At 40.7% G+C, this 72,089-nt stretch overlaps 1 protein-coding gene and 1 long non-coding RNA gene across 4 annotated transcripts; both read right to left on the bottom strand.

Moving 5' to 3' along the window:
• Positions 1 to 22,640: 22,640 nt before the first annotated feature.
• LOC141407978 (uncharacterized) lies at positions 22,641 to 29,566 on the bottom strand. Its single transcript, XR_012419751.1, has 2 exons — positions 25,850 to 29,566; positions 22,641 to 25,735 (listed from the first exon to the last, which is right to left on the bottom strand). It is a non-coding gene; the product is annotated as an uncharacterized lncRNA (long non-coding RNA).
• A 9,537-nt stretch (positions 29,567 to 39,103) lies between these two features.
• On the bottom strand, positions 39,104 to 55,849 carry DYRK2 (dual specificity tyrosine phosphorylation regulated kinase 2). Of its 3 annotated transcripts, XM_045365573.3 has the most exons (3): positions 55,410 to 55,849; positions 54,644 to 54,792; positions 39,104 to 47,388 (listed from the first exon to the last, which is right to left on the bottom strand). In XM_045365573.3, the coding sequence occupies exons 1-3, from the start codon at positions 55,456 to 55,458 to the stop codon at positions 45,781 to 45,783; spliced, it is 1,806 nt and encodes a 601-aa protein (XP_045221508.1). In that variant the 5' UTR covers positions 55,459 to 55,849; the 3' UTR covers positions 39,104 to 45,780. The 3 variants fall into 3 exon arrangements, with proteins under 3 accessions (XP_045221508.1, XP_073862019.1, XP_015286660.1); XM_074005918.1 differs by lacking the exon at positions 54,644 to 54,792; XM_015431174.4 differs by lacking the exons at positions 54,644 to 54,792; positions 55,410 to 55,849 and adding an exon at positions 53,783 to 54,614.
• Between the last annotated feature and the right edge of the window lie 16,240 nt (positions 55,850 to 72,089).

Below are 72,089 nucleotides of genomic sequence, written 5' to 3'. Positions count from 1 at the left end.
ACCTTTAGCTATCCTGACTGTACTGTTTATTACTCTAGGCAACATAGTATACAACAATTTCTCAGTGTTGCACTAGCTGTCTCCACAAGAACTGTCTCAGGCAAAGATTTCTTAAGACACAAGAAGCAATAACTGTGAAGGGGAAAAATATTGATCAATTTGACTACATTAAAATTAAGAGCTTCAGTTCTTCAAAACCATTAAGAGAGTAAAAAGCCATACACTAAGAGAGAGATTTTCAATACATATATTTGACAAAGGACTATTATCTGGAATATTTAAAGCACTCCTTCAAATCAATGAGATACAGGAAAATAACTCAATAGAAAAATGGGCAAAAGTCAGAATAGATACTCTATGAGAGAAGATGTTCAAACAGAAAATGAACATATGAAAAGGCACTCAACTTCATTAGTCATTAGGAAAGCACAGATTAAAATTAAAATGCAAAAATCCAGTGACTCAGGAGAGGTTGAGCTGGGAGGACTGCAGCCCCAGTAACCCAGGAGGCTGAGGTGGCAGTATTGCTTGAACCCAGGAGCTCGAGGCTGCTGTGAGCTATGATCACACCACTGCACTCCAGCCTGGAAAACAGAGCAAGTCTCTGAAACAAAAAAAGAAAATGTTTTTAATCATAATGCAAAAACTACAACATACCCTCCAAAATGACTAACATGAAAAAGACAGACAATATAAAGCAACCAGAACTCTCTTATTCCGCTGACCAGAGTGTAAATTGTTACAACTACTTTGGAAAGCTGTTTGACAGTGTCTACTAAAACCGAACATACCCATACCTTATACTCAGCAATCGCACTCCTAAAAATATGCCCATCAAAAATACATATGTATATCTAACAAAGAGCATGAACAAGAATGTTAACAGCATTAATATTAACATAAGCAGTATTTGTAATATTCCCAAATTGGGCACAACCCAAATGTCCATCAACAATAGAATGGATACAAAAATCATGGTAAATTCATACAATACAGGAGAACAATATGCAAGAATGAGAATAAATGAACTATAGCTACATGCAAAAAAAGGATGACTCACAAACATAACGTTGAGTGAAAAAGAAGCCCATTGCAAAAGAGTGTGTCACGATTCCTTTTTTACAAAGTTTTACAACAGGCAAAAGTAATCTGTGGTTGTGTTATTTTGGTGCAAAAGTAATTACGGTTTTTGCCATTACTTTAGAGTTTGAATCCTGGCAGTGAATACTATACTGACTTTTATTAGGTTGATGCAAAAATAATTGTGGTTTTTGTCATTAAAGTAATGTATGAAAGAAAACTGCACATTACTTTAATGGTAAATGCTGCAATTATTTTTGGACAAACCTAATAGAAATCAGTATAGTATTCACCCTTGGAAGTAACTGTGAGTGGAAGGAGGCACAAGAAGGCATCTGGGGTGCTGGTAAGATTCCGATCATTGGACTGGGTGCTAATTATATGTGTGCATTTGTTGTGTGAAAATGAGTTGAGCTGTGCACTTATTTGTGCGCTTTCTGTATGCACTTCATACTGCAACAAAATGTTTATATGATGCAGAACAAAGTATTATCCAATATCTTTCCTACCCATGAGTGCAGAACCACACCTGGTTTGTTCACTACAATGTCAGCATCCTGTAAACAGTGTCTAACACACATTGTTGCTTGTCGAATGGCAGATTAATGACTTTTTAAAATAATTTCCTTAATACAGCTGATTTTTATTTTGTTGTCGTCAGTGGAGCTACATTGACCCGTTTTATCAAATATCTTTTGATATTGCAAGGCAGTTGTTGCAGGTAGACCAGCTTGCAGAGGGGAGAGCTGAGAGCAAAATGCAGTGAGGGAGCTGGAAGTTAAGCTCTCTGAGGTCGAGAACTTTTATACTGCTTGCTCACTGTGCAAGGTGGTGCTGTCTGGATAACTTTATATGAGTAAGTCATTCATCCTCATAACAACCAATGAAACGCCTCACAGATGAGCGAACTGATGAGAAAACTGAGGCTTAGAGAAGTTTTATAACTCAAGTAGGGAATAACACTGCCAGGATTTAAACTCTAAATCTGAGTTTAACTATGGTACTATCTTCTTACCTCTGCACATAGGATGCACTTGAAAAATATTTGTGTAAGGAGTACAAAATGGACCTCTCCATCATCCCTTATGTTTCTCCTCCCCACTTCCCCACAGAGGCATAATTGCGTACTTACGGTCTGGTCTCAGTGGTCGCAGTAGGGGGTGGGGAACTGGGAGAAGGAGGGCAAGGGAGCCTTTTAGCCCAGTCTGCTAGTTTAGACAGGGTCAAAGACACGGACATTTGACATCATCCCCAAGTGAGATTATATGTGCAGTAACGTTCACTCGTCTAACTGGAGGGAGTTGTCCCTCACACAACCTTAAACGTGGGTCCCACTCCCTATAGTATACCCTGTAGACATGCTTATTTATGTTGTAAATCTTTTGAAAAGCAAAATAATTACATTGCACTCACTTAAATGAATGTGTTAAGATCACTCATTTCTTAAACATAAACATTAAAAAGTATACCACAATGTTTGTAAGCCTGTCTTGGCATTTCTTCACTTTCTAACACATCATGAATATCAAAAATTAAAAAGCGGAAGTGGCTCAGGCACTTTTACTTCAGAGAGACTCTGACTAATGCCTAAGAAGTTGGTTTCTGTGTGCACAGCAGGATTTTATCTCATGCCAACCAGAGCTGTAACTACTGCTACATGGGAAGAGACAGAAAGGTAGCCCTTGTGACTCAGTGAAACCCACAGAAAACTGAAAGCCTCATTCAATTTCAACTCTTTACCCTGCAAGGCTTGTTCCTAGGGTAGCTTTAAATAGTCACCGAAATGCTTGATTTTACTTTCACTTCCTTCCTTCCCCATCTCAAACCTCTGTAGAGGTTCTTAGGAGGTTTTCATGACTAAAGCAGATGATAACAGCAATATCTTTCACTTAGACGGACTTTACAGAACCTTTCAGTTTGGTCTCCTTTGGTCCTCTCAAAAGCCCAGGCAACAGCAATGACTACTGTTGTTTGATAGTCCTGGTGACTAACAACCCATTCTCCATCCCCCAAAAAGTTGGGAGTGACTTTTCCTTTCATTACAGAACACTAAACAGCCAAGAATTGATCTCATCCCCCATGATGGGGAGAAGAAACACAATACAGTTCAAAGGCTGAGAACCTTAGTATTGCCTTAAAAGTGCTTTGCTCATTGATGCCTTCGTCTTCAATTATATGGAAATTTTTTTTTTTTTTTTTTTTTTTTTTTGAGACGGAGTCTTGCTCTGTCGCCCAGGCTGGAGTGCAGTGGCCGGATCTCAGCTCACTGCAATCTCCGCCTCGCGGCTTCCCGCCATTCTCCTGCCTCAGCCTCCCGAGTAGCTGGGACTACAGGCGCCCGCCACCTCGCCCAGCTAGTTTTTTGTATTTTTTAGTAGAGACGGGGTTTCACCGTGTTAGCCAGGATGGTCTCAATCTCCTGACCTCGTGATCCACCCGTCTCGGCCTCCCAAAGTGCTGGGATTACAGGCTTGAGCCACCGCGCCCGGCCTATATGGAAAATATTTTAATGCAGTTTAACAATTTTACTATTTTCACCTACTGAAAAAAAATCAATCCAATACTTCTTTCAACATGCACTATAAGCTTGTGAAACTGTCTATGTGAACGAGGTGAAGGAATTAATTTTTATTTATTGAAGAAACCAAAAGTGGGGTAGGGGTCAGAAGGAATACATTTGGCAGAGGATGCAGCCGTGTTATTTCAAAAGGGGAGAAAAGAATATAACATAAAAGGGAAAATATTTCAAATTTGTAAGGAAAAATAGTTTTCACCAGAAAAATTTCCTCCTGCTCTCATTTTTGTTTGGCTTTGTCTACCCATAGCATTCCAAGCAATCTGTCTCTCAGCACCACAGCTGTGAAATATATGCACTTAAGGAGCCTTCCTGCACTGTATTAGCCTCTTCACATTTCACTGGGTTTCATTGTGTGCAATGTCTTGCCACTGACTCTCACACTGTGCTGCGTATACTGTTTCATAATCCTACTTTACAGAATAGCATTTTCATCTAATAGACATTAACATAATGAGGGAAATGGTGACAGAATAATATATGGTCACCCAACCATATTGTCATTTTGGAACAGTTTATTATGTGCACTATGATCCATGTTATTCTAAAATAATGGGTGCATTTATGGGTAAACATAAGTACAGACTTTATACAGAAATTTGCCTTTACTAGATTAGGAGTTGGCAAACTTCTTTGTCGAAGGCTAGATAGTAAATATCTTAAGCTTTGTGGGCTATGCTCTCTCTATCTCAACTACTCAACTCTGCCATTAGCAGGGAAGGCACCCAGAGACAGTACACAATGTATGTAGACAGTGGACAGTGGACAATATGCAATGAATGACTGTGGTTGTCCTAAACTTTATTTATAAAAACACATGGCAGTCGGGTTTGTGACACAGAAATGTAATTTTCCTGACCCTTGATCTAGATGATGGGTATGTTTGAAACCACAACACAAAGGCCACTCTGAGACTCTAAGCCCTAAACATCTGTTTGGCAATTTACCTGAAAAGTTGTGGTATTTTTTTTAAGTTAAAATTAAAATGACTTTTCTCCTGAGAAAATATTTAAAAGAGTAGGTATTTGACAAGTAAGTTGAAGGACACACTGGTTATTTTTCTACATCACAATAAAATTAATATAAAACAGGTCATTGGAAATAAAAGAATATTTTTTGAAAATGTTGATACATTGAATACACTGCCAATGCCTGGCTGAGCCTTGAGCATCACAGATCTTTGGTTTAAAATGTTATTCATGTCCACAGTCTCCCTCACAGGAATTTGATTGTAGAAAGTCAAGTTCATGTGTTTCCAGACTCACCTCCTCCTTTAATCTTGGTGCCATTGTTGGGCCGTGTATTGACTATTATTAAGGCAAAGCCAAGACTTGTAGAGATTCAGTATGATTTTTCAAGACATTGATAAATGATTTAACTTCTAATTTGAGGTTGATGGTGATAGTCCTTTCCTTTATTTGGGAGTCTTTCTGAGATTTTAACAGGCATTTCCCAGTCAAAAATTTGTTTGTTTATTTTACTATATCTTTCTTAAGACAGGGTCTTGCTCTGTTGCCCAGGCTGGAGTGCAATGACACAGTCATGGCTCACTGCAGCCTCTTATCTCTTGGGCTCAAGTGATCCTCCCATCTCAGCTTCCCAAGTAGCTGAGATCACAGGCATGCACCATCACATCTGGCTAATTTTATTTTATTTATTTATTTTTATTTTTGTAGAGACAAGGTCTCCCTATATTGTCCAGGCAAGTGTCGAACTGCTGGGCTCAAATGATCTTCCCACCTCGGCCTCCCAAAGTGCTGAGATTACAGGCATGAGCCAATGCTGAGCCAGGAGTTGGTTTAAATTACAAACAAATGAACTGAAAGGCATTCCATGTCAGGTGGCACATTGTTGAGCATGAAAGGAAAGCAGGGTTACTCCCTTGGCTACCTAAATTTCTTCCTGCACTGAGCTGCCACCTTAGACATAAAACACTGGCAGGCAGTAGAAATGATTCTATTACAATATTAGCCCTTGCATATTAACAGAATTTACTTTAAAATATGCAAGTCAGTTGCACATAAATTGAAAGATTGTCTTGTTAAAGAACAAGGCTGCCCTGCTGAGACCCAAGATAACAGGAATAGACCTGCCTTCTTATTGCTCAGAAAACAGGAGGCAGCATCTTGGGCTGGGACAGAGGGGAAGGATTCTGTCGCTAGAATTCCTTTCTTATCTTTCCCTGGCTGACCCTGGCTTACGGATCTTTCCTTGTCATAAACTGGGCTTTTCCAATGGCATAGCAATTTTACACTATTTTTTATTACTCAACACCTGATTGCAATATTTATTTTCATATTTGGCATTGGACTTTTATCAGCCTTCCTCCTTGAAGTGTTCAAACAAAGTGGGCAGGAGGACAGGTAGCTCCTGTGTGGTCAATGTCTCTTGAATAAATGAATGAATGAAAATCTGCATTTATTCATTCATCCATTCCATGAATATTTATTGAGTACCTACTGTGTACTAGTAAAGAAAACAGGCAAAATTCCTGTCCTAATGGAGCAAACATTCTTTAAATTCAGAAAATTTTAAATAATGACATTAATTTAACAAGCGGAAAGTTCTATGGAGAAAAGTAAAACAGGAAAGGGGAAAGGGAATCCTATAGGAACTGGGTAGCCTAGTTGTGGTAGCCAAGGAAGCCTTAAATATGGTAGCCAAGGAAGGCCTCAGTAAGAAGACATCTGAGCAAAGACTAGAGAGAGGTGAGAGAGAGAGAGAGAGAGAGAGAGAGAGTGCCTTGTTGATTTCCGAGGGAGAGAGCTCCAGTTGGAGACAATAGGGGTAGAGCAGAATCATGGGGTAAAAGCTTACCTATGTGAGAAACACCCTGGGTCACGGAGGCTGAGAATATAAAAAGGACAAAAAGGAAGAGGATCAGATCATGGAAAGAACCTGGGCATTTATTCTAAATGAAGCAGATCAATCACTTGCTTTTTCAGGTTTTCAAGAGTCTATTAGGGCATGACATGTTCAATGGTTTTAACCCCTCATTCCAAAAAAACAAAGAATACATGTCTGTTATTCTTTCATTGTCTATGTTTAATTTTCTGATGCATGAAATAGGAATAACACCTAGCTTTCCTTACAGAGGTGGTTGAAGGGATCTAATGACCATCAATATGGAAACATGAATTTAGACTGTTCGATAAATTGGCAACAACTATTTCAACAACTTTCTATTAAGCGCCTATTATGGGGAAGGCAAATTAAACCTTTGTGCAAGAGAGGAAGGAAGATAAAAGAATTGGATTCCTAGGTATTTTATTCTCTTTGAAGCACCACGCCTGGCTAATTCTTGTATTTTTAGGAGAGATGGGGGTTTCACCACGTTGGCCAGGCTGGTCTTGAACTCCTGACCTCAGCCTCCCAAAGTGCTGGGATTACAGGTGTGAGCCACTGTGCCCGGCCTGTTAGTTTGTTTTTAAAATGCCTCCAAACTACCCAGGATTGAGAACCCTCAGCTTTATCATTGTGGGAACGAGGTGGGAGTGGGGTGTGGGTAGTATTTAACTGAGAGTATAACTTAAACTCTCAGTATAAAAGGGGAGTCCTTTCCTTTAGAAATCAGACCTGAAAGCAAACTGAATAATTCACAAGATTGAGATGTCCCTCTTAATGTTTGTAGTTTCTTTCTTTCTTTTCTTCTTTTTTTTTTTTTCTTTTTTTGTCGTTTGGTTGGTTTGAGACGGAGTCTCACTGCAATGCCCAGGCTCCCTGCAACCTCTGCTTCCCGGGTTCAAGCGATTCTCCTGCCTCAGCCTCCCAAGTATGTGGAACTACAGGCGAGCATCACCATGTCCAGCTAATTTTTGTATTTTTAGTAGAGATGGGTTTCACCATATTGGCCAGGCTGGTCTTGAACTCCTGACTTCAAGTGATCTGCCCACTTGGCCTCCCAAAGTGCTGGGATTATGGGTGTGAGCGACCATGCCTGGCAATGTTTGTAGTTTCTTTCACGAATCTACCTCCTTTTCTTCTTTAATCCCTGTTTATCTCTAAATGAGTAAGTAACTGAAAGTAGTAACACGGAATTTTCTCAAGAATATTTTATAAGTTGATTTTTTTTTCTTTCCTAAAGGAAACAACTCAACTTACCATCTTAATTTGGAGTCTACTTTTTCCGAATGAGTCAATTTTCTCTGATACTTAATCAAGATGCAGCCTTGGGGGAAAATGCCATGTTCCGGTCTCCCCCATCTTCCTTTCCCTTCACCCCACTTTGTCCCTGGGGTCTAGCATGAATGTCTGTTTGGATCGGGGAAGGGAAGGCAGGAAAGCCGCTTCCCCAAATCCACATCCACACAGGGTCTTATGTTAGAGTTGATGTTATATCTAGGTGAGTTTACGCAATGTAGTTACAGAGAGATTGTGATCAGATTCAAAGAAAATGATTTTCATCATTGAGGTTTACGTATGTGCCCATTTCCCATTTATTACATTCACTTGCCTAGAGGATATTAGGCTTTCATTTTTAAAAAATGATCTCATTGTCTAACGAATAATTACATTTCATATATTGTATTAATTTATTAAATGTATGCATTTAAAATGGCATATAATGTTAAAACTCAATTTGGTAACTATTTAAAAGTATATTTACTGGTAATCTTAAAAAGTGGAAAAAAAAAAAAAAAAGAATTGGAGCGGGTTGGAAAGGAAAGCAAAACCAGTAAGATGGGGGAGGAGGAATAAGAAAAGGGAAAGAGGCTGGGCGCGGTAGCTCAAGCCTGTAATCCCAGCACTTTGGGAGGCTGAGACGGGCGGATCACGAGGTCAGGAGATCGAGACCATCCTGGCTAACACGGTGAAACCCCGTCTCTACTAAAAAATACAAAAAACTAGCCGGGCGAGGTGGTGGACGCCTGTAGTCCCAGCTACTCGAGAGGCTGAGGCAGGAGAATGGCGGGAAGCCGGGAGGCGGAGATTGCAGTGAGCTGAGATCCAGCCACTGCACTCCAGCCTGGGCGACAGAGCAAGACTCCGATTCAAAAAAAAAAAAAAAAAAAAAAAGAAGAAAGAAAGAAAAGGGTAAGGCGATAGTTTCATGTGTTTAACCACAGGGATAAAGAGCATGGCATTTGGGATTGGATTGACCTAGTTTCAAATCTCAGATAGTCCACCTACTGGCTGTGTGACCTGGAGTAAGTCCGCACTTTGAGCCTATTTCCCTCTATGTAAACTTGGGGTTTGACATCTGCCTCATGGCACATTGTCAGGATTAAAAGAGATATTGCACTAAATACCTAGCACAATGCCAGCACTAATTTACTTAGTAAATATTAACTACTTTCTTATTATAATTGTCATCATCAGCAGCAGCAGCAGCAGTATCCCAGGAGGACAGGAAACTAGAAGCAGCTCTGCATTTTCTGACAGGGGAAGATAAAAGTAGGAATAGGAAATGCCTCTTGAATGGAAACTCAATTGAGTTTAGAATTCATTTTAAAAGCAGCTGACTGTGAGATTATGCACTGGGACTCAATTTATTACATGAATTGGGATGAGCCTAAAGGGACATCTTTTCAGTAATTCAAATCCCCAGGAAGTTGGCTTAGCTGGGAAACAGGCGTTATCCTGGAGAATATATATCTATCGGAAAGAAGATAGAATTCTGGAAAAACTTGATGATGATTCCAAATTAAAAACAACTATAGAAGACCTTGTGTGACTTGGATAAAGACTGTAATGTATTAGCAGTTCCAGGAAAAGTAAAAGACAGATTTGGAACTGAGCAATATAAAAATGAAATAGTGCTATGCCAAGGAAGAAGGGATTCGGTTAATCAGCTGCCAAGTGCCTTTCCATTTGGGACAGACAAGGATTATAGCTGGCAGCAGGAACAGCCAAAGACTTGATATACATGAATCTCATAAAATTGTCTGAATATATTTTGTTCTGTAATGGGCATCTGCCACTTTTTTGTTTGTCTGGTGTTCCTTACTGCAGAAAACTGCCTCTCCCCAACTCCAAGTGATTCTCTTGAGTCTATGGATCAAAGGGCCCTGCCTCTCCCACTACCCTGTGATCCAGGGTGTCCAATCAGAATACCCCATTTCCTGAGTCACAGTGATTGGTCCAGAGGAATACACATGACCCAAGCATGGACAATCAGTGCTCTCTGGAGTAATTGTCATAGATGCTGATGGTTGAGTAGATGTCATAGATGTCTGTTGAATAAAAGATATTCAAACAGATAATTGTCATAGATGCTGACCTTTTGAGATTGCTAGCTGTCAGTACCATACAACCCTGGAGCTACCTGAAGCCTTCTTGCTACCAAGTGGAACAAGACTAAACATTAGGCCCAGACCTAGGCAAAAAGAATCAAAAGTGAGGGGACAGGGGAAATGAGAGAGAGGAGAGGGCAGAGGGGAGATTTTGCTACTTTAACTTGAATTAGATTCTTTTCATTTGATTAAGAAAAGCATGAAAGATAAAGCTGATTAGGGAAGGACCCTGCTCTGGTCTCTGGATTTGACCTTTTCTAAATGACTGTGATCCCGAGGATTTGCATGAATGGAATACTTTGGGTCTAATATGATTTATTGACTTGTGTTTTATTTGTAGTTTCATCAGTAAATATTTCTGAATATATCTCTAAAAGATAAAGACTCTTAAAAATACCCATGATACCATGTTCACACCTAAAAGAATGGTGAACACTAATGCTTTAATGTCATAAAACTCCCAGCTAATGTTCAAATTTTGGATTTGTACATAAGATTTAAAGTCAAGCTGAAAAAGTGTGAAAGAAATGAAGAATCTAACCAAATGATAAAGGCAATTTGTGGCAACCTAAATAGGGTACAAAATTCTCTACCCAGAAAAGATAATTAACGTTTTAAGGTGTTATAAAAGATTTGGGAAAAAGTATAATGTGGGGTTAAAATGGCCAGGAGACATTGCCAAATCAATCTCAACAAAAAGACAGGATCTTGGCCCCTCATGGACACAGCATATAGAAAAAGACTCAGTGTGTCTGTCTGTGGCTTGGGCAGAATCATTCTAGAAGTTTGTAGCCTATGATCCATGTTTATCTTAAACATCTGCTAAATAAGTAATTATATCACAGCCCCAGGTCTTTCAACCGCTTAACCTCAGCCCAGCTGAGATGGTAAAACTGCCATCATAGGAAAATGATTTTACAATTATAGGAATGCTTAAAATTGAATATAAAGATCATGAAGTAAATCGGACCCACCCAAAGCATTAATACTGTTTAATAGGTTTAGAAACAGAAGTTATAATTTTTGTGTTTAAAGTGTTAGTAATGTTTAATAAAACCTAACATTAGGGAATCTGACAAATTGATCTTCTTAATTTCTATGTGAAATTTATAATCAATTTTATTCTCATTATCTTAAGTCACAGAGTTGATAATTTGATAATGTTTATAGGTAGTATTTGAATATTTTGACTCATTATGGTTTTAAGGGTGAATTGTTAGATTTACAATTTCTTTGCTTTTGCTTTTTGAGGCTTAAGTTGGCCTTGTGAGGCAACTCAGTTGCTTGATATAATAAGAAGTGTTTTTAAAACTTCAGGGGAACTTAATTGATGGCTTAGTACTATGACTATAGAGGATTTTAATCTGCTAAAATTGAATTAATCAAATAAGTGGAAGGATGATTTCAAATTATGTAAAATTTACTTAGTTTATAAGTAAAATCAAAATCACAAAGTGAACTTAACGTCCTAAGAATATTATAGTTTCAAGTTTGCAACTTAAGTTAATTAAATGTTATTTTAATATTCAAATACCTACACATGGTTCCTTTCTATGCACAAAAGCCTCCAATTCCCAAACACTTTAAAAACACATCAACACACATGGCAAGGAAAATCATTATGCATATAGAAGCCCAGGATGCAACAGCACTTCCTGTATAGTAAGAAATGTGTGGGCTTTGTGGGGCATGAGGTAATGCAAACTACATAAAAATATGCACAACACACAATGATGACCCAGGCAGACCAGCTTCCAGGAACTAAAATAAAAGCAAAGAATCAACAACTGAGGCAATAATTACCAAACAACCATTCATTCATTTATTGCTTTCTTTTATTCAACAGATATATTTACTGAATGTGTACTATATGTCAGGCTTTATTCTAACAGTTTAAGATATAGCTGAAGAAAGGAAAATATAGATTACAGGTTGGATGTGAAAAAGGCAAAAAAGAGTAGATGAAGTAATCGAGAATGAAGGACAGCTGCCAGAAGAAGGCAGCTTTGATAGAGAAAAGACCAGCTTGTCTTGTCGCAGATTCTTAGTTTTGCCCGATGTCAGCAAGCATGGAACATAAGAAGCGAGAACAACTCAAGACATCCACTGAAGGAAGAAGAGGAGAAAACAAAATAAGAAGACAAAAACAACAATAACATATTCAGTAATAACAGATGGCAGACACAAAAGAAGGAACACTGGAGAGGAAAAGTAGCAGGGCCTGAAACAAGTGGCAGAGGCGGACAGCATAGTCATCACCCAAAACAAAAGCAAGTGGGAGTTGGGGAGTTCAAACACAGTCTTATGGAACTGACTAAAATGACACAAATATGGGTAAAACACAGCATAAAGTAGGAACAGGCAGTATAAAAAATAAGAAGAAAAAAGTAAAAAACCCCAAAGGGCTAAATCTACGGAATTCTGAGAAGAAAATATGGATATGAGTTGAGACACAAGAAAGAACATTGAATACAACCAAATCATATTCCAAGGGACTGTAGTCGGGCTCTTCCTTTTGATCTGGAGTGGAAGGGAGACCCATGGTACAGCTGCAGCTCGAGAGGAGAGGCACACAGTCTAGCCACAGAGGAAGGAGATGTGCTTGGTCCTGGGGCCCGACTGCCCACTAAAGTTCAAGCTTTGGGAAGTCCCGATGACCACACCCCTGGCCGGGCCTTCCAGTGGCCCATAGGCTGCCAGCTAGAGAAATGGAATGAGTAATGCGAATGATGATAATTGAGGAGCGAAGTTGTGTTCTGATTATTTAAAAATGATTCCGAATATACAAGCAAAATATTCATTCTAGAAAAATTCTTTGAAAGAAAGATAATCAAATCAATGTGAGAAAAAGAAAATTCACAATCCTGAACAGCGATATTTCTGAGGGAGAAAATGCCACTGACATTTCTAATTAGTCATTTGAGGTTTTTGCAGGAACTGCCCTCCCAGTCCCATCCCCCTCTAAAGTTGGCAGTGATGTTCCATCCACAGGACAGGTAGTAAACGGGACTGCCAAGTCCAAATCAAGAATAAAGCTTTCAGTTAGTGAATGCAAGATATCCTCTACAGAAAATATGATGGCAAGTTCGGTAAAGGGATCCTCTCAAGTATTCATTAGACTACTGATTATCACATGCATATGAGGAAACGATCAGGAAAAGAACCATCCCAAATGATTAAGGGGAATGGTATCAAGTTCTTACACATGACTGGAAAAGGGCTTACTTTCATCAGTCAGACTAGAAAATCTCCTAATTCATGAATCACTTGGCAGAGTACTCAAAGAGATCTTGCCTCAGTAGTAGGGTATAATCAGCCCTAATCTAAACACTTCTCTGGTCCTGCTTAACCAATCATAAAGGTTTGATCCCCAAAAACAAACTATTTCCAAACAACTCAACTGCTCAAGAATATTTATAGAAATAAAAAAATTCAACACCCAATAGGAAAAAAATATACCGTGTCTGGCATACTATAAAAAATGACCAGGAAGGCAAAGAAGCAGGAAAACATGACCATAATGAAGGGAAAACAATCAACTGAAACCAAACCAAACCTGAGGCAGATGTTAAAATTAACAAACAAGGATAATAAAACAGCTATTACAGCTATATATGTTCAAACAGTTAAGTAGAGACACTAAAAGATATTAAAAAATACACATTAAACTTCTAGAAATGAAAAAAATATGTTTGAGATTAAATGTATTTTGATGTATCCCCTTATCTCAAAATACAGTCAAATTGGGGGTTAAGCTTTTGCCATATGAATTTTGGAGAGACACAATTCAGTCCATAGCAGCAAGGTATATCTTTTCCAACCTTTTACATTTAACACTTTTTTTTTAGCATGGGAAGTATTTTTCTTTTATAGGAAGAATAGAGTTGAATTTTGCTTTTTTATGCAACCCTGACTATCTCAACTGGGAGGGTCAAAATAATGTGTGTGTGTGTGTGTGTGTGTGTGTGTGTGTGTATCCATCAAAGTTGTAGTTAATAAACCAACAGAGAAGATAAAATGAATTAATAAAAATAATCCAAAAGAAAGCAGAAAAAGTACAAAAAGAGAACAAATAATACATGGAATAAATACAAAGCAGATAGCAAGGTGATACATTTAAACCTTAGCATATCAATAATCACATTAAATGTTGTTATTATTTTGACAGTTGAATGAGGCTAGAACGGTGGGACTCTAATCCAACAGAACCGGTATCTTTATAAGAAAAAGAGGAGACACCAGAGCTTGCTCTTTCTCTCTCTCCCCACCCTGCTCTCTGCTTGCACACAGAGAGAAGGCTGTGTGAGGACACTGCAAGAAGGTAGCCACTTGCAAGTCAAGAAGAGAGACCTCACCAGACACCAATTCTGCTGGCACCTTGATCTTGGACCTCAGTCTTCAGAACTGTGGGAAGATAAATTTCTGTTGTTTAAGTTACCTAGTCTGTGCCGTTTTGTTACGGTAGCCTGAACAGACATGTTCACATGCTAAGACTAATCAAAAGGAAGTTGGCTATATTAATGTCAGAGCAAGAAGATAGCAGAGCAAATAATATTAATGTCACTGGGGACAAAGAAGGTCGTTTCATAATGAATAAGGGGTGAATTCATTGAGAGTACATAACAATCCTAAATGCTTATGTACCTAATAACAGCAATTTAAAATATAGGAATCTAAAATTCATTTAACTGCAAAGAGAAATAGATGACTCTACAACTATAGAAAAGATATCAATAACCCTCAATAATAATAGAACAATAGCAGTAAAGATATAGAAGACTTGAACCAAACTACCCACCAACATGACAAATTGGCATAGAACACCTCACCAAACAACAGCTGTATAACACATTTTTTTTTCAAATGTACATGGAACATTAAAAAGATAGTCCATATTGTGGACCATAAAACATGTCTCAATATATGTATGAATGAATTCAAGCCCAACTGAATATTTCTTCTAACTATAATGGAATTAAATTGGGAATCAACAACAAAAAGTTTTGTGGCAAATTCCCAAATATTTGCCAACGAAATAATATACTTCTAAACACCCCCATTGATAAAAGAAGAAATCAAAAGGGATATTAGAAAGTATATTGAACTAATTGAAAATTTAAAAAAGAACATATTGAAATTTGTGGATGCCACTAAAGAAGTACTTTAGGGGAAAACTTATAGTACTAAAATTTATAGTACTAGTATTATATTTATAGGACTAAAATTTATAGTACTAGTATTAGATCTATAATGTTAAATACCTCCAGTAATGGAGAAGAAATTTCTCAAATCCGTGATCTCAGCTTCCCCTTAAGCCAGAAAAAGAATAAAAAAATAAAATGCAAAGTAAGCAGAAGAAAGGAAATAATAAAGAACAGAGTGGAATTCAGTGAAATAGAAGTCTACAAAAACAACAAAGCTTAATGAAGCCAAAAGCTGAATATTAGAGAAGGTCAATAAAAATAATAGGTGTCTAATCAGACTGATAAGGAAAAAAATGGAAAACAGAAATTACTAATGTCAGGAATAAAAAAGGTGGCATCACTACAGATGCTATAGATATTAATAGGATAAGTATATTGTGAACAACTTTATGCCAAAATCATTATTTTTTAATTTTCACATTATTAGAAGTTCAAATGCCAAAGTTATTGACAACTTTGATGAAATAATTTTTTTAAATTTGGGGTGTATAGTAAGTGTATATATTTATGGAGTATATGAGATGTTTTCATGCAGGCATGCAATGTGTGATAATCATATATGGAGAATGGGGAATCGATCCCTTAAAGCATTTATCCTTTGATTTACAACCAATCGAATTATACTCTTTTAGTTATTTTAAAATGTACAATTAAGTTGTTATTGACTACAGTCACACTGTTCTGCTTTCAAACAGTAGGTCTTACTCATTCTTTCTATTTTTCTGTACCCATTAACCATCCCCACCTCCTCCACAGCCCCCCGCTACCCTTCGTAGCCTCTGGGAACCATCCTTCTACTCTATGTTTATGAGTTCAATCGTTTTAATATTTAGATCTCACAGATAAGTGTGATGTTTGTCTTTCTGTGCCTGATTATTTTGCTTAACATAATGATCTCCAGTTTCATCCATTGTTGCAAATGACAGTATCTCATTGTTTTTTATGACTGAATAGTATTCCACTGTGTATATGTACCACATTTTCTATATCCATTCATCTGATGATGGTCATTGCTTCAAAATCTTGGCTACTGTGAACAGGGCTGCAACACACATGGGAGTGCAGATATCTCTTTGATATACTGATTTCCTTTCTTTGGGGTATATACTCAGCAGTGGGATTGCTGGATCATATAGTAGCTCTGTTTTTAGCTTTTTGGGGAACCTCCAAACTGTTTTTCATAGTGGATGTACTAATTTACATCCCCACCAAGAGTGTAGAAGGGCTCCCTTTTCTCTACATCTTCAACGGCATTTGTTATTGCCTGTCTTTTGGATATAAGCAAATTTAATTGAAATGAGATGATATCTCATTGTAGTTTTGATTTGCATTTCTCTGCTGATCAATGATGTTGAGAACCTTTAATTTTTCAAAGGACACAAACCACCAAATCTCATTTAACAAGAAAAAGATAATGTGAACAACCCAATATCTGTGAAAGAAATTGGATTTGTAGATAGAAACCTTCCTACAAAGGAAACTACAGACTCAGCTTCAGTGGAGAATTATATCAAACATTTAGGGAAGGAAATAATACCAATTCTGTATAAACACTTCCAAAAATTTGAAGACAAGGAAATAACTAGCCACTCATTCTATGTGGTGAGCTAAATACCCTAAATACCAAACAAAGACATGAAAAGAAGTAAAACCACAGAGCAATATATCTCATGAACATAGAAGTGAACATTCAAAACAATATTTCAAGGAACCAAATCCAACAACACATAAAAAGGATAATACATAATGACTAAGAGGGACTCATCCTAAGAATGCAAGATTGGTATAATAAAAAAATCAATGTAACTCATTATATTAACATATCAAAGAAGAAAAACCGTATGATTATATCGGTGGATTAAAAAAATGACAAAATCCAACAGACATTCCTGATGAAAATTTATAGAAAACTAAAATAAATGGGAACTTCCTCAACCTGATAAAGGGCATGTACAAAAAAGTATAACTAATACCCTACCTAATGGCAAAAGACTGAATGCTTTCCTTCTAAGATCAGGAAAAAGACAAGGACGCTCACTCTCAAACTTCTGTTCAACACTGTATCGAAGACTGTGGCCAGTGCAGTCATAGAAGAAATAAAAAAGCATCCAGATTGGATAAGAAGTAAGATTATCTTTCTTTGCCAACAACGTGATTGCCTATATAGAAAAACTGAAGAAATCTATAAAAAAAAAACTTGCAGGACTAATAAGTGAGCTTAGCAATTTTATAGAATGTGCAATAAATTTTATTTCTTATATTCTGTCAACAAATAATTGGAAAATGAAAATTTAAAAATAATATAATAGGATGAAAATATGAAATATTTAGGAATAAATCTAACAAATATAGGCAAGATCTTTTCATTACAAATTACAAAACTGCTGAGAAAAATTAAAGAAGGCCTAAATAAATGGGAGAGATGTACATTGGTCATGGGTGAGAAGACCTCATATTGTTAAGATGTCAATTCCTCCTGAATTGATCTACAGACCTAATGCAATCCCAATAAAAATCTCAAAAGGTTTGTTTGTAGAAATCAACAAGCTGATTCTAAAATTCATATGGAAATGCAAAGGACCTGTAAGAGCCAAAACAGGCCGGGCACAGTGGCTCACGCCTGTAATCCCAGCACTTTGGGAGGCTGAGCCAGGCAGATCACCTGAGGTCGGGAGTTCGTGACTAGCCTGGCCAACATGGTGAAACTCCATCTCTACTAAAAATACACACACACACACACACACACACACATTAGCAGGGCACGGTGGCTCACGCCTGTAATCCCTGCTACTAGGGAGGCTGAGGCAGGAGAATTGCTGGAACCCTGGAGGCGGAAGCTGCAGTGAGCTGAGATTGCACCACTGCATTCCAGCCTGGGCAACAGAGCAAGACTGCATCTCAAACAAAAAAAGAGTCAAAACAATTTTGACAATAAACAAAGTTGGAGAACTATGTACTTTTAAGGCTTATTATATGACTAATCAATACAGTCTGGTATTAGAATCAAGATAAATACATCAATGGAACAAAACAGAGTCCACAAATAGACCAGCACATATTTCAGCAACTGATGTTTGGCAAAAGTACAAAGGCAATTTGGTGAAGAAAGAAGAGACTCAACAAATGGCGTTGGAACAATTGAATACATGCATGCAAAAAAATTGAATTTTGTTTCATACCATATACAAGGATTAGCTTAAAACTGATCACAGACTTCAATATAAAACCTAACACTAAACCCAATAGAAAATCTTTGTGATCATAGGTTATGCAAATATTTTGTAAACATAACATCCAAGCACAATCCATAAAAGGAAAAAAAGTAAAGACTGAGCCTCACTAAAATAAAAAATTTATATTAGTCAGAAGGCACTGTTGAAAGAATAAAAAGTCAAGCTACAGATTGGAAGAAAATATTTGTAAATCATATCTTTAATGAAAGCTTTGTATCCAAAATATATAAAGAAAACTGAAATCTCAATATAAAGAAAAAAACAATTTTTTTTAAATGACCAAAATATCTGAACAGATACTTTTCCATAAAGATATACAGATGACAAACAAAAACATGAGAAGAGAGTCAATATAAATAGTCACCAAGGAAATGTAAAATAAGACTGCAATAAGATACCACAACATAGCTGTCAGAATGGCTGATAGAGTTGACTGCCAAGATAAGGATGTGGAGAAACTGGAATTCTCATATACCGTAAAACACTTTGGAAAACAGTTTGACAGTTTCTTAAAAATTTAAACATATGCCTATCATATAATCCATCCATTCCACTTCTAAGTATTTATCCAAAAGAAATGAAATCCTATGCCCACATCAAGACTTGTACATGAACAATCACAGCAGTTCTATTTGTAATAGTCAAAAACTGGGGGAAAAAAAACAAAAACAAAAACCAGATTTCCATCAACAAGTAAACTTGTTAATTGTGGTCTATCCACAGAATGAATGTATTGTTACACAGTATAGTGTGAATAATCTCAAAATAGTTATGCTGAATGAAAGAAGCCAGATGTAAGAGTGCATACTATATGATTTCATTGATATAAAATTCTAGAAAATGCAAGCCAATTTATTGTCACAGAAGCAGAATGGTGGTTGCCTGAGATTGGGGGAGTGGGAAGAGGTAGAAAGAAGAAATTATCAAGGGGCATGAAGAAACTTTAGAGCATGATGGTTGATGGTTATGTTCATCATCTTGATTACTGTGATAGTTTCAGGGGTGTGTACCTAAGTCCAAAATGTATCAAATTTTTCACTTTAAATATGTGCAATTTATCATACATCAATTACACCTCAGTAAAATTGGTAAAAACTAAATAAAAGTAGTGCTTGTATATGAATTTTTAAAAACCCTTAAAATAGGACAAAATAGAAATTTCTCTGAAGATTGCTTCCATAACTCTTAATATGGTTATGCCTCTTTATTAATTTGTCAAGTTTAAATATTCATTAATCCCTCATTTTTAAAAAAATTGAAAAAATAAATTTTCTTAAGCTACTACTTCCCTTTTCCGATCTCTGCCCATTAAATTTTTATTTTTTAATTTTTAAATGTTTTGTGTTGTATTTTTGTTTAATTTTGTACCTGACAAAGAATTGTATATATTTATCATGACAATATGTTGTTTTAAAATATGTATACATTGTGAAATAGCTAAACTGAGCAAGTTAACATATGCATTAGCTCACATGCTTAACGTTTTTATGGTGACAACACTTAAAACCTATTCTCTTAGAGCAACTTTCAAGAATACAATACATTGTTATTAACTATAGCCACCACGTTGTACAATAATCTCCTGAATGTATTCCTCCTGTCTAACTGAAACCTTGTATCCTTTGACCAACATCTCCCTAATCCCCCTCCCCACATTTTCTTTATCCATTCATCCAGTGATGGACACTTACATTGATTTCATTTCTTGGGTACTGTAAATAATGCTGCAGTGAACATGGGAGTGCAGATGTCTCTTTGGCATACTTATCTCAACTTCTTTGCGTATATACCCAGAAGTGGGATTTCTGGGTAATATGTAGATTTCTTTTTAATTTTCTGAGGAATCTCTAGACTATTTTCCATAATCGATGTACTAATTTACTTTCCCACCAGCAGCGTACAACAGTTCCCTTTTCTCCAGATGTTTAGTTGTTTTCCATCATCATTATTATCATCGGTAACATATGATGATATAGAATAATTTTTATGTGCCAAAGACTGTTCTAAGCACTTTATATATATCAACTCTTTTTATTTTCGAATGACTTTGTGAAATATTAACTATCTTCATTTTTGCTGAGAAAACCAAGGCACAGATAAGCAGTTTGCCCAAGTTGAAGTGTGGGGCAAAAATTCAAACGCAGGTGTTCTGGCTCCAGGATCCATGCTCTTAATGACTATGTTATACTGCCTTAGTGTGGTATCACTGTAATTAACAAATTTATATAAGATGCTTGATACCCTATTTTGACTTCTCAAATGTAGATGCAATATGTCTTAATTCTTCTTATTTCTGATGAAAAGAATCTAACATCATTACATCTTTCTTCCTTTGCTCCTTCCCTCTCTCCTAACCTCCATTCCAGTGTACATTGTTTTCACACTTGTCGTATAACTACAATTAATTTTTGATACATTGTCTATAAAGTGACTTTTTAAACTGAAAAGTAGCATTCACAATATTTGTAGGGAGATAATTGTTCACTGCAGAACCAAGTACAGCAGTGCCCTTGAGCCTATAGAGGAGATGTAACTCTTGTCAATAAACCTTTGCTATTAGAAGAAGAAAATTACTTCACAGTTTGGAAAGTGTTCGGATGATACCTTATCACAGTGACCTACCATGCCTTTGCCTTGTCACAAGACCACTCAGCTTCTCAGTCATTCAATTTATAGAAGAAATCCACGTCCTCCTGAAAGAGATTCTTCACAGAGCATCTGACTTCTGGTTCTAATTTAGACTGATGGCTTTCTAGGCCTGCCTCAAGGTTGTTGTGGGGAAAAGAAAGAGAGATCAGACTGTTACTGTGTCTATATAGAAAGAAGTAGACATAAGAGACTCCATTTTGTTCTGTGTTTGAGATGCTGTTAATCTGTGACCCTACCACCAACCTTGTCCTTGCAAGAGACATGTGCTGTGGTGACTCAAGGTTTAATGGATTTTGGGCTGTGCAGGGTGTGCTTTGTTAAACAAGTGCCTGAAGGCAGCTTGCTGGTTAAAAGTCATCAACATTCTCTTAATCTCAAGTACCCAGGGACACGCACACTGCCAAAGGTCGCAGGGACCTCTGCCTAGGAAAGCTAGGTATTGTCCAAGGTTTCTCGTCATGTGATGGTCTGAAATATGGCCTCGTGGGAAGGGAAAGACCTGATCGTCCCCCAGCCTGACACCCATGAAGGGTCTGTGCTGAGGAGGACTAGTGTAAAAGGGAAGAAGGCCTCTTGGCGGTTGTTGCTGGTTGAGACAGAGAAAAGCATCTGTCTCCTGCCCGTCCCTGGGCAATGGAACATCTCGGTGTAAAACCCGATTGTATATTCTGTTTACTGAGAAAGGAGAAAACCGCCGTAGAGCGAAAGGCGGGACTTGCTAGTGCAATGCTGCTCTTTATGCACTAAAAAGGTTTATGAAGATGTTTGCATATGCATATCAAGGCACAGCACTTTTCCTTAAACTTATTCGTGTCACAGAGATCTTTATTCATATGTCTTAATGCTGACCTTCTCCCTACGATGATCCTATTATGCTGTCACATCCCTTTTTCTAAGATGGTAAAGATAATTATCAATAAATACTAAGGGAACTCAGAGACTGGCACCGGCGTGGGTCCTCTGTATGCTGAGCGCCGGTCCCCTGGGCCCACTTTTTCTTTCTCTATACTTTGTCTCTGTGTCTCATGTCTTTTCTCAAGTCTCTCGTTCCACCTAACGAGAAACGCCCACAGGTGTGGAGGGGCAGGCCACCCCTTCAGTTGTCATCCTGGAATTATATTTCATTATAATCTTGGGTAAGATCCACTGCTCCTTAGAGGCCATGGCTTCCTCCTACTTGGGTTCTTTTTTGTTTTGCTTCAGTAATTCTTTCAGAAATAGTCTGTGGGTGGTAAATGGTCTGAGTTCTTGCATGTTTCAAAATGCCTCACTCTTGACTGATAGTTTAGCTAAGTAGAGAATTTTAGGTTCAAAAAACATTTATTTTGCACATTTTGAAGGCATGCTTCTTGTTTTGTTTTTCTTAGCATTTACAGTTGCTGATGATCTGTCTCATTCCAATTGGATTCTCATTGAGTAATCTATTCTTTTGGCTTTTAGACTCTTCCCTTTATTCTCAATATCTAAAATTTCACAAGAATGTGCCTTGGGCTAAGTTTGTTCATTCATCTTATTTTGCATTCTCTAGGGCTCCTGCAATCTCAATCCTATTTCTTCACTTATGGAAAATTCTCTCCTATTCTTTGTTTTGTCGCTTTCCAAACATCCCTTTGGATGTTAAAATTTTGGACCACTTTTCTCAAATCTCTTCACTTTTCTTCCACCCTTTATCTTTTTGCACTACGTTTAGAGCAATTTCTTCAACGTTTTGTCTCAGGTCTTCCCTTGAACTGTTAACTTTAGCAATTACTTTTTCATTTTAACAAATTTTTTTTTTGTTTTAGTTGTTCTTTCTCAGCAATCTAATTTGGCACTAAAAAATGCTTTCTCTTGACTTTTGTTTCCATGAGGATACTAAATAGAATAACTTTAAAGATATTTTCTATGTCCTGAATTATCCGTTTCCTCCGGAGTCAGTGTATTTTTTCTCTCAACCTGCTCTTTTGTCCTCATTTTTCTTCAGATTTTCATAATCCTTGGCTATAGATTCATACCTACAACTGAGGTAGGTCAGCTCATTGAATGCAGATAGCTCTGCCTTGTGCAGCTCTCTCTTGTCTACACAAGTGGCTGTCACTGGCAGCCTTTGCTTTAGACCTTGTAGTGAAAGAAGAGGAAGTTGGATGTCCCCCTCCCTGCTTCTCTCACTTCCCAGCAAAAATGGGAAGAAGTTTACTCAGATGGGGCATCACCCCAACTAGGGCTCCTTCTCACCAAGACTATTCAATTATTTTAAATATTAGTCCTCTGGTTTTAGCCTGAGCATGTGATGCAGGGAAGGAGAACGTGGACTATGACTCACACAGTTATTCCACAGTTGATTGCTTTCCAACTCTCCTTTCATACTCCAAGTGTTGAGCTTCTCTCTGGGTGTGCTGCCAGGAAAAATAGCCCTAGCCTCTACTGCAGCCTTCTCCTGTGAATGTGATTTAACCTGTTAATACAATTCCAAGTATTTCCACTTTCAAGAAACTTGTCTATATCCCTAGTTCCTGATGCTCTTTCTTCTGTACCCAGTAGTCTTTAATTTGTTACTCTTACTTCTTCTTTGCTGACATTTCTATGAGATTTGAAGTAGAAAGGAGATACGTGCTGTCTGCCATCTTGAATGAGAACTTTCTTTGCCTCTTTGGACATCTTTGTGCTTTTCTCATTTTGAGGCAAAAGACTCCATATAGCTTCTGCTTAAGGCCATTGGACAATACAAACAATTCCTTAATTTCTCTTCTACTTGTCAGCTCTACAAATATTTGAAACTAGTTTTATATCCTCCTATGCTGTCCAGGATAAATATTTCCAATTCCACTAACCATACCTCACCGAAGTTTTAGTACTATCATTCCAATCACTTTCTTCTGAACTTTCCCCACCTTCTTAAATAATTCAGTGCAATACCTAGGGTATTAACGTTGGAAACTACTTCAGAGTAACCTAGTCTTCCCTACTACATCACATGTCCACAACAGCCAGTTACTTCCTTCCCTTCCCTAGGCAAATAAAATTAATGTTACATCTCTACCAGCTGCTGTGAAAACGCTATGCAATGGTGACATACTTAAAAGCCATGAAATTATGAGAAAATAGAATTTCTCTCTGAGAATTTCCAGGCCCCCTAGCACAACTTCTAACTTGTACATAATTACTTTATCACAGAAATAAACGTTATTCAAAAATTCTTAGTTTTAGTCATTTTGGAAAGAATAATACTATCTGTTAAGAAAGAAATTTGGGATAATTGTTCCTAAGCTGATTAAAGTATGCAGTTGGAGCCACTATATACATAGATACATATATTTTTTCTTCAGTTATTTGAAATGGAACTCCAAAACTCCAACACATTTCCCATTTCTCATGAGCAAAAATGAACACTTTTCTAAGAGCCTCACATTATTGTAAAATTGCCACTAATTAAAATATGTATAATATTTAAAAATCAATAAAAAGAGGATAAAGGCAAGTATTATATCCACCTAAAACAGTATCACTATAGTGACATCCCTTTATAACAAAGTTTAAGAAAATTAAATAAAATATTGCCTTACAAAGTTACATGGTACAGTTCTCAACGAACACAAAGATTTTTCTAATATGTGTAGTTTCCTTGGAATTTTCTTTGCCCCTGTTTCTTGGAGAGCCTATTTGTAAACCCCAAAAGAAAAAGGTTTTTTAATATGTGTAGGGAAAGATTTATTTCAGATGTATGTTTAAAACAAGATATTTAACAGGAATTTAAAAGATGTTTTCAAAATCTACTTATTTGTTTATCTGTTGAAAAGAATTAAGAAACTATTACGTGCTAAGCACTAGTGATTTATTAATACAATGAAAAAACTTTCAGTCTCTAGTTTCAGATCCTGCACAGGTGAAAGATACATTGATTCAAATTTGTTAAAGCACTTCTTTTTCTACACTTTGCTTAAGGGAGATTTAAATGCACACCAATTGTGTGCCAGTCTCGAGAAAGCCAAAGCCTAGCAGCGGCCGGAGGCCTGTAATCCCAGCACTTTGGGAGGCCGAGACGGGCGGATCACGAGGTCAGGAGATCGCGACCATCCTGGCTAACACGGTGAAATTCCCTCTCTACTAAAATAATACAAAATATTAGCCGGGCATGGTGGTGGCACCTGTAGTCCCAGCTATTCGGGAGGCTGAGGCAGGAGAATGGCGTGAACCCGGGACGGGGAAGTTGCAGTGAGCCGAGATCGCGCCACTGAGCTTCAGCCTGGGCGACAGAGACTCCCGTCTCCAAAAAAAAAAAAAAGCCTAGCATCTTCTCCATTCTCTGGGTCCAATGGACTGTGTCAATAACACTTGTGCAGTGTTGGCTATGAGGATTCAGCAGTGAAAATTTAGTTGGAAGTTAAGAACACACCTCAAGAAAAAATTATTTCATTACCACATTCTTATTTTCTCTGATTAATGAGAATTTGGAGATCAGGCATTTCCGTTTCTACAGTTGTATGGCGAGCAGGTCCAGTATTGGTGGTCCTTTGGCATCTCCTACTTGTAATACTGGGTCTCCTGCCAGCCTGGTAAAATGCATGCTTTTTGCCCTGGACAGTCATTGTTCACACTTGCTTGTTCACAGTGCACAACTGCTTGTTCACACTTCCTTTCCTTTGCCTGAAATGCACTTGCTATTCTCATTTACCTGGAGTCTTCTTACTTCTGTTTCAAGGCTCAGCTCAAACACTGCTTCCTCGGGGAAGCCTTCACGGACTCCTTGGGTGGTGAGTCAGCTCAGTGGCGTTGTTGCAACAACTGTGAGAAAAGACAGAGCAGGAAATGGATCTCGGCTCTAGCTCTTACCAGATGTGTAGTTATGTAAACTTTTTGAATCTCAGTTTTTCCCATCTATAAAATACAGATGCTTACCTTGCAGGGCTGTTTTGAAGATGAAATGCAATGGTGAAGATAATGTCCCTACACGGAGAGCTTGGCATGAGGGCACACAGTGTTTTTTATCCTCCTCCTTTTTAGCCACACCTTTGAAAGGCAGGAACTTAAAATCTCGTGCTTAGATCCACCATGTTCTCTATTATGGAAATCATTTGGAAAACAATAATATGAAGTTCAAATTAAAGCCAGCATCATTAATCAAAGCTTATTAAAGATTTTCCAATTATGTACAAAGGTCTTTCATGTGATGTATGACTATGAAATAATTAGAATGATCTTTTACTTGAAGTGTATGCAAGCAATACTTTCAAAGATGCTGATCAAAAGCCTCAGCACTCTGTGTGAGAACCTATAAATTTTACATAGAGGTCAATGCTATATTCTTAGCAATGACATCTGCTCTTTTACCTACTTTACAAACTCAGAGGTAGGCAGGAAGTACACAGTACACTGATAGCAAAGATTCCAAGGGACAATAACAATATGAAAGCAATAACTTTTTTTTTTTTTTTTTTGAGATGGAGTCCCGCTCTGTCCCCCAGGCTGGAGTGCAGTGGTACAATCTCCGTTCACTGCAACCTCCGCCTCCCAGGTTCAAGTGATTCTCCTGCCTCAGCCTCCCAAGTAGCTAGGATTACAAGCATGTGACACCATGTTTGGCTAATTTTTGTATTTTTAAGAGAGACAAGGTTTCACCATGTTGGCCAGACTGGTCTCAAACTTCTGACCCCGTGATCCACCCGCCTCAGCCTCCCAAAGTGTTGGGATTACAGGTGTGAGCCACCAAGCCCAGCCAGCAATAACTTTTGTATTTTATAAGAAATTGCATTACTTCAAAGTCTTTCACTCATGTCTTAAACATTCTACAAACATTCATTACCCCTCACAACATCCCTGTGGCAGGTCAGTAGTGCTCAGTTGTCCCAATTTCCAGAATTGTATGCAAAAGTCCTTCAACATCAGTATAACAGAGTAACAGAGTGATGCTGGGTATGGTTTTTTGTTTGTTTGTTTACACAGGAGGTCAGGAAGATGAGATACTCTTCAACAGGTGAGAAGCTGTTACGCCTTTCCAAGTAGTATTTGTTTCCCACAGGCTATATGTTTTTCGTCAAATTTTTACTCTGTTTCAAGAAATTTGGGAAACATGAGTGCCTCACTCACTCACTCACTCGTTGTGATTAAAAGCAGACTTTCAAGTGTGAATCCTTGGTTCAATTCCAACTCTACCACCTTTTAGCTATGAGGCCTTGGATGAGTTACTTCCTCTATGTTATGGACTGAATGTATGTATCCCTCCAAAATTCATATGTTAAAGTCCCGTCCCCACTGAGATAGTATTAGGAGGTGGGACTTTTGGGAGGTAATTATGTTTAGATGAGGTCATGAGGGTGGGAATCCAATGATGGGATTAATGTCCTTATAAGAAGAGCAAGAAACCAGACTCCCTCTATCTCCATCGTGCGAAAACACAGCAAGAAGGCAGCTGTCTGAAAGCCAGGAGTAGGGCCCTCACCAGAACCGAATTTGTCAGCACCTTGATCTTGGAGTTCCCTGCTTTCAGACCTGTGAGAAATAAATGTTTGTTGTTTAAGCCACCCAGTGTATGATATTTTGCTATAGCAGTCCTACCTAAGACACTCTGTCTATGGTTTAGCTTCCCCATCTGTAAAATGGGGATAACAATAGTACCTACGTCAGAGGGCTATAGGGAGCAGTGCCTGGCACATAATTAGTGATCCTAATTATTAGGAACTATTCTTGTTAGCTCTTCTTCCTATTCTAGGCACTGAGATGCAATGGTGAACAATGGTACTCAAAAGATATTTAGCAGATGAATAATGCAAAACCATAATAGAGTGGAGACATAAATATAGATTTTGGAACGCAGGTGGTTTTGATGAATGACTGATGTCAGAGAAGAAAAATTTAAACATTCATATGAGTAAGCCTCAACAACAGGCTCATTTGCCCAACAGCAGAAATTTTAAAAAATGAAATTATTTGCCTAATAACACAAAAGACCAAACCAATGAAAGTAAGCCAAGTAGCTTTGTGCCCAAATGTTACTTTTTCAACTTGGCTGTAGTATGCAACCCTTTTTGTAAGCCTATAAACTTTATTTAACTGTTAGCCAAATACACTGACTCTCCAATGAGGTCATATTTGGAAATATACGTATCAACATTTAAACAACTCAAAACCATAAGAAAATCTTAAATACTTCAGCCAAATTCTGTCTCAGAATTGAAAAGTGTGATGTAAAAATCAGGGGAAGACATATTATGAATTGGATCATTGTGTTATGCTACCTTTTATATATAATGAGTACAGAGCACAGGCATTTAGGATACCATCACTAAAACTGTTTGCAGCACAAACCAGTTGTAACCACTGCTAAAAGTTCTAACACTACTAAAAAAATACTCAAGAGAGTATAACTACAATGTTTACATCTGCCTACAAGAACATGATCATCTTAAGTCTCAATTTTAAATACTGGTATTTTCTTTTAAAGTTCTTCAAAGCATGTGTACTATGAAAAGGGGAATTTAAAAAGAATTACTATCTAAAGCTGCAGAGGAGTTGGAGCAAATCAAGGAAGGTGTTTAAAGAGTAAATGTAAGTAACTGATACAAAGTTAAGATAGCACAGAGGGCTAAGGAACAGAGAGAGGCTGGAGGGAGAAAATCACTTCCAACTGAGAAAAGGAGAATGTGTGCATTTGACTATGCACTCTCTTCCTTTTTATTTTTCCAGAGATGATAAAATAATAGGAACTGTAAGTACTTCGAAAGTTAATTGGTATTAAGACAGGCCTTTTCAGAGATCCACACAGGTAATACTGTATTTACTGTGAAGGAAATTAAGGGTTGGTTTCTTTAACAACTAATAAAAACAGAGTATTGACAAGAGAGAACAGAAAATCCAGAGAACGCTGAAGTCTTTTTTCAAAGTATGGTAATGGAAAGCTGCCTTCAATGGCTGTGAGTCCTGAAACCACAAATGGTTTCTCAAAATCTCTGAACAAGCCACACACACAATACAATACAATACAATACAACACACACACACACACACACACACACACACACACACACACACACACACATAGCCTCTTTCTCTTTCTCTCTCAAAAGTAATGATTATAAAGGTGACAATTAGCTATTACTCAAAAGTACCTTTGCAGGCAGGTATTATGTTACCCTCAATTTTGCTTTATTTAAATAGTGAATTAAATTTAAATACAGAGTTCTTTAATATTTTTGCTTCTGGTGGGTTTTGGTTTTGGCAAAGAAAAATAAGGTGAAAGGGCAAATTTGTGCTCTTTTTTATTCCATTTACTCGGTGTTCTCATAGTGGCAACTTATAGGGGTTATAAATAGAATAAAATTTGTCATTTTACTGTTCCCTGTATCAGTGTTTCTTTCCGGAGGAAATGAATCCCAAATATGTGTGTATATCCAAAATATTCATTAAAGTGTTATTAAACAGATAATATGCCCTGACATGTTTATACTGATTTTCTCTTGATATTGTAATAAATTACCAAAAATGTAGTTGTTTAAAATAATGTAAATGGATTATCTTACAGTGTTTTAAAGATTCAATACAGCTCTCACTAGGTTACAACCAAGGTGTCAATAGGACCTCATTACTTTTGCCTCCTTCCACTTTTAAGGATTACATTGGACCCACCTGGATAATCCAAGCGTCTCTCCACATCTCAGTGTCAGCTGATGAGCAACCTTAATTCCATCGGCAGCTTTAATTCCTCTCTGTTATGCGTATTCAGTACTCTGGCTGCCATAACAAAATACCACAGGCTGGTGGCTTAAACAACAGACACTGATTTTCTCACAATTTCAGAGGCTGGAAGTCCAAGATCAAAGTGCCAGCAGGATCTGTTTCTGATGAGGCCTCTCCTTGGTTTGTAGATGTCTGCATTCTTGCTGTGTCCTCACATGGTTTTTCCTCTGTGCACACGTAGAGATAACGTGAGCTCTGATGCCTCTTCCTCCTCTTATAAGGACACCAGTCCTATTGGATTAGGACACTGATAAGGTTTGGCTGTGTCCACACCCAAATCTCATCTTTTATTCCCACCTGTTGTGGGAGGGACCCGGTAGGAGGTAACTGAATTATGTGAGCAAGTCTTTCTTGTGCTGTTCTTGTGATAGTGAATAAGTCTAATGAGATCTGACACGCTCTCTCTCTTTGCCTGCGGCCATCCATGTAAGATGTGACTTGCTCCTGCTTGCCTTCCTCCATGATTGTGAGGCCTCCCCAGCCATGTGGAACTGTAAGTCCTTTAAACCTCTTTTCTTCCTAGTCTCAGGTATGTCTTTATCAGCAGTGTGAAAATGGACTAACACAGTACCTTGGCATTGGTAGAGTGGGGCGCTGCTGAAAAGGTGCCCAAAAATGCGGAAATGACTTCAGAACTCAGTAATAGGCAGAGATTGGAACAGTCTGGAGGGCTTGGAAGAAGACAGAAAAATGTGGGAAAGTTTGGAACTTCCTAGAGACTTGGATGGCTTTATGCCGATAGCAATATGGACAATAAAGTCCAGGCTGAGGTGGTCTCAGATAGAAATGAGGAACTTGTTGGGAACTGGAGCAAAGGTAACTCTTGTTATGCTTTAGCAAGGAGACTGGTGGCATTTTGCCCCTGCCCTAGTGATTTGTGGAACTTTGAACTTGAGAGAGATGATTTAGGGTATCTGGTGGAAGAAATTTCTAAGCAGCAAAGCATTCAAGAGGTGACATGGGTGCTGTTAAAGGCATTCAGTTTTACAAGGGAGGCAGAGCATAAAAATTCGGAAAATTTGCAGCCTAACAATGCGATAGAAAAGAAAATCCCATTTACAGAGGAGAAATTCAAGCTGGCTGCAGACATTTGCATAAGCAACGAGGAGCCATATATTAATCATCAAGACAATGGGGAAAATGCCTCCAGGGCATGTCCGAGGTCTTTACAGCAGCCCCTCCCATCACAGGCCCAGAGGCCTAAGAGGAAAAAGTGGTTTCATGGGCTGGTCCCAGGGTCCCCAAGCTGTGTGCAGCCTAGGGATTTGCTGCCCTGTGTCCCAGCCACTCCAGCTGTGGCTGAAAGGGGCCAATGTAGAGCTCAGGCTGTGGCTTCAGAGGGTGCAAGTCTCAAACCTTTGTGGCTTCCACACGGTGTTCAGCCTACAAGTGCACAAAAGTCAAGAATTGAGGTTTGGGAACCTCTGTCTAGATTTCAGAAGATGTATGGAAACGTGTGGATGCCCAGGCAGAAGTTTGCTACAGGGTCAGGGCCCTCATGGAGAACCTCTGCTAGGGCATGTGGAAGTGAGATATAGGGTGGGAGCCCCCACACAGAGTCCCTACTGTGGCACTGCCTAGTGGAACTGTGAGAAGAGGGTCACTGTCCTCCAGCCCCCAGAATGGTAGATCCACTGACAGCTTGCACCATATGCCTGAAAAAAGTCACAGACACTCAATGCCAGCCCATGAAGGCAGCCAGGAGGGAGGTTGTACCCTGCAAAGCCACAGGGGCAGAACTTCCCAAGACCATGGGAACCCACCTATTGCCTCAGCATGACCTGGATGTGAGACAGAGTCAAAGGAGATCATTTTGGAGTTTTAAGATTTGACTTCCCTGCTGGATTTCAAACTTGCATGGGGCCTGTAGTCCCTTTGTTTTGGCCAATTTCTTCCATTTGGAATGGCTGTATTTACCCAATGCCTGTACTCCCATTGTATCTAGGAAGTAACTAACTTGCTTTCGGTTTTACAGGCTCATAGGCAGAAGTGACTTGACTTGTCTCAGATGAGACTTTGGACTGTTGACTTTTGAGTTAATGCTGAAATGAGTTAAGGCTTTGGGGGACTGTTGGAAAGGCATGATTGTTTTGAAACGTGAAGACATGAAATTTGGGAGGGGTCAGGGATGAGATTATATGGTTTGGCTGTGTCTCCACCCAAATCTCATCTTGAATTCCCATGAGTTGTGGGAGGGACCTGGTGGGAGGTAGTTGAATTATGGGAGCAAGTCTTTCTCATGCTGTTCTCGTGATAGTGAGTAAGCCTCATGAGATCTGATGGTTTTAAAAAGAGGAGTTCCCCCACACAAGCTCCCTCTCTCCGCCTGCCGCCATCCACATAAGATGTGACTTGCTCCTCCTTGCCTTCCTCCATGATTGTGAAGCCTCCCCAGCCATGTGCATCTGTAAGTCCATTAAACCTCTTTTCTTCCCAGTCTTGGGTATGTGTTTATCAGGAGTGTGAAAATGAACTAATACAGACAGCATCCTTACAACTCATTTAACCTTAATTACTTCCCTAAAGGCCCCATCTCTAAATACAGACACATTGGGGGTTAGGCTTCAACATACGAATTCTGGGAAAACACAACGCAGTCAAAACATCATGCAACCTAACCCGTTCACATGTTCTAAGGATAAGGACATGGACATCTTTGGCCAAGCCATTGTTCTGTCTGCTGTGATGCTGTACTTTGAATTGCAAACCCCTGATGGTGATATGCTTGGGGTCAAATGAGGTGAGTCTGAGCTCAGACTGGGTGAGCAGGAGGAGGAGAAAGACACCGTGTAGGACAGCTGCTCTTTCGCCTTTTTTCCCAAAGTGGTTATAATAGAAGCTTGGGCCACTTCCAAACAGAGAACCAACCTTCCTCTCTGGCACTGGTTCAGGGAATAGCAACATGAGCGCTTACTCAGAGTAAAAGGTGGAAGTGGCCATGGTGTCAGGGCCTCTAAACCATGGGGTTATCAAAATAGCAGCACTGTGGTGGCTCGCAGGTGCCCAGAAGTTAATCTAACACTATTAAATAGTGTGTGCTGAACAGATCCTGGACAGGGGCCTGGGGGTCAAGTACTCCATCCTTGGTTTTAAAATTCTCATTTCAAAATAGCTGGATGCATGGATCAGACAAGAAATAAGTACAATGTACTATTTGTTATAAGAGAGCATGTCTTGAAAAAAGTCCAGAGAGAAGCTGATTCCCAGAGTGGGAAAAACCTCTCATCTTTATGTTCCCTTTTTATCATTCATGAAGGTCACTGGGTTAATCAGCCCATTACTCATCATTTGTGCGTCAGGACACACAAGAATGCAGCCATCTTGATAAAAGGCCTCATTGCTCTCGAAAGGAAATAATCAGCCTAGAGGGTAAGAGACTTGCAGATTCCAAACCTAAAAAGAGATAGGGAGTATCTGAAATAGGAAAACAATTCAATTGCAGCTCCCTTCCACCTTGTCATCTCAGGGAGGTCACCTCTTACTGCAGGCCAGAGGCTTGTTAATGAATGTTTATGCAGAAGTAGCTACCATTCTGATATCACCCAAAAGATCAAGCACTGAAAGTATAAAAGAAAGGAGACTAAGATGATTAATAAATACTTTCTGTCCTTTTCCCATGCCATTGAAGGCATACACACATATGGACAAATATTACATTAAAGAACAAATGAGTAAATCATACTACCACCAGGTGCGGTAGCTCATGCCTATAATCCCAGTACTTTGGGAGGCTGAGGCAGGTGGATCACTTGAGGTCAAAAGTTTGAGACCAATCTGGCCAACATGGTGAAACTCCGTCTCTACTAAAAATACAAAAATTAGCCGGATATGGTGCCACATGCCTATAGTCCAAGCTACCTGGGAGGCTGAGCCAGGAGAATAGCTTAAACTCGGGAGGTGGAGGTTGCAGTGAGCCAAGGTCTTGCCACTGCACTCTAGAATGTATGACAGAGCGAGACTCCATCTCAATAATAATAATAATAATAATAATAATATGATATAAAAGCATGTGTGCTCTTCATATTATATAGGTTTGTAAAGGAAAAACCCAACCACCTATACATTAACTGAGATCTAGTCTCAGCCATATCCTGAACACAACGTCCACGTGTCAAGACGAGAATTGACAATGCACACTGAAGTAGAAGTCTATTATTCAACCACTAAACTGCCCCTTCCTATGCCTATGGAATTTGCTAATTAGCAATAAGACATTGTTAATCAATTATAGCACTGTTTTCTGCTGAACCCTGAGGAAACTGCATAATCCTAAGGCAGGATTCTAGGCAGCCACTACCAAGCATTCAAGGTTGGCACTAAAAATGATACCGATTTGCCTTCCTGGCATATAACATTTCTAATTTTTCCCTCTCTACTGGCTTCTTCTTTACTTCCTCCAACACACATAAGACTTTATATTCAGTAATAAATAGTTGTGGAACGCCTGCTGCATACCAGTGCTGTTTAAGGCAATAGGAAACACAGAGGTAACAAGAACTAGCATAATGTAACTTACACTTAATGAGGGAGACAGACAATAACAATCATTAAACAGATAAACAAGTTTTTTCCAGACACTGATCAGTGTCTTTTTTAAGACACTTTAAAAAAATTAAATCACATAACGTGACAGAGAAGGACTAGGGGTGGGGGAAATAGGCACTGGTAGAGAGGCCAAGGAAGTGCTATCTAAGCAGATAGTGTCAGATCGAAGTGATAAACAGTAAGACATCAACCACACAAGGAGAGAGGGCAGAGGGGTTTCAGCAGAGGGAGCAGGAAGTACTAATGTCCTGAGGCAGGAATGAGACAGACATTCAGGAAACACACAGAAAACAGATGTGGCTGGAATGCACTGAGCTGGGGAAGAATGGAACCAAATGACGCTGGAAAGAAGCAGAAGCCCAATCACAAAGGGCTTTGAAGGACATGTCAAGGAAATTACACGTTATCCTTAGTGTGATGAGAGGTCAGTGGGGAATGTAAGCAGAAGAAAGTACTAGACTGATTACTTTTGCCTACCCAGAAAAAATACTCACTTGCTTCCCTTTGCTCGTCGTCTTTCTCTCCATCTCCCCACATTCACAGCCGACATTCATGAGTGGGCCTGTACCCACCACACCATTTCCTCACCACCAGCTTCCAGGCACTGGGTAATACGTTCCATTTCCTGCACTGTCTCCAAAACTCCTTCTCAAAGGGTTCTGGCTTACTTTGTGCACATCTCTCTTGAAACCTCCCTCCCCAAGCACTTCACTCACTCACAAACTTTTACTGAGGTCCTGTTTTGTCCCAAACTTTACATCAGTCCCTGGGGATCGTCCTTTTATGTTAGCAAGAAATATAGTCCCTGGTCCTCAAGGAACCCAACATGTGACAATTAAACCAGCCTGACCACTGAATTCTAAGGTCTATGAAAGTAGGCACTGAGATGAACATGGGAGACTGCAGGAGCCTCTCAGTTCATCTGATGAAGGCTGAGCGAGGGGGCAGGCAGGGCAGAGGGAGGAAGCACTGCTACTTGAGACATGGGGACAGCAGGAGTGAGCCAGGCTAAGGAGAGCACCACATTCCAGATGGTGGAAACCAGAAGTGAGAAAGTGCCTGGCAAATGTAGGAACTGAAATGGTTCACATGGTTCAATAGGCCAGAAAGCAAATTTCCTCCCCATTATTAAGGTGCTCTTCCATAGCAGTTTTCTTCTGTTGATTTTATTCATTCCCTTACAAATGCTTTTCTTTATAATAATGTATTGATAATTTTAAAATATGGTCATTGTGAAAACTGATGAAAAACAGATAAGAAAAGTAAAATTAATATCAGCTACCTGTTAATACATTGCTGTATTTCTTTCTAATTCTTTTCCCAATGCCATCTCTGCCCCTCCCTTTGCCTGTTTTGGTAGGGAGGACATTCACTTGTGTGCCTCCCTTTTTTTGTTGTTTAATATTATACTGTAAACATGTTGTTCATAATTCATATACTTATAATTTATTAAGAAATCCTCTGTTAATAGATACAATGTTTTTTTCTAAGTTTGTCCTAGTAGATATGATTATTCTTGTACATAACTCTTTGTTTACATGATGGATTCTGATACCAATTTCTGGAAGTAGAATCAACAAGTAAAAATGAATGAGTATTTCTAAAGCTCTTGGTACAGATTACCAAGTGCCCTCCAGAAAGGCTCTGCTAATTATGCCCCAGCAGCATCAAATGAGTGCTTTACACCACTCCACACCCTTGCTAGCAATAAACATGGTTGTTTAATTAATTGTTGATATTTTGTGGGTTAGAAATAAACTCATAGCTTTAATTTTTATTACTTTGATTTACAATTTAAAATGTTTTGGTCCATTTATGTTGCTCATGTAAATTTTTTGAAGGTGTTATTGTCTCTTTTTTCCACTGGCATATTAGCATTTTTGTTACTGATTTTAAATGTCCTTTATACATTAATTACATTGCATCTGCAATTTTTATATAGTCATACTGTAAAAACACTTTTTTTAGCCTATGTTATTTCAATTACAAAAATAGCAACAACAAATGGTATCCTCAGAACCCTTCGTAGCCTTATCCCCACCTCACCTCACTTCCTAAACAGAACTTCTGGTGAAGGACCATTCTTCTATCAAATGATGTCTCTCAACTCCTCCCAGATGGTTAGAAGTCCTCTGTCTCATGGAGTGGCATCATTTCCACATGGCTTCCCTCCAGTTTTTCTCCATAGGAAACCAGAATGATTTTTGTGTGTGTGTGTTTTTGTTGTTGTTGTTTTGTTTTTTGTTTTTAATTTATTGTAAATGCATCAATGGCTTCCTGGTGTAATCAGAATAAATTCCCAGCTCCTCCAAATGGTCTGTGTGGCCTTCTCCAAGGTCCGGCGTCGCATTTCTCTCCCTCCTTATCTTGCACGTGCTTTCTCCTGGCTCACAGAACTCCAGACTTGCAAGCCTCCATCCCATGCTCTGGCTTGCTCTTGAGCTCCTTCCTCCTTCAGAACACCACATCCACACCACTATGCCAGAGCAGCCTTTGCTGACCTCCCAGTCTGTTATTCTTTCTCACAAATCTAGCTGCTTCTCATGCTGGGCACTGCTTACAAACTGTAAACATTTTATGATTGTCTGGTTAACAAGTACCTCTCTTACTAAAATGGCATCTTCAGACACCACTTGTTTTTTTTCTTTTTTTTTTTTTTGCCAGTGTGTGCCCAGTGGGAAGGATGGAGGGAAACAAGGGAGAAGATTCCACTGCCTTCTCAATTCACTTCTACTCACCTTGCAGTTAGCAGAGAGATCGCCAGTGTTAGCTTTTGGAAAGGGTGATCTTGCCCAACCTCAGGCTAAAGAGGACTTTGTAAGGGCAGTGACATCTGGTCCGGGCTGAGTCTCACAGGATGAGGCAGAGATTGGCAAATGCACTCTAGACAGAGACAGCACATGTGTCGTGGCTACAACAACACGGCACATTTGAGAAAACCACAGGACAAGGCCTACCTTCTGAAGAAATTATTCTCCCTTCTTCACCCTGCCATCATCCTGCCATAAACCCAGTCTCTTTGCCCATCCTTTGCATTATGTCAAAAATTATACATGTAGGTGCTCAGTAAATACTGGATGACATACGAATGAATGATTCATGACATCCCTCAGTTACAGCAATTTGCTTCTCCTAGAATATCCTTTTTCTCTCTCTCAGTCTGCATTCCATCAAGACCTGGCTGGAGACCCACCTTCTTGAAGCTCTTATTATCCGAGAGCAACGCAATGCAAATGAGCTGCACTTATTCTGAATTTCATCTTTCAATGTTCTAGACTTGTTTAATATTTTCTGTCTAATCTTGTCTTCCTAATTAAACATAATGTCCTCAAAGGCAGGGATTGATCTCCTTCTCCTCCTCTTTCACGTCTTTTATAATTTTTTTTTTTTTTGGTAAACTCAAATATGCCAAATCCATATATACCATCTTATAGAGTAAAAGTTTAACTTCTATGAAAGAAAGGGAAGAAGAAAGGGAGGGAGGGGGAGAGGGAGTTTGCCTTGCTTGCTCTTGAGCTCCTTCCTCCTTCAGAACACCACATTCAGCCACTAGGCCAGAGCGGCCTTTGCTGACCTCCTAGTCTGTTATTCTTTCTCACAAATCTAGTTGCCTCCCTCTCCCCCTCCCTTCCTTCTTTCCTTCATTCATTTTAGTCTTAATATAAAAACTTAATATGTAAAATCCCCCCACCCCATTTTTACAATCTTTTTAAAATTTAAAATTTCCTGAAACGAATGTGAATTAATAAACAAGATTTTACTCAAAGGCTTCAAATCTTCAGCAAAAGATAGTATACCAGTGCTTCATACTTTGTAACCAAAGGCATTACTTTGCAACCTTTTCTTTTCTTAAACAAGTAAGATACTGTGATTCCTTTTGATGCAAAGTAGCAAACCAGACACAAATAGCAACAACTACTTTTCAGACACAAAGAGAAATCACTGTTAATTCTACCTTAATGCAGATGGGCCTGGACTTACAAAACGGCTACTTCCTGATAAACCCATCGGAACCAGATAAACCCATCACAAACTCAAAAAATTTTAAGTCGACCTATTGTAAATCAGAGAGCATCTGTTTTTCTGTATCCTAATGAGCCCTCAAATCCATTTTCTTTAAATGTCCATCCCCACCCTGTGGGCCAGTCTGCCATCTCTTGCAAACACTTTCAGTTGGACTTCCTTCATCTACTCTTACCCTTCTCAGTACTTTCCTATAAAGCCAGCCAGGAAGAGCCAATCTGCTCATGGCATTTCCTCCTTAAAAATCTCTTGGTGGCTGCCTTGCTTATAGGGTAAGGACCAAAATCCTTAATAGCACCTACCTTGGCATGTTCCAGTTCCCAACCACCTCACCAGCTTCGTTTCACACCAAGTACTCTCATTCTCTGGGCTCTGGCCACATAGCCCTGACTTCAATTGGTCACCTTATTTCCTCTAGCTACTGGGTCTCTATTCACGCTCTTTGTTCCTCAGCTCCAAAGCTATTTATTTCCTAGGGAAGCCATCTTTGATCCATACAACATAACATTGCACACACACTCAGCACAACATGCTTTATCTTCACAGCACTTATTACTTTGCAACTATGTATTTTTTCATATAATTATCCATATAATGTTTGCCTTTCCAACCAGTCTAAAAACTCCCTTAAAAAGGCACTGTGTGTTTTGTTCAGCATTATATATCCCTAGTGCCTACAAGATTCTGGGCTATAGGACACTTATTTAATACGTATTTGACAAACAAATGCCATCTGCATTTTATATATATATATTTAAAGCTACCCTAGCCAAAATTCTGATAAACTGAATTTTACGGACAAGGGAAATTAAGTAGGGTGTTCCTCTTCAGATAAAAAGATGACAAATTAGCCCAAATTTACTCATACATTTATTTGCTGCAGGTCTACATAAATTGCTTATAATTAGTTACATTTCTCCCAAAACAACTGAAAACAATTCAATGAGCTTCACTTAAATGATTTGGGGCTTTTCATGGGCTTTTGCTTTGCAAATAGCATACTTCATTTTTACAAATGAAGAAAGAGCCTTAATATTCAAAACTCCTCAAACTTAGGAGGGGAGATAAATTGGGATAAAAAGCAAGGAAAGACACAATATTTTAGTTTGTAAAATTGGTTTATTTACAAATTGGTATTTTAAAATTGTATTTGAAATTTTTATTTTTATATATTTCCCTGGCAGGCATTCTATATTTTCTTAAATATGGAGGCAAAGGATAGGAAACCTGAGTAAATTTAAGAGATTTACCTGCTGCTACAGTCAGTAAAATTTAACTTTTAATCCCTGAGAAACAGTAAAGTGTCAAAAATAGTATTTTCATACTTTCAAATATAAAAAAAAATTCAGCAACACAGAAAATAAGGAAGCTACTATAACTAGCCTCTCCACAAATAACAATGAGAAGTCACTCTCTTACAAATTAACTGAGGGTGTGTGCACATGCATTAAGTTATGAGGTGCACTTAAGAGACTACGATGCTCTAGTCCTCAACTTTTTAGTTTGTCCCATTTGAAAAATATTCCTGGAAACTGGTATGTAACTTAAATAATAGAAATGCCCATTGCTAGCTCAACTTCCTCCGCTTTCTAAACTTTTGTGTTATGTATGGTTATGGATTTTCCCTTACTGTACAAGATCAAAATTATCTGATTACAACCTAAGCCTCAAACTGCAATGTTTCTGTAAAGTCACTTTGGAGCAAGTCACTTCAGTTTCCTCAAATATCAAATGAGGATAATTACAGTTCATAGGGATGTATAAGGATAAACTGATGTTCATGCAACACCATGAAATCTCCAAGGAGCTTTCTATGTAAGGGGTAATGCTCTCTGGAACATGTGATACAATCATAATATATTCCTGCTGCTCCTTATTATAGATGACTTAACACTCCTAAAATGTCAGCTTTCTTCAGAAGAATAAATATTAACTCATTAGTTTCCTCATTAAGCTTCCTTGAGACACATGGGAATGGCAAGTATGCCCCCACCCCATGTATATATGAAATGTACCACAGATATTAAGGATGTGACCATAGCAAAATAGTAAGTCAAAGTCAAACGAAGGAAGGAAACAAACCAAAGACTTTGAAGTAAGATGCAATCTTCTCATGTATGTGCAACACACTGGCAGTCATTTTTCATTTTGGACAGTGTTAAGTATTACTAATGACAAGTGTTTATCTGCCTAATAACCCAAAGGAAATGAAGTGTACTTCAAACTTAAGAAAAAAAGGAAAGTCACAAATACCTTCCTCAAATCCCTCTTAATGCTCTTTTCAAAACAGAAAGTAGTCAAATCAATTTCCCCTTCTAACAGACCAATACCAATGTCAGCTAGGGACATTTTCTAGAGCTAGTTTGAAGGCAACTTTGAAGTTCCAAGAATATTTCTTTGTGTAGCTGTTGATTCCAGAAGGGATAGGATTGTAGAGACTCAAACAGAATAGTATATTGATCAATTTTAAAAAGAGCTTTTGAAAGATCTGCTAAAAGGAAAGGGAATGAGTAGGAATTATAATCTCCTGAGTCAGTCAGTCAGTCAGTCAGTCAGATCTGGACAAGAAATTTTAAATTTACATTGCCACTTTAGCACCATTTTTCAATTTTGTACATAATGCACATCTCTTAACACTTATCTTTCTAAATATATTGGATTTTGGGATTAGTTTCCTGGTTAGATTTTTTGCACTGGGTGTGAACTTTAAGCAGCAAGATTAGCAGTAACGAAAATCTATGGCCCAGGCTGTGACGAGACAATTGGGAACTCTTACAGCATTCCCTTGTTTAAGTATATCCCAGTATTGATGCAGGAAGCCACACTAAGTTAATTCCTTGGCTGTTGGTAACAGAAGGAAAATAAATAAAAATGTGAGGTAGTTCTTTCCACAAGAGGGAAATATTTGACTACACAATATCCCTGCAATGTCTGACAAATTACTAGAGCATCTGCTTGCTGTCATCTGTAAGTAAACTCTTAGCTTGGTATTAACTGAACCTGACAAATCATGAGCTAGTTGCAGTTCCTAGGCCTTATTTTCCGAGCCAACCAAGGCAGGAGACACTACAACACAAAAAAATATGAACCACAGAGACCACCAAGTACAAAAACTGCAAACTCATAAGCATTAAAAAACATTGGGTGGAGCTGGTTAGAACACATTAGAATAATTTACCAGAACTTGTGCACAGAAAAGAATGAAGACTGGTGGGGAATAATTGACAGGCTCTGCTCCTCCAGCTTAACTATCATCGTGAAGTTTAAAAGACATGAAGCTCTAGCATAATAACACAGCAGAGGCTATGTATAAAAAAGTTAACATAAAAATCTTAAAGGTAAAGGAATAGAATATCCTAGGAAAAGCAAGAGCTACTTACTAAAACCTTTGTCTTTCCACTTGGAATCTGCATACTTATATTGAACTAATAAAGTACTCCTATCAACAAACTAGTAGAATGAATTATTTTAACTTCTCAAGACACTGATATAGAGCTATCCATTTTGCATTCTAAACCCTCTCCAGGCTAAATGACAAAGGATAATACCAGAAATAGATCAGGAGTTAAATTATAGTTAGAAAGGGGAGAAAAGTAAGGTAGGACATTAAAATTTTATTCTGAAATTATCTCTGGCCACAACAATAAAATTTAACAAATATTCACTAAACAGTCTTACTCCTGTCATCAGCTGTACAATACATACAGTATCATAGAACTGGCCACTAGGATTAAAATCCACTAGAACATATTTAATGTTAAGTGGCGACAGCAGCATCTCACAGAAATTTTTACATACATATATACACAGTCCACATTCAACCATTTTCACATATTTTCAGTACACACAGTTGCAGCATATTACAGTCACATGTCTAAGTTGTTGCTCGATAAAAACCCAAGCCACTGCCTAGACATAACTGTAGCAGTTGAGCTGAGTATAATTACAATTAATTTTATATATGTCCATAGCAGAGAGATGTACAAGCCCCTAAGAAACAGAGTTCACAAATACTTTTTTTTAATGCTATTACAGCATTATGTTGGGCAATATTAAAACCTTTACCGAGACCAGATCAGTTTTTTTAAAAAGTCTTCTGCTTACCAGAAATATTTTTGATGAAAAAAATTACAAAAATGAATGCTCTCCTTAAAATAATTCACACTTTAGGATTCCAATATGGCCCAATGCTACTGATGCCTAAAGTGTTTTCTAACATTCTGATGGAGTCGTTTAACACGACCCCAAACCACCCATTAAGTTTAAAAGTGGCTTAAGTGCCTTGCACCCAAATTGTAAAAATCCCTGGCCATCCTTACTAGAGCCAGGCACATATAAAAGGAATGCACTTTGGTTCATACCAAATGCCCTGGGATTAATCACACTATAAAATTAAATGGTTTGAGGTAAATTTTTACAAATACAGTTGATTTTTGTCTAGTGTTAGCATAACAAAAAAAAAAAATGTAAAAATCAGTCTGATGTTAAGATACAACAAAGACCATCTTTAACCCCTTAAACATAGGAAGTCCCTGTGTAACACTACCTGATGGTTCTTTTTTCAGTGCCTGAAGATGAGTCATGCCTTATGGTTTCTATTAAGGCCTGTAACTAGATATTTAAGACAGATGTAGTTTTGCAGAGATGGGTTCCATCCTTACTGACTAGTATTCAAAGAGTTAAAGAGGCCAAAAAATGCATGCCCTACAATATGGCATTCAGAACAAAAGGCACATTGTTAACACTAAGGGCACAATTTCTCCTCTACTGTTAATCTACAATGTCTTGCACCACTGTTGTTCCACTGCTGGAGCAATATATTTAAGTGGTAATGAACACAGTGGCGGTGCAAGAAACAGAGCCAAATGAGACTGCCAAAGACAAGACAACACTGTGCTATTCCTAAAACTGAAAACAGCGCCGACATCCCTAGACAATGGTAACCTGTGAGACCAAAAACTGTTTCCAAGCCAACTCTTAATAGCCTATCAGAGCCCTTCATTAATTTGTTTTAAAATCACAAAGATGCAACATTTTTCTTTTTTTGACAGGACAATCAAACTAGAATTTTATTAAAGCAGCTCTATCACTAAATGCTGAAATGTGGCAGCTCTTGTGAATAAAAAAATTTCACTGTATTTGGGAAAAAAAAAGAAAGCCCCACAGTGCTGCACATTATAGTTTGGTATAAAAGTTTCCGGTTTCCATTGAGAAATAAAGATAGTCCCAAATTCAATGTTGGCATCTTAAGAACCAGTTTTGTGCGGTGGGGGAAAGACAAGCAGTATTAGTCCATTTATAAATTTTCACATGTATCATCATTTTATACGGAAATTAACAACGGCAGACTCAGGTTTGTATATTTAAACGTAAATGTGAAGATAACTGGAAATGGAAGAGGAGCATTAGAAGAAGAAAAGAGCATTATGTTTTTATTGATTTAATGTCCTAAAGAAGCTAACCATCATTAAGAGGCTGGTGGTCTTACAAAGCCACCAAACCAAGTCTTATAATTCTTATGCCTTTAAGCCAAAATCTAGTACACAGATCCTTAAATTCTATACGCCGTTGATTGGGAGTATTGTCACGTGAGCATTATTTAATATGTAACTAACGTATTATTGCACTTCCACAGATTACACAGAAATGTGTATAATATGCTGAGAATTTGACTAAGGGAAAAGAAGCTATAATTTCTAAACACAGAAGTACAAATTAATTTATCAGTGACACCTTAAATAGTAAAGCAAATATCTATCACTATTTTAATAAGCTAACCTTATTACTGGTTTTTTGGCAAATATCTGAAATATTTCCTGAGCATTTTTGTCCACCATCAACCAACGAAGCCTAAAGTGTGTTTTTCAAAACTTTTTTTTTTTTTTTTTTTTTTTTTCAAGATAAACTGTAGGATTATTATTAAAGAACTTAACCGGAAACTTTCTTGGCCTCACTGGGGACCATGCTTTTAAGTACTTGTAAGTCAATTTACAGGTAATACAATAATCTCTGTGCATATATAAGCTTACTTATCCTAATTTGTACAACCCAAAACCTATCGTCCAAACAGGCAGAAATCTTTCTAAATTGCACATACTAAAAAATTTGTTTCACGTGCCTTGAAATTCATATACATCATTGCTCATACATTAGTGATAAAATACTGAAATTTTCACTGTGAAAATAATTATTATTCAGAGAAGAAAATATTCTTTTACCAAACTCTCAGTTACTTTGCCAGATAAAGTGTCATTCCCACAAAAATAATCAGTGCAATCCAAAAGAAAGTAAAATAAAATAGAGGAATGCTATCTCTGGGGTTCTTCTAATGATATGAAGAATAAGTCAAACCATTTAACTTGAGGTTGAACTTTTCCTCCTCTACACGTTGTTAACATCGGCCTCACTGAACAGCCAAAGAGACTTCTGTTCACCAAGAGGATTTTCAACCCTTTTTCTTTTTAAAGAAAAAGTTGATAGTTTCCCAGGCTAAGAGAACCTTACAGTGGCACCTGAATAGTGTGAACTCACTCTAATCTGCTAAATCTTCTTTGGAACTATGGAAATCCCCACCTTAAGTAGCTAGGCTGCTGTTCTTTTTTTAATTGGAATATGAAACAATGGTCTTAATCACAGCTGAAATGTCTCTTTTCTGTATTAACAGTCTGGGATACGCAGTTGAAGGAAGACGACAAACTAAATGCAAGCAACAGATGTGTGGTATTAAAAGAGGAACAGAGAGGAAAAATGCAGAGAAAAGGGAGGAACAGTTCATGGAATACAATTCTAAATTTAGGTGCAAAAGCAACTCTGTAATATGAGGCTTCTTTACAAAACAGCTTGCCGATCATACTAGAAAATTTGGAGGAACACACACGTTTCCATTTCCATTTATCCACTAAAAGCTGCTTTGCCAGTTTTTAGAATGTCAGAATGCTAACTGGGCAGTTTAAACCTTGGGGATCTTATTTTGTATTTGTTTCAGCACTAGAGAAAAATCTCTAAGGTACAGTTTTTCTTAGGATATCACTTTCATTCTGACTGTTCTCCTCCCACTACCCCACCACCCAAATTTATGAAAAACGGAAGCAGGACATGCTACACCTGTGCATGGACCTGGAGCATGGAGGGAAAAGGAGGGCCTTACGGGGCTGTCACCCTGGGGAGGATATAACATGAACCATAAAAACATAGTGAATGTCTTTGACACCAATCTGTAAATGCGTGGCAGTCATGAAGTAATCAATGGCCTGCCACTGATGTTATTATTCTGCCACACTAAATACAGTAAGGCTCATTGTACTTTTAGAACACAAAAAGTTTCCGAAAGTATAAAAACTTAAAGCATTGTCCTCATGTATTGATAAAAACAAAATGAACAACTTTCTTACATTAAAATTAAGTGCTGAAAAGATACAAATGAGTAGAGTTATTGAGCAAATAAAAACAGGTCTGAGCTACTCCTTTTCAACCCAATAAGGCTCAGCAAAGTTGTATCTTTCAGATTACCAGCATCAGGGGACATGAGCTCAGCTAACGAGTTTTGGCAACACTGTCCTCTGCTGAATATTCCCGTTGGCATCTGTCATCTGCGCCAAATTAGTCCTCAGTTTGGAAGCTGAGCTGGAAGGTGGAGGTAACTTGGATATAGATGTGATAGCACCGGTGCTCTCAGTTATCCTTTTCACTGACGTTTTCTCCCCGGTGGGAGGCTTTGGCAATCGCCTCCTCAGCCAGGGGTGCCGCAAAGCCTGGCCTGGGGTCATGCGCACTGCAGGATCCCACTCTAAACACTGTTTTAAGAAGTCAAGGAAAAGGGGATCGTCACACCCCTTCAGCGCGTTCCCCCACTCTCTGCTCTCCGGTGGGCCCCTCAGTTTCCCCCTCCGGGAACGGCCTCCGTTGAGGACCACAGAGCCATCTGAGAGAGTCGTGACAGTGCAGTAACGGGGGTAACCCTTGGAGCTCACAAAATTTTTGGCTCGTTTGGACGCATCCAGCAGTTTCTGCGAGGGCATGCCCAACAGTTCAATCATACAGGCCAGCTGGTCCCCTTCATCCTCCCCAGGCAAGAGGGGGTAACCCGTCAGGAGCTCAGCTAAAATGCAGCCCAGGCTCCACATGTCAATGGGCATGCCATACCTGGCCCCAAGGATCACTTCTGGAGCCCGGTAAAAACGCGACTGGATGTACGTGTAGACACGCTGATGCTCGTAACAACTGGAGCCAAAATCAATCACTTTAATACCACTTCTACCCTGCTGCTTTAACAAAATGTTCTCGGGCTTAAGGTCACAGTGAATTATTCTGTTTTTGTGCAAAGCATCCAAGCACTGCAGAATCGAGTGGGCAAACTTGCGAACCAAAGGCAGGCTGAAGCCCTGGAATTTATTCTTCTTGATGAGCTCATAGAGGTTCATGCTCAGCAGCTCAAACGTCATGCAGATGTGGTTGCGGAAGGTGAAATTCTCCAGCATATGGATGACATTCATTGTGTTATCCTTGTCCTGCTTCCGCAGGTGTTCCAGGATTCGGATCTCCTCTGCTGCTTGCCTGTGGAAGCGCTTCTCATTCCGCACCATCTTTAGGGCCACGTGCTGGTGGACTTTGTGATCGTAGGCCTTGACCACCTGCCCAAAGCTCCCCTTCCCAATGACCTTGAGGACCTCGTACCTGTAAGCCACGTGATCATGGGGCACCTGCACATATGATCCCTGGTCATCATCATAGCCACCATTGTTGGGCCCACCTGTCATGCCCTGGCGCTTCTTAGCATTTAGACCCAAGAAATATATTTCAGGGTAGCTGAAAATCTCATGGTGTTCAAAGGCTGTGAGTTTTTGCATGTATTGCTTCATTGCTTGTTCAGGTGTCATGGGGGTGGCTTTCACCTTCCCCATGCCTTCCATGGACTTCAGAGACGTGGAGCTCCCCTGCCGTCTATGAATGCTGTCCAGCTGCCGCTCTGGCACCACTGGCAAGCCCGTTTTGCCCACTGTTGTAAGCCCATTTGGTTGTGTCGTGAGCACTGTCCGCTTGTTACTGTTATCCTCAAACAGCTGTTGAACCTGGATCTGTCCATGAGGGTGGCTGCCAACATGCAGGTGATCATTCATTGTGTGCTTACTGCCGCCAATCTGGAATTCAGACAGGAAATATAAATAGAAAAGAAGTGGTGTCTGTTCACACGGGGTATAATTAACCCCCATCAGCAACCACCCCCTCCACCCTACCTTTACAAAATCCCACTTGGATTGAGTAAAGGCCACAAAACATGTGATCCTGAAAAAAGGACCTCATAAATGCCATGCCTAACAGAGAAGATGGTTTGCTGTACATATTCAGGGTTCCCCACGGAGGCAGAGACCATAACTTTATCATTCTATATCTGACACTTAGTATAGGGCCTGGCACATCATAGATGTTCCACTCAATCCACACTTGATATAAAAATGAAACAGGATACAGAAAAAACATGCACACATAAGACTCTATGTTGGCTCCTCCACCCCCAGATTACAGCACCTTTCATATTTCATCTAGTAGTTTATTAACATGAGGACAGGGACCATGTCTGTCTTGTTCACTACTCTTCCCCTAATACCTAGAGCTCTATCCTGAAAACACTTCATCACCAGGACTTCCCCTTTCCTTGAAAATCTGATGAAACCTAAGTGCACACATGATCCAGTGACAAAAACAAAAACCCTGTGTTTTAGGCTTGAAAGATTCCCATGTAGATATGCGCCACAGTGTCTTATAAACCCCGAACCTATTTTTAAAAGTTCCCAGGCTTTACTAACTGTAATAACCATTTAAGGCATTCAGCCCAACAAACCAAGCAACAACCACACTGTTTGGCCTTCCTCCAGAGGGGTCAGGGGCTCAGCTCTCTGAAGATGTCCATTTCTACGACCTGCTGGGATACTCGAGGTTTCCAAACAGGAATCCAAAGCAGCAACCTCTTGTTTCAGGTACGCATGCCATCCCTGAGCATTCCTGTCTAAACTCTACCAATGGTGTGAGCCAAGGGGCCCCAGCCCTCTACTGACAATCTTCTTGGGATTTCCTTTAAGCATTATGACTGCTGAGAGGTAATGGGTAGGAGAGGACTGGCAGCCAGGATCCTCTCCCAGTTAGGAATTCCTGCCTTGGACAACCCCAAGTCTTAAAGCAGCCTGGGAGGTGATTTTTGTATGAAATCTTACATCAACTTGTCATCACAATCCACCTCATTCATTCAACTGGTGTTAACAGAAGGCTGGCTGCCAAAGTGACAGAGTCCCTGCCCTCCAGGAGCTTACAACTAACTAGATGAAGTCTGTTGCCATCAGTATTTTTTCTATTATCTCTTTTAAATCCTACTTTTAGGGCTTTACCTACTACTGAAAGAGCAGAAGGGCTGTGTATATGTAACATAGTAATTCAAAAATGATTTGGGAACACCTGGATTATAAAATGAAATTCTAACTCCTTCTTACTAACAGACTAAGATGTTCACATTTTCTTTATTGGATACATAATATGCACAATGACTGTGTGGAGAGTGAGCTTCCTCTCTGCCCACTTCTAACTAAAACAAAACAGAAGACAATACTTGGGGCCTGTCTGACTGTGACTTCATATAGGCTCAGGGATATCATTTCTCAGACTTATAACTGAGCTTTTTTATTAAACTCATAGATGATACTCCGTGCTAGCTGATCTTATATTCAGTAAGAGTAGCTAGAAAGGTTATTTTACCCTTGTTCTATGTCAAAAGCAGGGCAGTCCATAAAAATGAATCAGGCAAGTCTCGGGCATATATACAAGAGGTACAGGCTTGTCCAATGCTTTTCTTCCCCAGCCTCGCTCTCTGCACCCTCTCCTGTCCACTGTGGTCTTTCAAACACTAGGGAATAAAGGGGCCTGAATCAAAATATCTCTCTCCTAAAGAACCATTATCTTCAGAGTGGAGTGGTGATATTTCAGAAGAAAAATCCACATTACCTGTATACATGCTATTAAAAAGCACAAAGCTGCTTCATTAGGACAAAATTAACCTTGGGGCTTTAGAGATTTCTAAAAACACAGCAAAGTAAAACCAAGCCTCCAAAATTTACTTTAAGCAATTTCTGTGTTTCGCATAATTTAATACATGCTCACAAATGTTTTAGTAACTAAAACTAATGAGACTGCCAAGAAACGACCATCTTCTATATCTCCAAATGCCTTCTCTTGGTCTCCTTTGCAGCATCAACTACTGGTTCACCTAACCTTAGGTGGGTTCAAGAGTTCCCCAGGGTTCAAGCCTCGATTCTCGTGGCTTCTTACTCCCATAAGCCCCTGCAACTGATCCTGAACACAGCCAGGGCTTCAGCAACTGCCCATGGCCTGAGGTTTGCACATTTGTTCCTTGAACTCAGACCTGCCAAGGTGCTATCTCCTGAGTGCAAGACACACATATCCAACTATCAATCAGCTCCCTCTCCCATAAGCAACTCAAACTTAACTCATTATTTTTCTACCAAACTGGTTTCCCACTCCCATAATCCTCCATTTTTGATCAACAGAAGGCTTCCCCTCCATGTAGTCAGTCACTCAGGCTATCCACCTGCAAATGAATCCTCAGCACTGTGCGCCTGGAAAACCTCTCAACACCTCCCTCACCTAAGATGCATCATTACTATCCCACGCCCTTTCCATCAACACTGCCTCATCTCACTCTCCTGATGTCTTTCACTGGGACAACTGAGGCAGCATCGTAAGTCTAGAATTCTAAGTCTAGAATTCCTCAAATCTCTTCTCCATAGTGCTTCTAGAGTTAACCATTTAAAAATCTCAACCTGAGACCACTCTTGCTTTTTGCCCAAGGCCCATGGCTGTAACCTATTTCCATAGCTAATGCAAGAACTTACCAGTAAGAACACAAGGCTCTAAAATGTAGAGGCTAAATGATCTGAGTCCTTCCATTCGCATCAACTACTGTCACTCTTCTCTCCAAGAGGAACAAAGCTAGATAGCCCAGGACCCAAAAAACACCACGCACTTTTACACTGCTCTGCGTTTGGTGAGGTCACGTTTCATAATGGTAGATTTTCAGTTAGACACACATTAAATGATCCAGCTACACCATTTACTAAATGTGTGACCCAGGGCAATTTATTTCATCTCTGTTAACCTCAGTGACCTTGTCTGCAAAAAGAAGGGAACAAACTTACCTCATTAGGGCTATTAGGGGGATTAAATAAGGTAGTATGTTTAAAGTGCTTAGTAGTCAGTCAATGAGAGCATTATTATTGCCCTTTCCAGATATTTCTTGGAATCTCCTTTCTCATACCTAGGTGATTCACCCTTCAATGCATGGTTCAACTCTCACCGCCTGTGTAAACCTTCCCTGACCTACTCAACAGCTACTTCTCTACTCGGAGTGTATTAATCTAACACTTATTTCTCTTTCCTGCAATTGTTTTAACATCAGATGTACTCATTTGGCTGTGAGCAATTCCAGGGCTGGGTCCCCTCTTATGTTTTTAAGTCCTCATTAACATAAACCCAGGCATATAGTAAGAGCTCAATAAGTATCTTTGGGATGCAGGAACACATGTCAATAGATCCTCCTTATTATAACACTCTTGCCTCTCTTAGAGTTGTTCCTGAGAACTACATTGTGTACCTTCATAAGGAAACATGAAGTCAATGCCCAGGGAATTGAGAAATGTCCCTGGTAACCTAAGTCACAAGACGTTAGGCTTGCAGTGCATCAGCACAGACTTGGAGGCAAAGGACCTCCAAGCATAAAGTACCTGTAGCAGACACATCAATCAAACCATATATAAACACTTGTAGCAAACACATCAACCAAACACCTAAAAGCAACACATGCAATCTTAAAAGCTTTCCAGATGTTAGAGACTCATTTTAGAAGCTCTAGCAAAAGAAGACTTTGAATCTCAAATATTGCAGGACTCTAAAACCACAATCAAGCTCGAAAGAACAATTAACTGACTTATAAAAAGTGGGGCAGAGAGCGGGGCTGGGGTGCTGAGGGTGAGGGACTACAAACGCCAGAACATTTCCAGAATACATGTCAAGACTACATCATAAACTTAAGGATATTAAAAACCTCTCTCTCCAGCTCAGCCTCTTGAAGTCTGAGATCATGGCTTATTCCGATATGTCAATGTATAGCACAGTGTGTGTCATATTTAAAAATACCTACTGAGGCCGGGTGCAGTGGCTCACACCCGTATCCCAGCACTTTGGGAGACTGAGGCGGGTGGATCATTTGAGGTCAGGAGTTCATAACCAACCTGGCCAACATCGTGAAACCTCATCTCTATTAAAAACACAAAAATTAGCCAGGCATGGTGGCGGGCGCCTGTAATCCCAGCTACTTGGGTGGCTAAGGCAAGAGAATCGCTGGAACCCTGGAGGCGGAGGTTGCAGGGAGCCGAGATGGAGCCACTGCACTCCAGCCTGGGCAATAGAGTGAGACTCCGTCTCAAAAAAAAAACAAAACAAAGCAAAACAAAAAACAAAAAAAACATAATGAATGCAATTGTTAAAACAGCTACAGTTTACGGGTTCAAATCGAGAGACCTGCAAAGGCTTCTTTGATCATGAAGTACTTTGGTATTAAATATTATATAAAAACAACAGTCTAACCAGTTTCATAGTTTTCATTTCTTCCAATAAGAAAATGGCAAAGAGCAGATATTTCACTGTGATAATAGTTTTGGGTGTTTAAAAACTTTTCTGAAGTCATCTTAGAAATGCTGTATAGTATTATGGTAATAGAACTGAGTCCAAAAAGACTGGAATTTCAGTTCCTCCTCAAACATTCTGACAGTCTGTGTGGCCCTAAGTAAAGTGTCTACTTTTTCTTCAAAATACTGCCATTTTTTAAATGTGTATTTTAATTCGAATTATTTTGTAAAACTGATTAACTGGAGAGTGTTTTACATAGTAAAACAGTTATAAAAGTTACACATATTTTAATATTTTTGAATTTAAAATACTTCTATTAATAACTGCCAATTAACATTAATAGAAAAATAATAGGAAGTAACAGGCACACTTCTATCTCTCACACAAACAGAAATAAATTACTAAAGTGTAAAACAACTTATGCATGGAGATATAAAACAAGAGGGCAACGGACTAGATAAATTCCAAAGCTTATAATCTTTATAATCATATATTTGACCTGCCTAGTGTATCACCTGTAAGAGAAAATGTGGGCAAGCTCCTATGACAAGATCATTTTTATCTCCTTAATGCCCTCCCCACCCCCCATTCATTCTAGAAGTTCTTCCTAGGTGTAATTACTCTGGAAATAATAACTAAAAATTTATAAAAATCCGACAGACATATGAGAATATGGATCTACAAAGGTTCTTGCATTTATAATGAGGCTAGTACAATTTCCTAGAATTAGCAGTCTCCATCAGCATATTAAAACTAGATGCAGGAGGGTGTAGGCTTTCACTCCGGCCTTGATATGAACTGGCTGGGGAATCCTGATGAAACCAGTTACCTTGTCTGAGTCTGTTTCCTCATCTATAAATTGAAAGACTAGAAACAGATAAACTCTGTGGTCCTTTTAACCTTTCCTGTACTATGAAATCTGCGATGTTACAGAAATAAAATCAAAACTAAACCACCATCGAAACCCAAATTCACACCTTCAAAGTCAAGCATCTAATAATTAACAGCATAGCGAAGTTTACACACACGTTAAAAACAAGTAAATCTGGCACACGCCACAGCAAAATACAGGCCTCCATTATGAGGAGTACTGAGAAGCACATTCACATCCTTCCTTTTCTGGTGCACCACAGGCTCTCCCTCCAGTGGAGACTTGTCGTTTTATCTACTTTCATTACATGTATTTCAATGGCAAAGAGGCTTTGATCAAGCAAAGCCCATCCTTACAAAATTGGAATCCACATGCAAACCAAATAGCTCTTTTTCCAGGTCACACCATGTCATGTGATTACATCAACACATAGAAAAAAAAAAAACTGGATATTACATTTTCCAAATTGTCAGATGATCCCAAACAAAAAATCTAAACCCCTAAAATCAATGGCAGTTCGTTACCTAAATTTTCACTGCAACAAGAACACTGAACAGTAATATACAGAATCATCCGTCCTACTACCATCCACAGTCCAACACAGATGAGTTAACTTCTGTGCAATGAATTCCCAGCCCCTGGGACCAGATGTGTCAGGACAGAGACAGACAGAGGGAGGGGGAAGAGTGTAACAGCAACAAAACATTTTCCTACGAAACTTGCACACGTCTCTCCAGGTCTAACAGGTGCAACTACGGTCTAGACATCCCCTCACAGTTCTCTGACAAACAAGTTTCCCCATATGTCCCCAGAGCTACTCCCCTGTAGGCCGGGGGATGGCCTTTTTTTCAAGAACTCAACTTTCGCTTGGCAAATAAAACCAATTCCTGGCAAGCATCCCTCACACAGAACCATCTTAGGCTGTTCCTGTGGAAAATCCAATCGGGAAAAAAAGACCTCCAAACCATCACCTCCTCCAAGTGCAGATCTCCTCCAGGCTGGCCATCACCATCCAAGGGTGATCCCTGGGAGCTGAGAAAAGGTACATGCTGAAGTCGAATCCAGCTTGCCAGTCTCCACAGCCACCAGCAACCAGTACCACGCTGGCCTCTCCCCTCCCTCTGGGCCCTGAGAGACCACAGCACCTGTTAGGTGCTTTTTCCTTCCCACCTCCAAAGCAACGCTTGCCCTTTCCTTTTGAATAACGTCCAACTGCAGAATCCTACAGGGGTGGCTTGTTTTGACTGCTGCGGCGGCTCTTATTTTTGTTAATGTTAATTACAATTTCTGCTGTGCTCAAACCTGTAGCACTCATAAAACATGCTTACACACGCGGGGGACAATTGGCGATGCTCCCTGCTGGCTGGAGCCAGGCCTGGGAGGCTCTTTGGGGGATCGATTTTCCAGGCAGGCCGGTCTGGCTGTCCCCTAACACATATCTGTTTCTATAAATACCCACTACCCACGGGGAGGTGGGGGAAGGACAGAGATGTTTACCCGGTCAGGGAAAGGGAGCTCTGGGATGCAAGGACGAAAAATGAGGAAAGAAGGGAAGCAGCAAGGAGGAAGTTCCTAGGAAGAGGAGCTCATGGCTGGGCGGGCTCCGGAGGGGAAGTAAGGGGCCCACGCCACGAATCTTCCTTTGTGGCTGCAGCTTTGGGCTCGCCCAAGTTAACGAGGGCGGCGTCGAGGAGAGGCCACGGGCCCGGGGCGTGGGGCTTCTTGTATCTCGACCCCTCTTCTCCCGGCGTCAGAACCCTCCAAGTCCGGGTGCTTCTGCCTGGGGCCCCTCCCGCCCCCACCGCCCGGGCCGCCCGCGGGCTGGGTCTCACCGTGTGGGCTGCGGCGGCAGCGTTGCTGGCCCGGAGAGGCGGCAGGGCGATGGGGGAGGGCGGGCCGGTCCCCACTCCGCTCCGGGTGGCCCCCGCACCGAGCCCCGGGGAAGCCTGAAGCTGGCGAACGGCGCTGTCCCCACCTCTGCCTGGAAGCCACGTGCGGGAGGAGACAAAAGAGGGTCAGGGGGGAGAAAGTCACCCAGACTACCCCCCACCCCACTGGGCAGCGACACCCCTCTCCCAGGGAAAGACAGAGGAAGAGACCGGGGCAGTACAAACAAGCGTTCGGGTCACGGCTCCCCAGCGCACACCCACGGGCGGGGCGCAGGCAGCTGCAAAGTTAAGTCGGGCCCTGGCGCGCGAGTTCGCGACCCGGCGGGGAAGCCGGACCACGCCGGGGCTTGGCGGCCCACATTGCAGACTGCCAGCGGCCGGGAGGTGGGTTTGGACAGCTGAGCAGGGCGCCACGGCCACGCCAAGCCCCGGGCAGAGAAGGGCGGGGCGGCAGGCCTGGACGGTCCCCGCCCGGGCCCCTGGCAGGCAGAAGCCTCTTCGGGCGGAGGACTCCCCTCGGAGGGGCCTTCGGCGCCGCGCGCAACCCTGCGCGGAGCCCGGAGCGCGCCGTCCGCCCGGGGACTCCCCCGCGCCGCGCCGCCGACTTTGTTCGAGGTCCCGCAGGCAGCGGCCGCCCGCGCCACGGGGGCTGCCCTGGGTCGGCGGGGTTCCGGGGGGGGGGGGCGGCGCGGGGGCACGGCCTCCTTACCGGTCGGGAAGGCGGCGGGAGCGGCGGCCGAAGGTTTCCTGGTTAACATGGCCGCTGGAGAGGAAAATGCATTTCAGGGCTGCCGTCGCCGCCGCCGGTCCTGCTGCTACTTCTGGCGGCCGCCGCCGCCGCCGCCGCCTCCCGGCCGCCCCTCGCGCGGGTCCCCGGCGCCTCGTCGCCGCCTCGCGTCTGCTACAGCCAGACACACACAGTCCACTGCATCCCCTCGGCCCGGGCCCGCCGCCGCGAGCCCCCCGCTCTCCTCCTCGCCGCCGTCCTCCTCTTCCTCGGGCGGCTGCAGCACCCTCCGGCCCGTGCACATGCCTCGCCCTCCCCTGCGCGCCGCGGGCCTCCCCGTCTCCCTCACATAGGGGCGCGGGGAGCTAGAAGCGCCGCGAGGACCGAGAACCGCCTAGCTCGGGAGGCTCTCCCGGGCCCGCGCGCGCGCGGCCCCGCGCACTCACACACAGACACCGGCGCGCGGCCCCGCCCCCGCCGCCCTCCGCCGCCCTCCGCCGCCCTCCGCCGCCCTCCGCCGCCGCCGCAGGCCCCGCCCCCGGCTCCCCCGGCCCTGGCCCCCACCCAGCCTCCCGCCTGGCCTCTCTCCTCTCCCCGGGTCGCGCGCAGCCGCCCCTCCGTTCCCCGGAAAATTCGGCGGGCTCCGCTCGCCCTCCTCCGCCCCCTCCGGCCATCTGCACTGCTCCCCTCGGCTCCACTCCGGCGACCTTTTCCCCTCCCCGGCCTCTCCGGCCCCCTCGGAGCCCCTCCGCTGCCCTAACAGCTCAACCTACCGCTGCTGCCCTCCGGCCGAAAGCGTCGCAGAGACCCCTCCCCTGCCATGCCCACCCCTAAACATAAATGCATTTTCAGCTCTTCGAACTGAATGGCTGCTCACAGACAGTACTGCGTCCCCGGTCCCCCATTCTCAGTCGCGGCGACTTAGCCACTCCCCTCTCCCCAATTCCTCATGTAGATAACTTAGTTGTGCGAGGGTCACCTCGGAGAGTCAAGTCCTGGGAGGGGCCGCCGCTGAGCTCGTTGACCCTGAGCAGGGGCGAGAGAGGGGGCTGCCCTCCCACCTCCACTACACACACCCTCCCCGGTTTACTGACACCAAGTGACCGTTCGCCAGTCGCTAGGACAAGGGGAGGCAGAGAGGCGCGTGTGGACGGCAGCTGGGGAAGCAGTTGGCTGTGGGTTGCTAGGCAAAAATAAACATCAGAGACACCTCCTATTTCCTTACAACTCCGAGCCTTTTCCTGGCGCGGCCACTGGGAGAGACACACCTTCCTTTGAGCTCTGCGGTGAGGGAGCGACACCTCGAATTCCTCTCACCCCAACCCGACGCATCTCTTATAAACCCCTTCCTTTACAAGAAACTTAGAGAATTTCCCTGCCTTTTTTATTCGCCATCTACAACCTCTCTTTTCCTTGAAGACCAAAAAAAAAAAAATTGCTTTCCCGTCTCACACCCACGCCTCGTCGTGCGTGGCACACGGTGCGCCTCTGTCCAAAGGTCACAGGTGTTGCCACTTCAGCCGTGAGAGCAGGTGGGGTGGAAAAGCCCGACAAATTCCGAATGACGGGGCAGAGTTATGCCATGCACTTCCTTCTCGAGAGGTGCCTAGTTTCTGAAGTTCTCTTGGGGTCAGGGGTCCATTACGCTCTGCCCCGCCCGATTATCTCTGGCCCCTGGCTGGACCTACTGTGCAGGCCCGAACTAGTGCAGACTCCAGTCGGAAGGGAGTCACCTCCTGCGGAGTTTCATCGCCTCTACTGTTTGCAAATTGTCATAGCAACCTCCCACAGAGCGCACCCGCAGCTTTATACAAACGCCAAAAACTGTGTTTCAAGGTACAGTGTGACCTCTCAGAGTCTCTGGGACTCCTAAAGAGGCCTCCAAGTTAGGGACACTGGGAGAGGGAAACTGTGACAAAAAGAATTTTGCCTAGTATCACGTCCCTCCAAAAAAACAAAACAAAACCCTTTGGGGCCTTCTCCTAATAAAGTAGACCACAGTAAAATAATCCAATGATATGCCTTTAGATGAATCATGACCTGAACTGACCCTTGCAAGAAATATCCCCCTATGCTTGTCACTAGCGACTATCACATTTAAATCTACATGCGGAAGCATATTTAATGTTTAGAATCGACTAAAAGGCAAGGGCTACTCAGTAGCAGAGATGACACTAGAACCGGTTTTCTGACTCCCAGTCTGATTTCACTGATTTCCATCACACTACTTTCCTTACACTTTCAAGAAAGCTCACACCTCTTTTCTTCTCCTTTCAAAACACTTATTTTATACCATTTTCCTTTTTAAAATGAGTATACAACTGATGTTCAAATAAAAAAAAGAAGCAAAAATATCAATTTTAATATAATCCGACAGCCCTTTTTGCTTAAGTTATTCGTACAATACTTCAGTAGAAGCTAAATATGCCACTGTTTTCTCATGAATAAAATAAATGCTAGTTACTGGAAGCCATAGTTTACAATTTCCAAATTAGTAATATTAATTTACTCATTTAACATGAGGAAAAGGAGTGCTGATTCTTTTTTTTTTTTTTTTTTTTTTTTTTTTTTTTTTGACAAAGGAACACAATCATTAACTTTAGGAAAATAAAAGACATTAGGGAACTTTTTGTAGTTTGTTATTTTATATCATGACAAATATAATTTCAATTTTATATATTTTTTTGTGGCTTAACATAAGGAAATACTGCAGTTAACCTACCCCATGGCTATTTTGGTTATAAATGGTACATGTTTGAAAATTATATTAAATTTTACTGACCTCTAAATGACTATTAACCATTGCTTAGATTTTCCTTATTCTATTAAATATGGACATCTCCCTGAGTGAATGTTAAATGGAAAAGTTGTACAAACACACTCCTGGGGCTTTGGGGAGAGTAAAGTGGGTAAATTTGGGGAGTTGTTTCCCTCAAATTTTATTATTATAATGCATCATTATCAGTTATCTCATATAATTACACATATTTTTATCTCTTTATAAAACACTTTCACAAATATTACCATGGTTAATCTTCATAACTCCACCAGAGCGGATTTCATTTTAAATAGGAACCTCCTTAAAAGCTTCATTCAATTAGCAAGAGACTGCTCTTTGGTTTTTACTCATTGCAAAGACTCTTATCTGTTCCACATGTATATAAAATCCAGATTCAGATAACAAGGAGGTAGGCAGGATCTAGCAGGAGTAGAGAGAAATAAACAGGAGAACTCAGAATACAGCCTTGAGGAAGAAAGTTGATTTTTCACTGGGCAAAGTACTGATCACAAGGAAAATTGGAAATGAACGTAAACATTGCTGGTTTCAAAACACATTTACTCATTTAATCCCCTTATCCCAGAAACATTTACAAAGAATTTAGTATGTGCTAGGCCTAGGAGACATGATGAATCATCAAATGCAGTAGACTACGCTTCAGTCTGGCAATCTATTAGGAACTCATTCTTTTTTTGTTTTGTTTTTGTTTTTTTGAGACAGAGTTTCACTGTGTCGCCCAAGCTGTAGTGCAGTGGCGCAGTCTCGGCTCACTGCAATCTCTGACTCACAGTTCAGGTGGTTCTCCTGCCTTAGCCTCCCGAGTAGCTAGGACTACAGGCATCCACCACCGTGCCCAGCTAATTTTTGTATTTTTTGTAGAGACGGGGTTTCACCATGTTGGCCAGGCTGGTCTCGAACTCCTGACTTCAAGTGATCCGCCTGCCTCGGCCTTCCAAAGTGCTAGGATTACAGGCATGAGCCACCACACCTGGCCGGGAACTAATTGTTTTATTCAATTAAGCAATAAGCAATAAGAACTTGACATATTTTTGGCACTGTTGGTGGAATGTTATGGTCTGAATGTTTGCGTATGCCCCAAATTTATACTTTGAAATCCTAACCCACAATGTGATGGTATTAGGAGGTGGTTAGATCATGAGGGCTCTGCCCTCATGATTGGGATTGGTGCCGTTATAAAAGTGACTGCGGAGAGTTAGTAGCCTTTTCTACCATGCGAGGACACAGAAAGCAGGCACCATTTATGAACCAGGAAACAGGTCCTCACCAGACACTAAATCTGCCAGCACCATGCTCTTGAACTTTCCAGCCTCCAGAACTGTGAAAAATAAATTTCTGTTCATTGTAGTTACTGGGTTATAGTATTTTCGTGTAGTAGCCCTAACAAACTAAGACATGGGGCTACACAGTTCGGTAATCCCTGATCATTGCTACTCGGAAGTTCACAGTCCAGTACGGGAGACCAGACATTTAATGAAGTGAAAAGAGTGGTAAAGAAGGCATATAGGAGGCACAGAGGTAGCACACAGGAGGGAGGGATGAGCTCTACTTAAGTGGTGTCTGGCAGGGGCTGTGCTTCAGTGGAGGTTTTAAAGACACGTGGGAATTTGCAAGTCAGAAAAGACAGGTTAGGACATTCCAGGCGGAAGAAATACGGTGTTCAGAGGCATCAAGGTGTAAGAAAGCATGATGTGTCCTGGGGGAAGGGTAAGCAAATCAGCATAGAGGAAGCTTGGGGTGCCAGGCAGAGGGGTGGTACTGCTATCCTCCTAGGGTTGGGTTTATGGATAGATGGAGTCAGGTTAAGAATTATCCTAAACTTGGCCAGGCATGATGGCTCACACCTATAATCCCAGTGCTTTGAGAGGCTGAGGAGGGAGGACCAGGAGCTTGAGACCGGCCTGGACAACATAGCAAGACCCTGCCTCCACAAAAAAAATAAAAATAAAGAAATATTCTAAACTTTATCTGCTATGGATATGTGAAAACAAGGTGCAGGGGCTTTTGGAGCAGCTAGATAAATTATTAAGGAACTGATTCATTTTGGTGAAGGTGGATCTAACACCCTTTAAGAGAACACCAGGCCAGGTGCAGTGGCTCATGCTTGTAATCTCAGCACTTTGGAAGGCCAAGGCGGGTGGATCACTTGAGGTCAGGAGTTCAAGACCAGCCTGGCCAACATAGTGAAACCCCGTTGCTACTAAAAATTCAAAAAAATTAGCCAGACGTGGTGGCAGACACCTGTAATCCCTGCTACTGGGAGGCTGAGGCAGGAGTATTGCTTGGACCCAGGAGGCGGAGGCTGCAGTGAGCCGAGATTGTGCCACTGCACTCCAGCCTGGGTGACAGAGCAAGAGTCCATCTGAAAAAAAAACAAACAAAAAAGAGAACACCACTAACTGGTGGTACCTTCTATGTCTCCCAGCACCAAGGTCCAGAACTACGTAGAAAAGAACATGAAGACTTTATGGCCTAAAGTCTACAAATGTAAACTTTTCAGAAGTAGGAGGCATGGCTGTCATAATCATATGGTCACAAGGTATCTGCGTTTGCCTCTGGAGGGTGAGTCTGTGGCCACTGCTGGTGTGGAAATCAAGAAGAGATTTCTGTAGCACTGGAAAGTTGGTGATATGAAGTGTCTGGGCAGGTTGGTTATATGTTAGGGCACTTGCAGGGCCAGTTTCCTCCATTCTAGGTTGGGGGGCACATTTGCTTCCTAAGGCAATCTAGGTATTTGGAAAGGCTGCAGAGTTAATTCAGCAATTTCTTGGGAACAATACATCTGATTTTTCTGCATCCTAAGGACAGAGTTGATGTTTAAAACCAGTAAGCAGGGAAAAGAGAAAGCTATATCCTGAAGATTGGAGTGCCTTAATAAAAAGCTCATAGACAAAGCTAAGTAGACCTCTGCTCAAGCTCCTCCTTTGATCCATCAGGACAAATGCCAGAGGACTGGTGTCCAGTGTATCCAGGAGCTTCAAGGGGACAGGAGTGCCATGACTAGGTAGGATTCCAGCAGCTGGCTTCCAGAGCAGTCTTCTCAGGCAAGTGGCTGCGCAGTTGACACAGCTTATAAAGTAGGTGCCAGGGGAGTCAGCCTCCAGGAGATAAGCCTATGGGGCTGCACGTGGAGCAACCAGCAAAGAACAGGCTGATTCCTGTATCCTGGGGATCATGCTGGACCTTGCACCTCGTGAGGAATGAACATGTAAAAGGGGTAACAGAAACTAAAAATTTCTCTACTAGGAAATCTGTTATGAGAGAAGCCATGGTACAGTTTCGCAAACCAGAGAAGATTAAAAGGAAAAAGTTCTGTGGTGTTCCAGGTCATGGGGTCTTTGGTGCCACTCTAACCAAAAGTGATGCCATCCCCTAGCTAAGGAGTGGTGAGTGAGAGGAGAATTATGTGCCATGAGCACTGTGAGAGCCACACTGGACACTGCTCCTGATCTGCCTTAGCACAGGTTCAATAAAACCTTACTGAACGGAACTGAACTTATTTTAGCTAAGGATGTGCTAAGAGCAATCACCTACAACATTCAAACTGTTAACTCTGCTCATACACAGTGAAAATGGACCCAACTTGACTGATGGCTTAATGCATTCGTTCTATATGTATTGATTATCAAGCTCCTATTATGTTACGTGTCAGGCACTAATCTAGGTATTTTGAACAAAGCTGATCAAGTCCTTGCTCTGAGGATCTTCTATTCTAGCACAAGGAGAATAACAATGAACAAACAGTGACCATATCACACATCAGGTGGGGATAAGTACTAGGTGAAGATGAACGGATGTAGGAAGATAGAGACATGCCGGAGAGAGCACTATTTTACTTAGACTTATTTACTGTGAAGACCTTTCTGACGAGGTGACATCTCAGCAAATTTGAAAGAAGTGAGAAGCTTATGGGAATTTCTGGGCAGAGGGCCCAGGAGATGCAAAGAACCAGCAGATGCAAAGGCCCTGAGGTGGTCACATGTTTGGGGCATGGCAAAGAGGGCAAGTGGTTGGAGCAGTGAAGTCAGCAAGAGGGAAAGTCATAGAGATGAGGCCAGAGACATAGCCAGGTACCAGGTCACATGAACAAATTTGGATTTTATTTTGAGTGATTTGGGAAATTGAGGTTTAAATATTTGAAGAGACAGGTGTCTTCCACCTGTAATCCCAGCACTTTGGGAGGCTGGGGCGGGAGAATCGCTTGAGCCCAGGAGTTCAAGATCAGCCTGGAAAACATAGGGAGACTCTATCTCTACAAAACAAACAACAAACAAAAATTAGGCAAGTGTGGTGACATGTGCCTGTAGTCCTAGCTACTTGGAAGGCTGAGGTAGGAGGATCACTTGAGCCCCGGGGTTCAAGGCAGCAGTGAACCATTATTGTTCCACTGAACTCCAGCCTGGGAGACAGAGCGAGACACTGTCTCAAAAAAAAAAAAAAAAAAAAAAAAAAAGCAGAAAGAAAGAGAGATAGCAAACCCACATGCCTGTAATCCCAGCACTTTAGGAGGCTGAGGCAAGCAGATCACCTGAGGTTAGGAGTTCAAGACCTGCCTGGTCAACATGGTGAAATCCCATCTCTACTAAAAATGCAAAAATTAGCTGGGCGTGATGGTGGGTGCCTGTAATCCCAGCTACTCAGGAGGCTGAGGCGGAGAATCGCTTGAACCCGGGAGGCGGAAGTTGCAGTGAGCCAAGATCACGCCATTGCACTCCAGCCTGGGTGACAAGAGCGAGACTGTCTCAAAAAAAAGAGAGAGAGAGAGATAGCAAACCCAAGGTGAGAGATTACAACTGACTCTTAAAAAAGATCTTCGATGTCTATGTATTTTTACACCCTTTTGAAGTCACATTGAACTAAGCACAGTGGAAGATAAAAACCAAATGCAGGCCATGGTCTGTATTCTCAAGGAGCTTTCAGTCTAGCTCAGGAGGAAAGCCATACCTCAGGAAACATTTCAACAGCGCAGTAAATAGCATGTACTGCATATTTTCCTTTTGCTCATCGGATTCACTCTCTACTCTTTTCCACCCTGCTCTGTGCCACAGGAGGCTTTTTAAACAGTGTCACTGAGCTCCCTTGCCCACTGACTTCCAGTAGGATTTGACTGGTGGGAGACAGAAGCCAGTGAGGACAGGCTATTTATCTCCCTGGTTCCCTCCATGATGGTTTGCCAAAGATTGGCTATGCCCCTTGACAAAAACCTGAGTTCCTATCAGGAGGCCCTCTCCTCCAGCTGTAGCCATTCCCTTGGCCTTTTGAAAACCATCCAGTCCATTGCCCCTTCAAGCCTAGAGGTAGTAAGGATTTCCTGCTGCTGCTAGCTCCAGGGCACTTCATTTCTCTTGTCAATTTCCCTTCACCCTATCCATACTTTAGTACTCGGTCTTTAAATTAAATTGTGTCCTGTTTGTTCTGCCAGATCTTGACTGGTACCGAGGACAACATATATCTAAGTACCACGTAATGTAGATAATGGGATCTCCTGAAGGCTAGGAGAATCTGGGTTTGTTGGAGGAGTCAGAGAAGAATTCCTGGAGAAAGTGGAATTGATCTGGGCCTCAGAAAATGAGCAGGCTTCTCTTAAGCATAAGAAAGTCACTCCACACTAAGGGAGCAACAGAAATGAAGGCAGAGACGTGGGAATAAGCACTGCAGAAGGTCAGGTGGTCCTTACGTAGAGAATAGGAACTGAGGACTGGAAAATAAGATGTCGAGGAGCACAGTGAGGTGAACCCAGGATGAGAATCGCTTGCCTACAAGGACTACAAGGAAAAGCCAGAGAGAGGTTCACACGTGAGGTGGATGGACACAAGAGGCCACTGGAGATTTCTGAGCAGTGAGTTGGCCTGAGGAAAGTGCTAAGTAGGGAAGATGCGTCATTTTGGCTGCACAGTGTTAGAGAAGTTGGAGTGAAGAGACCAGTTTGGAGATCATTTTTAGGAGCACCTGAGGGTGGTCCCAGAGCAAGGCAGAGGCAGATACTATTTATTTAGATGCTTCCCCTAGAGCCCAAGAGAGGAGACTTCGTTTTGAAGTACAGAAAGGCCAGAAGGGCCAGATGGTTTTCTTGCTACCTTTGGGTTTGAGAAGCATACACAATTCTTAAACCTGCTTATCAAGGCATTTTGTAATAAAGCTTATTAAAATGATCAGCTAAAGTGAGATATAATTAAGAGATAATGGGTCAGGGAAATCTGGAATCCAGAAAGATTCCCTCCTCACGTCCTTTCCCAGTGGTGTGTAGACAGAATTTATCAATCACTCAGGAAGAAAATGAGGTATTATAAATGAGGAGTAAATAGTGTGTTCTGGAGCCCACTTTAATAACTGATGTCTCATCTATGGAGAGAATTGATGCATTGGCTGCTTGCTGATGTTGGATGCCAATGTTTAAATTTAAGCTAAAGCATGCATGTCATTAAAAGAAAATGCAAAAATCTAAGGACCTCTCTTTCCTTTGTTATCTTCCTTTTAAAGAGATATTGTAAAGAGATGAAGGAGAGAGACACTCAAGTACACCGACAGGATCCAGAATGACCCATTGCCCTGGTTTACTGGCAGTCCTGGGCACTGGGGTCCCATACACCTTGGGGAGATGAGGCAACCCTGCTTATTTGGCTCCTGTAACTCCAAGACTCCATGGGCCAAGTCCAGGGATGCAGACTTTCATTCTCCCTTCAGATGTAGGTCTGTTATAGGGAAACTTTAGAAGTATCTGGTTCAGGATAGCCCTGCTCACCAGGGAAACCCTATGACCCTAAACTATCTCTGGGGCTTCCTAGACCTGGGTTGGATGGAAAGAATGCAGAAGAGTCTCAGGCTAAGGGACCCTTCCGGTAAGTAATAGTATCCTTCCATCTTGGCTGCCTGAGCACCCTCAAAATAATAGCCAATAGTTATAGAATGCATTTATTACGTCAGTTAGTGTTCTAAGAGCTTTATCCATGTGGACAAATAAAGTTCTCACAATCATCTTGTGTGGTAGGTCTTTTAGTCCTATTTTAGAGATTAGGAAACTGAAGCACAGAGAGGTTAACTAACTTGCCCAAGGTCACACAGCAAATCAAGTGCCAAGGCAAGTAGTTTGGCGCCACAGTCTATGCAGTTGTTGCTTTCAGCATTAGGTAAAGATTTGACTAGATCACCACCATGACCACATCAATCTTGTTATTACCATCAGTAACATTTCATGTCACTAAATGAGCTGTTCATGGAAGCCCCTCATGTTGATATGGTCAGGCCACTCTCCGGCTTTCCCCACTAGCCTGTTACCCAGGACAAGCTTACTTCATAGATGGAAACAGTGAAATAAAAATATCTAAGAGACATGCCCAGAGACATTAGCAGGGGTAGAGAAGGCATTAGGTTTAGAATCCAAATTTATTGACTACTAACAAATTTCTCCTTTTTTTTCCCCCAAACACAATTATTACCAAATTTCTTCCATTTTAGAGATGAGGGGTAGGTACTCCCAAAAGCACATGCCATATAATGGGCAAGTTTTGATGCATTACGACTGCGGGGGAAAATCTTACTGTTGCCCCAAGAGTGATTTGAGTCTGGTGTTTCAGAATAAACTTTATCAGAGTCACAAAACGTCCAAACGTAAGTTAATTATTTTTTCTTTATCTTATTGTAACAAATCCACCCCTCTGCTTTGAGTGAATGAAAAAGAGAAGCCCATGCAGTAGAAATAGATCCTGTCTACCCCTATTGCCATTCCACAGAGGAATCTAGGCCACCCAAGGGCCTTGGAAAATTGCTTTTAATTAAATCATACGTTTATGCACATTTGCACTCTTACTTAAGTTAAAATCTGGGGTGGCAATGTGCTGGCTCGTTTCAATAGTATAAACAGTCAGTGGGCAATCTAAGGCCCAAACCCACGTTCGTCTTTAATTTGCTAAGCGAAGACAAGATAAATCATTTTTGGTGATTGAATAATTTAAGCAGTTGTTCTTAAATAGTCCTGGAAAATGTTTAACACTTTTACATTCTAAAATTTATTTGATTGAAGAAGAGCTACTTTAAGTATCATTTTAGACAATACATTGTGCTTGTTATTTATCTCTCATAAGTGATATTGGACATATCCATTGTTCACACAGCACTGTTCTCTAATGAAAGTTTTGAAATACAGAAACTCTAAAGACCTGTAAGCAAATACTTGTATTTAGCACGTGTGCAGGTGACTGGCCATTGATCAGCATTTCCAACTAGCACGAATAATACAAACTAGACAAGAAATAATAAACTATTGGTAGGCAGATAATAACAGATATGAAAAAAGAGATTACAAAGGATTTTGTTAATTGGGCAGGAAAAAGAGGTTTACTTATTGGAAAAAGAAGAAAAACAGCTTTCTTGTGACCTGGAAGGGACAAAATAAGTCCCTTCCAGGGACAAAGAAATAGAGAGATCAATGCTTTTAAAGAGCAGCAAAAGATAAAGAAATCATAGTGGAGGTACTAGAAAGGATGAAAAGCAAGAAAATAGGTGTGGGATTTGAGTCAGCAACCCCATTACTAGGTATATACCCAAAGGAATAGAAATCATACTATCATAAAGACACATGCATATGTATGTTCGTTGCAGCACTGTTCACAATAGCAAAGATATGGAATCAACCAAATCCCCAGCAATGGCAGGCTGGATAAAGAAAACATGATACATGTACACCGTTGAAGACTATGCAACTATAAAAAAGAATGAGATCATGTCCTTTGCAGGAACATGAATGGAGTTGGAGGCCATTATCCTTAGCAAATTAATGCAAGAACAGCAAACCAAATACTGCATGTTCTCCCTTATAATTGGGAGTTAAATGATGAAAACACATGGATACATGGAGGGTAACGACAGACATTGGGGCCTACCAGAGGGTGAGGGGTAGGAGGAGGGAGAGGAGCAGGAAAAATAACTAATGGGCACTAGGCTTAATACCTGGGTGACTAAAAAGTCTGTAAACAAACCCCTGTGACACGAGTTTACCTACATAACAAGACTGCACATGTACCCCTGAACTTAAAAGTAAATATAAGTACAAGAAAATGAATGTGGAGAGACAGCAAGAATGAGAAAGGAGGAGATAGGAGAAACTCCATAGACATTTTTACAAGGAAGAGGAGGGACAGGATGAAATGTATGAGATGAGGCCAAGCATGAGATTGAAAGCTTTAGGCAAAACAGAAAAAAATATGACTAGAATATTAGAATCAAATTATTTTCTTTTTTTTTTTTTTTTTTTTTTTTTGAGACGGAGTCTCGTGCTGTGTCACCCAGGCTGGAGTGCAGTGGCGCGATCTCGGCTCACTGCAAGCTCCGCCTCCCAGGTTCACGCCATTCTCCTGCCTCAGCCTCCGAGTAGCTGGGACTACAGGCGCCCGCCACCACGCCCGGCTAGTTTTTTGTATTTTTAGTAGAGACGGGGTTTCACCATGTTAGCCAGGATGGTCTCGATCTCCTGACCTCGTGATCCACCCGCCTCGGCCTCCCAAAGTGCTGGGATTACAGGCTTGAGCCACCGCGCCCGGCCAAATTATTTTCTTATAGTACACATTGTTAACTCTTTTCATTTGGAGCTACAGTCTTGTTCTGTGTATCAACAATTTGGTCAACAACGGATAACATATATGATGATACTCTCATAAATTCTAATAGAACTGAAAAATTCCTGTTGCCTAAGTGATGTAGCCATTGGAAAGTTGTCACACAACATATTATTCATGTGTTTAAGATGCTGTTGCTGTAAACAAACCTACTGTGCTGCCAGTCCTATAAAAGTATAGCAGTACAATTATGTACAGTATATAATATTTGATAATGATAATAAACAACTATGTTGCTGGTTTATGTAGCTACCATGCTAAACTTTTATTCTTCGAGTGTACTCTTACTACTTATTTTAAAAATCAACTTTAAAATAGTACAGGCAGTTCCTTCAGGAGGTATTTCAGAAGAATGCATTGCTATCCTAGGAGATGACAGCTTCACGTACGTGTGTTATTGCCCCTGAAGACCTTCCAGTGGGACAAGACATGGAGGTGGAAGACAGTGATATGGATGATCCTGACTTTGTAAGCCTAGGCTAATCTGTCCTTGTGTCTTAATTTTTAATTTAAAAAAATTTTAAATAAGAAAATTTAAGGCCGGGAGTGGTAGCTCATGCCTGTAATCCCAGCACATTGAGAGGCCAAGGTGGGTGGATCACCTGAGGTCAGGAGTTCAAAGACCAGCCTGGCCAACACGGTGAAACCCCATCTCTACTGAAAATATAAACATTAGCCAGGCATGGTGGCACTTGCCTATCCCAGCTACTAGGGAGGCTGAGGCACGAGAATTGCTTGAACCCAGGAGGCGGAGGTTGCAGTGAACTGAGATCACGCCACTGCACTCCAGCCTGGGTGACAGAGCAAGGCTCTGTCTCAAAAAAAAAAGAAAAGAAAAGAAAAGAAAAAAGCCTATAGAATAAGAACATACAAGAAGAAAATAATTTTGCACCACTGTACAGTGTGTTTCCAAGTTTGTTGTTGTTGTTTCTCGAGATGGGGGTCTCACTATGTTGCCCAGGTTGGTCTCAAACTCCTAAGCTCAATGGGTCCTCCTTTCTTAGCATCCAGAGTAGCAAGGCCTATAGGCACCCACCACAGCTATGTGTTATACAAGAGTCAAAACATTTCTAAAACTTAAAAGTTTATAAAGTAAAAATGTTACATTAGGCTGAGGTTAATTTATTGTTGAAGAAAGAAAACTTTTTAAATAAATTGAGCATAGCGTCAGTGTACAATGTTTATAAAGTCTGCAGTAGTGTACAGTAATGTCCTAGGCCTTCACATTCACTCACCACTCACTCACTGACTCACCCCAGAGCAACTTCCAGTTCTGCAAGCTCCATTCACGGTAAGTGCCCTAAACAGGTGTACCTTTTTACAATTTTTTTCTACTTTATTTTTACTGTAGCTTTTGTATGTTTAGACATGTTTAAACACACAAATATTTACCATTGTATTACACCTGCCTACAGTATTCATTACAGTACCATAGTATACAGGTTTGTAGTCTAAGTGCAATAGGCTATACCATATAGCCTAGGTTGTAGTAGGCTGTACCACCTAGGTTTGTGTAAGTGCACTCTGTGATGCTTATACAATGATGAAATTGAATAAAGAAGCATTTCTCAGAGTGTATCTCTATCATTAAGTGACACATGACTATAATTCAGTTCTCTTTCTCACCGGGGTTGTTCCATTTCGGGCACCTGTTTTCCTTCTTTCTCCTCTCATACCAATGCTCTATTATCCTTTCCTCGTTGCCTAATTTACAATGAGTGACGAACCTGACAAACGTTTCATATGCTTTACAGGAAGAAAAAAAATCCTTGATTGCTTTATTCCTGAGCCATGTGTCAGGCTGTGTGTGAAGTGTTTTGCCTGAACCATCTCCTTGACTCCTCACTACAACCCAACAAGGCAGGTATATTATCCTGATTTCAGAGACAAGGAAATAGAGGCTTCGAATGGTTAAGTGACTGGTTATTAACTGGCAGTGAATGGATTTGGAGTCAGGGAATCTGATGCCAGAGCTCACTTACCCACTCATATGAACTTTGCACATATGCTGTCGGGGGGCATGGAGGATGGGGAGGCCCCTGTCTTCCACTACCTGCCCACACATTTTCATCTGACCTACCAGTGGCACCTTCAGCTTCCCTGTTAGTACTTCTGCACCCCCTCTCCCACTCCCAAAGGCTGGGGAATCCCATTCAATAGAAATCCTGACATCAGCACACCCAACCCAAGCAGATTTGAGATCTCTTCCTTTTTTACTGTAGGCTTGTTTCCATGCTGCTGTTTCCTGGTTTGGTCCTTATTTTGTCTTCCCTTATGTGCTGTTTCTTAAACAGAATTGCTTCCTCTCACTACAGAGCTATTAAGACAGCATTTGGGAAAAAAGAAAGTTAAGACCAAGAGAATTTATGCAAAGAAATGCTCTGTCAAATATGAGAACTTGACTGGAATTATACATTCCTGATGTAATTCAGTCAAGCACAGTCATATTGGTATGTGGGAATGTTGACAAATAATCTAACTTGGTAGAGAGAGATGATCCAAGACTGAGAAATTACTGTACATTTCAGATCTTTGAAACAAACAAAAAAGTGTCTACACTGTGGTATCAATGAGTTTTTCCTCTTTGAGAAATGAAAAGTCAACAAAATAATATAAATATGGTCAACAAAAAAGTAATAAGATGACCCTCCAAAGAGAAATAATGTTCTCTAACCTGGTAAAGCAACAGAAAAGAGAAAGACATTCCCTCCTTTTTTTTTTTTTTAAGTGTTTCACATGCAGCTAACTGGCAGCAAAGGGTGTCTAAAGAGACCATTTATGAAGAATAAGTCAGGGGCTAACACTAATATTCTGAAATCCTGCAAGGTCTTGCAAAGTGCCAAAGAAATCACTGAGCAAACACATGGCTAGCTGGCAGCTGCCCCAGAGCACGTGGCAGTGTAAGAACTTCCTTCTTTTTTGGAGAAAGACCACATTTTCAACAGCAGCTTCTGACCCCAGGCTTACCACTTCTAATCTTTATGTCAGCAAATCTCCTCAAAGTTCACAAAGTAAGTCCTGCTGAAGTTCGGGTAAATGACCAACCTTCATTCAGCAGCTTCCTCTTGAGCCAAGCTTTTCCAACCTCACTTTTTCCTCCATAGCCCTCCCCATGCATCTTTTCCCCTAGTTGTTAAAAGTTTCCTGAAATGATTTGGGATTTATATAAAATTGTGGCGAGAGTGAAGTTTACTAAAATTGTCCTTAATCTCTCTAAATTCTAAGTCATATTCTATTTTCATTTCAAGCAATGAGGGCTTTTTAAATTCCCTGAAGAACCTGAGGAAATTTTGATTTATCACTGATGAGACCAAACAAGAACCCTACTCACTTTTTAAAACTGATCTTCAGAAAAGACTAAGCCAGAAAATATAAATGCCTTCCCTACATTTAAAATACCGTAATTCTGACTTTTTCAGAGGTCATCCAAATGTTAGCATCAATGATCTAGAACACAGCTGAAGAACAGAAGGGACTGTTTAAAGACTTGTAGACAAATGCAATTGGTGTCACGAAATCCACGCATTGCGATCCACAAATTTTATTAATGAAAGAATCATCCATTCTTTTACTCAAAAACAATCCATAACATGGTACAGTGGTCAGATGGCCTGAATACAAATTGTGTCTCCCCTACTTACTAATTATATGACCTTGGCAAGTTTCTGAAGCTCTCTGTGTCTCAGTTCTCTCATCTGTAAAAATAGTACTTTCATCGTAGGGTTCATATGAGGATTAAATCAGATTACCTATTTAAAATTCACAGAACAGAACCTAGCACACAGAAAATGCACAAGTATGAGCTATTATTCTTTGATACACCTTCCTATTAAACTTAGAAATCTGGTTTCTCAGGCCATTGCATATTAGAATTAGCAAATTAAGAAAGGTGGGAGGGTGACAGTAAAATATCCACTGACTATTCTCAGTGAGGAAAGAGACAGAAAAATTGTCAAACGCAAGCAAAGGATCTAAAAAGCATAGCTGCTTGAAGCCATAGAGCATTGAAGTAAGATGCTGTAGACCAACAACAATCCTAAAGTGTGAACAAACAGATGTGATGAATGATCTTTTGCAGTGATTAAGAAATAGTTCAATTTTGCTCTTTATACTTAACTCTAATTTGTAAAGCAAGAAAGAGTGCAGTAATTTTATAAGTATCTTCATTAAAATGCTTAAAACTATTTGATTGCTTCTAAGGAGCATATTTTAGTTATATTGAAAGTCTCCTTCTTGGCATTTAACCTGCAGACT

This window comes from Macaca fascicularis, chromosome 11, assembly GCF_037993035.2.
Source record: "Macaca fascicularis isolate 582-1 chromosome 11, T2T-MFA8v1.1".
Taxonomy (NCBI): Eukaryota; Metazoa; Chordata; class Mammalia; order Primates; family Cercopithecidae; genus Macaca; species Macaca fascicularis.
The sequence above is the reverse complement of the archived record's forward strand: the minus strand, read 5'-3'. Positions and strand labels throughout refer to the sequence as shown.

Excerpts from the sequence above, each read along its gene's own strand:
- DYRK2 (XM_045365573.3), bottom strand. The coding sequence starts at position 55,458 with ATGTTAACCAGGAAACCTTCGGCCGCCGCTCCCGCCGCCTTCCCGACC. Across the intron at positions 54,793-55,409 it reads TCCCGCCGCCTTCCCGACCG|GCAGAGGTGGGGACAGCGCC; the intron begins GTAAGGAGGCCG and ends CGTGGCTTCCAG. Across the intron at positions 47,389-54,643 it reads CTGCCGCCGCAGCCCACACG|ATTGGCGGCAGTAAGCACAC; the intron begins GTGAGACCCAGC and ends TCTGAATTCCAG.